General features: G+C 34.8%; 1 protein-coding gene and 2 long non-coding RNA genes across 5 annotated transcripts; 1 reads left to right on the forward strand and 2 right to left on the reverse strand.

The window, feature by feature from the left end:
- Window positions 1-6,630: 6,630 nt before the first annotated feature.
- Window positions 6,631-12,926, reverse strand: LOC141483436 (uncharacterized). Its single transcript, XR_012466084.1, has 3 exons — window positions 12,838-12,926; window positions 11,594-12,781; window positions 6,631-9,783 (listed from the first exon to the last, which is right to left on the reverse strand). It is a non-coding gene; the product is annotated as an uncharacterized lncRNA (long non-coding RNA).
- A 2,415-nt stretch (window positions 12,927-15,341) lies between these two features.
- LOC141483437 (uncharacterized) lies at window positions 15,342-17,114 on the forward strand. The gene is made up of 2 exons (XR_012466085.1): window positions 15,342-16,947; window positions 17,006-17,114. It is a non-coding gene; the product is annotated as an uncharacterized lncRNA (long non-coding RNA).
- A 28,447-nt stretch (window positions 17,115-45,561) lies between these two features.
- On the reverse strand, window positions 45,562-47,226 carry LOC141479866 (uncharacterized). Of its 3 annotated transcripts, none has more exons than XM_074178091.1 (4): window positions 46,946-47,226; window positions 46,573-46,866; window positions 46,105-46,386; window positions 45,562-45,827 (listed from the first exon to the last, which is right to left on the reverse strand). In XM_074178091.1, exons 2-4 carry the CDS (start codon window positions 46,609-46,611, stop codon window positions 45,681-45,683), a joined length of 468 nt encoding a protein of 155 aa, XP_074034192.1. In that variant the 5' UTR covers window positions 46,612-46,866; window positions 46,946-47,226; the 3' UTR covers window positions 45,562-45,680. The 3 variants fall into 3 exon arrangements, 2 of the variants coding, with proteins under 2 accessions (XP_074034192.1, XP_074034191.1); XM_074178090.1 differs by having other exon boundaries at window positions 46,573-46,886; XR_012466086.1 differs by lacking the exon at window positions 46,105-46,386 and having other exon boundaries at window positions 46,573-46,886.
- Between the last annotated feature and the right edge of the window lie 24,863 nt (window positions 47,227-72,089).

Here is a 72,089-nt window from a genome sequence, read left to right on the forward strand (position 1 = left end):
GTCCCAATTCTCAACTGATAGTTAACGAAAGATATTTTTATTTTTTCTTTCAAATTCAAATCGCTCACAGAGTAATATACGTATCTTTATATACAGGGTGTACAGTGGTACAGAGTGAAATATATTGAATCACATTGTTTTTTCTTATTTTTTTATTCAAAAATGTCGGTCATGGCTGTCAGTTACAATATGGATCCTTATCATTTGAGAGTGTATGAGTTAAATTATGAATTATCCATTCGCGGCGTAAATACTGATAGGGTAGACATTGATTTGAAGCGAAAATTTCTCCGTAGAGAACTGAAGAAAAATCAGTCTCGTTCAGGAATAGTTTATGCTGTCTCTGATTATTCACATGACACGGAAAGGAAGGAAATAGATGAAAGTGTGCGTTCTATTACGGACTTGGTAAATGATTATGATGGAGTGAATGAAGACTTAGCGAATCGTATTCGTAGTAGGATAACTCATGTTCTAGGCAGGATTTCACGGATACCAACCGATTTGAGCGATGACATTTCTAATTATAGGGGTGACAATAAGGTTATAGTGTCTGCTTTAGAGAAAGACTTGAATGAGATTGTTGAATGTCATCGTCGAGGTTCGAATTTTACGCATAATATTCAACGTCAGGAGACCGATGAAAAGTTTGTTTCAGTCCACAAATGGCCGATCAGATTCAATGGAAAACAGGGTGGTGCTTCACTTAATTCATTTTTAAGCAGGGTTGACGAACTTATGGTTTCAAGGAGATGTTCTAAGCAGAGTTTATTTGAGGCAGCTTCAGAATTGTTCGAGGATGTTGCATCGGAGTGGTTCAGGGCGCAGTTAAGACAGCAAAGGTTTGATTCTTGGGATACCTTAGTAAAAGCCCTCAGAAAGGACTTTCTATCTGAAAATTATGATGACGAGTTATGGAGGCAGATTGAAAAGCGTACCCAGCATGAGGAAGAACCGGTAGTCATTTATATTTCTGTTATGGAAAATTTGTTTGACTGTCTGTCCGAGAAACCTTCTGAAGAAAGAAAACTTAGAATACTCATGTCCAGAGTGTTAGCCAGATATCATTCCCATTTAGTACTTCAGAATATTACGACTGTTGTAAGATTAGTTGAAGTGTGCCGAGCTTTGGAAGAATCAGAGAAAATGATGAGAAATTTCAAGCCTATTTCTAGAAATGATATTTCTACCGTAGAGTCAAGACTAACCTGTTCACCACGTGCAGATTGTTTTTCGCAGCCTTCCAGTTCTGATGTTTGTCAAAATTGTAGAGGATCTCAGAAGCCTTCTCGTAGGAGAGAAAATTTTTCGAGTTCGTCCAGGCCTACTGTCACTCGTAGTTCAAATCGAATTTCAGCAATTCAATGTTGGGAATGTAATGGTGTAGGTCATCGTAAAAGAGATTGCAAAAACGCAGGTTCGGAACAATCGCGGAGAGAGCGAAAGTTAATTTGTTATGGTTGTGGTATGGAAGGTGTTATCAGACCCAACTGTTCGCGATGTTCAAAAAACTGATGGATGGAGGTTATCCCTCGGACCATACTTCCTTCATGAATCAGTGCTCTCAAAAGGTCCGACAGTTGTCTTCAGCTGAGTGGAAAGAATGGTTGGAATGTGTTCATAACTTTTATCATTCATATAAGAGGAATAGTTCTAATAATCCTAAAGAAGCTAATGAAAGTAATATTTTGTTTGTTGAGAAACAGAACGATAATCGACCTTATGTCTTGGTACACATTTTTAACAGGTCGGTAGTTGCTCTTTTGGATACAGGTGCAAGTCATTCAGTCATTGGTCGTGACGGAATGTATATACTGACACTCTTTGATCTTGAGTTGAAGGACTGTAAAGATAAAACTATCAGTACAGCTGATGGCGCAGCGCAGTCTATTGAGGGATATGTCGATATTCCCATACATTTAGACAATTTTGTCCAGATAATAAAAATTCTAGTTGTGCCTTCATTATCACATAACCTAATTTTAGAAGCAGACGCCTGTAAAGCATTCAATGTTACTGTGGAGTTTGGTACAAACTCTTATTTCGTTGACAAGAACTACTTGGAGACCACTATTTCGGTTGATGATGATATGTTTTTGTCTACGTTGAATCGAGTTTGTGATAGAACAAGTCTGACAGCAGACGAAACTGAAAAATTGAATAATTTAGTAGCTGAATTCCGTACTTTGTCGCTTGCCAAACCTGGCAGAACTAACAGATGTATCCATAAAATCGATACAGGTGACGCTGACACCAGCTTATGTCGCCGTATAAATTGGACGAGTTAAATGAAGAACTTGACAAAATGCTAGCAATCGGTGTAGTTAGACTATCCACAAGTCCGTGGACTAGTCCTGTTCTGATAGTTGAAAAAAGTAACGGTGAACCTCGATTCTGCTTCGATGGCAGGAAGTTGAATTCGGTGACAAAAAAATGTGCATACCCTCTCCCTATCGTAGATCATATACTGAATAAGTTATCTGGGTCGAAATTTTTGAGTAGTGTTGATTTGAAATCAGCTTTTTGGCAGCTCCCGTTGGATTCAAGTTCATGTGAAAAGACAGCCTTTGTTGTTTCGGGACGTGGTCTTTTTGAATTTACCGTTATGCCTTTCGGGCTCTGTAACGCTGCTCAAACGCTTCAACGACTGATGGATTCTGTATTAGGCCCTGAGCTCGATCCTTATGTATTTGTCTATTTGGATAACGTCATTATCGCTACTCCCGACTTTGCCAAACATTTGGAAATCCTCAAACTTTTTTTCAATAAAATGAAAGATCCTGACAAAGTCAAGGCGATGCTGAATTATCCGGTACCAAAAACAGTTACTGAAGTCAAAAGGTTCATCGGAATGTGTAGTTGGTATAGGAGGTTCGTGAAGAACCATTCAACTATTACGGCTCCTATAAATGCCCTTCTCAAAATTAAAAAAAAAATCCCAAAAAATAATATGGACCAATGAAGCTGATCAAGCCTTTCGTAAACTTAAACAAGCTCTAGTTTCTGCTCCCATTTTAGCAGCCCCAGATTTTAAGAAGCCGTTTTGTATTCAATGTGATGCTTCGGATGTAGGCCTAGGCGCTGTACTGACCCAAAGAAATGGAGAAGAAGAAAATGTCATGGCATATGCATCTAGGGCCCTAACAGAAGCGGAAAAAAAGTTTACAGTTACGGAAAAGGAGTGTTGTGCTGTTTTATTCGGAGTGGAGAAGTTTCGACCATTCGTAGATGGTGTTCGCTTCTCAGTTTTAACAGACCATAGTTCACTTCTATGGCTTAGCAACCTGAAAAACCCTGGCTAGGTGAGCGATGCGACTCAGTCAATATGATATGGAAATAGTTCACAGAAAAGGTATCTTGAATGTAGTTCCTGATGCACTTTCGCGAGCTCCTGTAGAAGCATGTATTTTGGAAATCCATAAGAACGAAATCGAAGAGGATAATAATTGGTTCTCCCGTATGAGGGATAATATAACAAATCATCCAGCGAAGTACCCAGATTGGAAAATTATGGATGGATTGCTTTATAAACATGATCCTTATACATTTGGCCTGCGGACTAATTTCAGTGAATGGAAGTTGATCATTCCAAAAGGACAGAGACAGTCAGTCCTTAGAGAAATGCATGAGTCACCAATGGCTGCTCACTTAGGTATCTATAAAACAGTAAACAGAATTCGTGAACTGTACTATTGGCCTTGTTTACGTCGTGATGTGAAGAAATTCATAAGAAAATGTGGAGTTTGCGCTGCGCAAAAAGTCAGTTTGACAGCTCGCCCCGGATTCATGGGCTATCCAAAACAAGTTAATTTTCCCTGGCAATATGTATTCGTGGATATTTTAGGCCCCTTGCCAAGAACGCGAAATGGACATTCTTTTATTCTAGTCGTCTCTGATTACTTCACTAAGTATTGCCTGTTACACCCAATGAGAGCTGCGATAGCTTCCACCATTGTGAGGTTTATAGAAGAACAGGTATTCTTAGTATTTGGATCCCCACAAATAATAGCATGCGATAATGGTGTTCAGTTTTCTTCTCACGCCTTTAAGGATTTGGCTGCCAGATATGGAACAAAAATTCACCATAATGCTAATTATCATGCTCAAACAAACGCGGTAGAGCGTATTAACCGGGTTCTTGAAACAGCCATTCGGTCTTATTTGGATGAGTCTGATCATCGAACTTGGGATAAAGAATTACAAAAAATAGCTTTTGCTTTTAGAACGGCCGTTCACGAATCCACTGGTTATTCTCCCACCTAAGCACTCTTAACAGAAAAAAGTATGGCTCAGAAATTGATAAACTTCCTCAAATATATTATGATGTTCATATAGCGTTGTCTGAAGCGTACAAGAAAAATAGTAGGCAGTATAACCTCCGGAAGCGTCCTGCTGATGTTTACCACGTGGGTGATAAAGTGTGGAAAAAAAATTTCGTTTCATCCAATAAAGCAGATCACTTTGTTTCTAAATTGGCACCTCTTTGTAATGTAAAAAGGGTCGTGTCAAAATTGGTGTATGATTTAATGGGACCAAATGGAAAGAATAGTGGAAAGTTTCATGTGAAAGATCTGAAGCCCTATAGAGAGTCGGAAGAAGTTTGATCGAGTGAATAAGGAAGTGAATGAGGCAACGATTGGCGACGGATGTGTGGTGAGGCATGAATGTGGGAGTTATTGAACTAATCTGACTTGTATAAGGAACTCATACGATCTTGAACATGTTTTCTAGTTTACCATAAGATCCGTAGGTACCCCTAATGAAGGACCCTGTCCCTATTCATTTTTTTTAAGAATATGTTTCGTGAATTTAATTCAAATATCCGGATATTTTCCCTGTGTATATTTTTGCCCTGATTCATTGTCATGTGTAGTAGTATTTATTCTTGAATTGGAGGTCTGTCATGTATGATAGCTATGATTGTAGCCCTAAAAAAATTTTTCAGTGGCCTTACAAATTTTTTTATCCACACAGAGGGGTGTGTAACAGTTCATTTATGAGATACTGGGACAACTTGTATGTACATTTCGATAGTTCAATTGAAATGGCGTGCAGGTGGACAGAGGACGAATGAAGCGACGGTGCGAGGCTTCAGTGAACAAATATCGAGCAGAGAAAGGGTCAGTGCTGTTCGATAAAATAAATTTCACACTTCGTGTACCTATCTAACTTCAAAGGCCTAAAAAGAAGCTAAGGTGAATCATTCAAGAGATTACAATTTCTAGTTTTTGTGGTAGATTCGCAGAAACGATGTTCTCGTTTCAGGCCTAAAAGAAGGAATAAAATCAAGAAGAATCAGATTCAGTTGAGTTGACGTTAATTTCAATCAATTCAACTTCATCCAGCAAATTTGGCTTCATCTATATCTTGATCGTTCACTGCCTGCTACGTCGTTGTCCGATTGTCTACCTTGAGAGCCGATGTTCATTTGATAAGAAATTCGATGCGAGTTACACCACTAACTAGCGGGGTTGAGGACAATTTTCTTAAGTAATTTCGGTCTGGTCGTGTCTGCAATTTTAGGAAGACTCGTGGAATTTCATCCCTTCCGGATATATAAGTACGTGAAAACCTACTTCTTGAGACAGAGTGAGTACCTACATTCTCTTTCAATGTCAAGTGGACTATTGAAATAAAGAAGATATGCGTTTTATTTATTATTGTTACCGAATGATTATTTATTGATCGTTTGAACTTGTAAATGCTTTCCCTCCAATATTGTTCTTGTATACCTATTTGTGATTTAATCGACAGCTGTTGATTGAACAATTCCTATTGATTGAAAGTATTGGGTTATAATTATTATGAAATTTTGATGTTCATATATCTATTCATATTTGTAGGTTTCATTAGTAACCAATCTCCGTGTTTCATGTGAATTTATTTTCCTGCAACTTGTTTGCTAATTCAGTTATATTTCATAGTTAAGAGAGTAGCAAACCTCTTGGCAAGTTACCATATTTTTATTGATTAATTATATATATATATATATAATCATACACATATATATATATATATATATATATATATATATATATATATATATATATATATATATATATATATATATATATATATCTTCATTTATTTTGTTTGAATCACCATTCCTCGTCAATTTTTATAATTATATTTATTGGCTGGCGCCCTCTCAGCTTACTAAAGAACATCTTGAATTTTCAATCAGATCTCAAGAATTCGAATCCACGCCTCGGTTGTGACGCAGAAATTTCGTTTTTCAAGTAAGTACGCCACAATATATATAGTGGAAAGAGTTCTGTCATATAGTTGGCTGTGAACCTCTTTTCAAATATGTTTTTATATTTGCATATACGTACAATATCGTTCAATTGGAATTTTGGTGTACTTTGTTTCCTTCGGATTCCTTTGATGGCTTTGAATTTTAATTTTGTAGTCGAATTAACATTTATGGGTTCTATACCAGTTGTACTATGCACCTTGTTATATTTCCTCGTTATTGTCGCAACTCAGTTCTCGCTTGGCTATTTACGAGAGGATTTTTATTTGCTGTTTCACCCATTCATTCATTCATCCAAAATAATGAAAGAACTCATTTGAAAATTTAATTGAATATTTATTGTAAAGAAACGGAAAAAATAAACTCACACTCAAAAATGTTAATAAAAAGAAATACAGTATCTTTCAATTCATGAATTTACTCAAATGAATCTGAATTATTTCATGATTACTTTCTATATTTGACACATCTCCCCTCCACGTTAAAGCTGGCCCCCAGCTTTCTGTGTGGTAACGAAAAACAAAAAAAAAACAAGTTGAAATTCAAATGAAAACTCACAACTTGATAAAAGTATTTTGAAAAAAACAATGGGTTCAAAATATGATTATGAACGTCAATAACAAACTATATGTCCTATACAAGTTAAAAAAAAACTATATTGTCCAATTGATTCTGCAACTATGAGTTCCCACACTAATATTGTCATATTGTCCGGCACTGAACTTTGTCTGTCTTCGTGTCACTCCACCAATCTGTCCGCACATCGTTCCGTGTCTTGGTTCTGATACTGTTTTGGTTGACGGCTGCTCGGCTACCATAACTCAACTGGATGGAAACATTGGCAACGTAGTAGTGGACTGAATTGGACTGGACTATAATTACGTATTACGTTGTGCCTTGCGTTTTCTCGTACTCGCAGAACATGTTTTTATGGTTTCTGTGAAATGTATCTGTCATTCTGTTCCATGCCTATTCTCTCAATTGTGTATAGAGAAGAAGAGTTACGACTTGACATGCCATATGACATACATATAATTTGATGAATATGTGAATATTTAGCGGCATTTTTCGTTCACTGAAGTAATTTTGATTTTTACACTTTGAAATATATTTATATCTGTGTGTTTATCGTGTAATAGTGTGATTCAGTTATTAGCTGCCCAGGAATATAGAAATTTACTCCGTCGAGTGCTTTTTGAAAACTTCAAACCTACCTCTGAGATATCTATCTCAATAATTATGTACAGAAATTGAAGTTTACCCACTTTCGTGGTGTTTTTATGCATGACAGATTACTCTCTATAGGACCAAAAGTGTATTAGACAGCTATTGTCAATTTAGATGAAATAAATGGATCTGGAACACATTGGGTGGCATACAAGGAATGTGGAAAAGAAGTCACATATTTCAATAGTTTTGAAGATTCACCCCCACCAATGGAATTGATACGCTTGTTTCGAAAATATTCGGAAGTGAAAATCAAATATAACTATGATCGTCAACAGAAATTCAGTACAGATTTCTGTGGTCACTGAAGTTTCTCTGTGAATAATTTTCCAAATAAAATAAATGCAACTCCAACATTAGATCGAGAGGCCATTGGGCAAATATGCCCAAAGAAGTGATACTTGCATGTGCTACACATGAGATTGCATATGTTTGGAAAAAGTTACCCAAACATCTACAAGATGATACTGACATAATGAAGTATAGATATTGTAACGAACACCTCTCTGATGACAGAAAATCTAATTCAGATATTGATGTGGAAGATGGCCTTTTACCACGAAGAATATTCTACTGTTATTGCAAAATAGAGGATATGAATATTGGTGTCAATAAGAGTGACATTTATTCCCACACAATGTTCCCAAAAGAGTGCGAATTGTTTCGAATGTGTTGTAGATAACAATACATTGAAATGTGGATTATGAAATGTATCAGTTATGTCACGGAAGTTCGAGCTACAAGCTGTCGGGACCAGTGTCTTGAGTGCAGACTTTTTTCCACGATAGAAACAGCCGCTATGGATTGAGACTTTTAGGATTCTATGGATGCAACACAATCAATAATATGTGATGAAGAGATTTTCTTCATTTTGGAATTGAAGAAAATCGAATAACTTTCAATAATGGGTTTTCGTTATAATACACAAAATCATCGAGAACCACGTGTCCAAAACGATTACACTACTAAAAAGGAATGGTCAACTAGAAAGAAGCTCATTCCACAAGTGTATGCTAAACAGTAAGCACACCACGTTTTGTCTGTGAAAGATCTTAAATTCTTGAAATCGATTGGATTGAAAGTGAGGAAATAACAATGGTGCTCGAAACAAACAATGAAAAGTTGAATATATTTGATGAACCAGTACTCGATCATTCCCTCATAAGTTTATATGAGCACACATATAAACCATATGGATCACCACTGTTTAGGAATTCAGATGAGATTCGAGTTGCTGATAATAATCAAACGATCAAAAGAACTTACCTGAAGTTCGATCGTAATTATATGAAGCGTCCATTCCGAAGATATTTACTAGGTAGTACGCCCCTGGCTACGTATCGCGCACACTCAAAGACTCGAAATTGTCCCCCTCTACTCACAGTGCCCTATCGCTCAGCGCCATGCCACCGGTCTTCATTTCGTTTATAGCCCAAATTCAACACATCTAGTTAGGGGAAAATAACCATTTTGGGAGGGTGGGTTTTTATATCTTCGGAATGGACGCTTCATATAATTACGATCGAACTTCAGGTAAGTTCTTTTGATCGTTTAATTATATTTCAGCGTCCATTCCGAAGATATTTACTAGGTAGTTGTTTAGAGTTACAGATGTGTTGATTTTGATCTCTACTCGCATCCCTGTGAGTGGAGATTGTTTATGTGTATGAATAAGGTTTGCTAATAGAAAAATAAACTTCATTCAGAACAAGTGTGGACAAATGTTATTCAAACATTCTTCTTGTGGTAACTCAAAACAAATTCTTCGGGACCATTTATGATTATGTTGATGTTTTTCCCCGCGTGAGGACGGTATTTGCAAAGGATTCGGATTTCTTCCCTCTCAATGCTCTTTTGTAAAATCGTGCAGAGGTAGAAGTATTTTCTGATCATCCGGCTGTTCTGCAAATGGTTTCAATGTTAGCGCCGGCTCTGTATACGGCTGACGTCGAGGAATGCCGCGTGGAGTGGGGTTTGTTTCGCTGATATACGTTGGCGTATATCAGCGAAAGGGCTGATCGATGACTATTGAAGGTGCCGTACTTGTGTTGTTTTTCTTCGAAAAGGTATTGTAGAAAGTGGATTATGTCGGTAACTGATGCTTCATATAAAGGAATATTGTTTGTCTGGCAGTAGTTCCACTACAATCGATATGTGTTCGTGTATTGTTTGAAGGTTGATTCTGATATTGACGATAACATTGTATTTGCTGTTGGTTGCGAAAGTCCTTGAGCTATTAAACTTTGCCGGACAACTTCACGGCCTCCAGGAAAAGGCTTCTGGACAGCGGGTGTATGGCTCTGAAAGGAGACGTCAAGAGGTTATGGTTGGGTGGAAAATAGATTTCTTCTCCAATTTTATATTTAGTTATTAGCGGGTACCACAGTTGTGTAGGCCATCTTGGGATCACAATTACACCTTCAGCCCTGTCCTGAATTATTTTTTGGATTACTTTGAGGATTAAGCAGAATGGTGGAAATGCATAGAAATTTAAATTTCTCCAGTTCAGCGTGAAAGCGTCTACTGCCAGTGAATCGGGGTCTTTGTGCCACGAGACGTATTTTGTACATTTTTTATTAATGTTGGATGCAAAGAGATCTATATCTGGTAGACCGAAGTGATTTGTGATGGCAGTAAATGCTTTTTCTGATAACGACCACTCTGTATCTTTTTCTATTATGCGTGACTCTTTATCGGCCTGGAAATTCTTTTTTGAATTGATGTAGGAGGCGAAGACCCAAATATTGCGAATCTCGCACCACTGCCATATTTCTCTGGCAAGAAGACTCAATTTTGGGAACTGAATGCTCCCCATTCTATTAATATATGACACTGCCGTCGTGTTGTCTGCTCTAATCAAAATATTGCAATTTGAGTGGTTGGCAGCAAAACATTTCAGTCCATTAAAAATGGCTAAGAGCTCTAGGTAATTTATGTGTTTCAGTTTATCATCTTCGGACCAAAACCCGTGTGTTTTTTCCTTGTTTAGACAAGCTCCCCATCATGATAATGAGCTGTCTGTAAATATCTCCAAGGCAAAATGGTCTTTTATCATATGATTATATGAGTCTGGAATGTTTTTCTCCCACCAAATTAGGTCTTCATTTGTGTCTGATGGTAAGGTAATGATTGTTTCGTAATTATTATCATTTCTCAGCAGGACCAAGTGTTTTGTTCGTTCAAGTCGTTTGGTGTACAACCAACCGTACTTGACTGCTGGACAAGCTGAAGTTAATATTCCAATGAATCTTGCAAGGTCTCTGACCTTACAAGTCTGTTTGGTTTTCAGGTTGTGTGACAGCTATTTGATAAGAGTCTTCTTTTCTATCGGTAGCGTGATTCGTAATGTCTGGCTGTCATATATGAAACCTAGAAATTTTTTGCTTTTTTCAGGTACTAATGAACTTTTTCACCCGTTTATTATGAAGCCTAGGGATTGAAGGGTTGTGACCGTGATATCAACATTTTTCCTGCAATTGGAGTACGAGTCTCCAATGATCAGGAAGTCATCGAGGTAATTGACACAAATTACATTATGTAAGCGAAGTGTTTCTACGATTGGCTTAAGGATTTTCGTGAAACAAAATGGTGCGGATGATAAGCCGAACGGGAGGCAGTAAATTCGTATAATTTTTCCCCGAAAATGAACCTCAAAAATTTCCTTTGTGAAGGGTCTATGGATATCAGGTAATATGCGTCTTTTAGGTCAATGGTGGCCATGAAAGATCCATACTGAATCAACTTCAGCGTGGTTCGGTAATCTTCTAATTTGAAGTAAGGGCAAATGACGAACTCATTGACATTTTTTAAGCTGAGTATAAACCTTTTTTTGCCATTTGGTTCATTTGCGAGGAAAAATTTTTATACATACTATCCTTTGCTTGGTGTACATTCCGCAATAGCACCTAGATCTGAAAGTTCCTTCATTGCTTTTTGTATGGACTTCTGTTCGGATATATCAAACTTTTGAGAATGAAATTCTCTTTGATAAGGTTCACTTATCAAAGGGATTTCGTATCCTTTTATCCATGACAGGACTGTTGGGTTTTTCGTAATATTATGCCAGCTTTCATAAAATAATTTCAATCTTCCGGCTAAAGAAGGGCTTACCTCTATCGGTTCTTAGATCGATTGGGTCTCTCTTTCCTGGGCAATTCCTTCCTGGAGAAATAGTGGCCCTTCACTGGTCGTCCTCTCTCCTCAGGCCGATCGGGCGTTGCCTGTTTAACTTTTGGTAGTTACCGGCCCTCTCTACCTTTTGCCCCCCCCTTTTTTATAGGTGTCTGTATTGTGGAGCGCATCTCCTGTCCAGCTCTTTCTAGACTTTTTGCTATTTTAATTTTGTCTGTGCAATATCTCTGACTGATTTGTTGAGTGTTTGAGTTATCAGCTCTCTTCTAGTTACAGAGATATTACAGAATAAATTCGTCATTATACGCCCAGCTTCCACTAGGTTGGATAATATGTTATCGTTTTCGCTGGTATTCTCGTTTTTACTGCGATCCATTATAATATTTATCCCTTTACCTAGAGTGGATAATCCGCATCCCAACTGTTGTTGAAACTGTTTATGGCTCTCATCCCTTTTCTTATAGGCTTGGGACAAGACCGATTCTATTTCCGGATTTATTTTTGGGGGTTATAGTGACTTACAGTTACTTGGAGGAGAATGACGCAGGAGCAGTTCATTTTGGGTTTCTTTGTTAAGTCCGTGGCCTAGAATAAAGGACCATCTAGTGGATATAGCATAATTCAAGTGATAAGTTTCTTTTTTATTGGTGCTTGGATCATCCCCAAGTATGTCCAGCACATTCCTAGGAAGATCATTGTGCTCTTCGGATATATCTATATCCTCATTTGATACTATTGTGTCTTCAATGCACTCACTATCTTCCTGGACACTAGCTGCCGGGCTGTTCAAGATTCGGTCTCTAGTCTGATTACCATTTGTGGGACTGTTCAAGTTCCGAAATCTGGCAAGCTGTTCGTAATCCGGACTGCTCGAGTTCCGGTAATGATTATTTGCGTTTGTCGAGCCGTTCGAGAGTCGATCTACGCTTGTTTATCTTTTTGAGTTGTCTAGTAGAGAACTCGATCCGCTCGGGCATCGGTATTCCCTACTAGAATTATGACTCTGTCGTCTATCATATGAATGCCGATTTCCGTTTTTCTCGGATCTGCGGCTCGGAACTCCCGCTCCAATTTATCTAGCCGTTGTAACAATGCCAATTTCGATGATTGTTTATCTCTTGAAGAACTCCTATTTCGTTTTTTAGACTTGTTTCCCATTGTATATTGCTGTAAGGGGGTGGAAAGGTTAGTATTTTACTCACATTTAATCTTCGAGTCCGTACCTTTTATTTTACGATTCACCTTGAATTATTTACGAAGTGTACGCGATACACACACAGAAACGAATGAAGACCGGTGGCACGGCGCTGAGCAATAGGGCACTGTAAGTAGAGGGGGACACTTTCGAGTCTTTGAAATGTGTGCGCGATACGTAGCCAGGGGCGTACTACCTAGTAAATATCTTCGGAATGGACGCTGAAATATAATCAAGATGTTATACTTGATATTGTTGGAAGTTTCATTTACATAGAGGGAAATTTCGTCCCTTAGGATGCAGCGAAAACATGCTATCTCTCGAATAATGCAATTGCTTTCCTTTTTGATGAAATTTGTTATGAAGTGGGCGTTGAACAAGTAGCTATTGTTACAAAAACCAGGGACAGCATCTACAATGAAAACTATGATATCGTTTGGGCCATCGCATGGAATCACCTCAATAACAACTGGATGGGGGCTTTTCCAATCACAACAGGATATCTTGGATGCAACTAGTCACGTATTCAGCGGAAAATTACGACTGGAATGGTTGATGGGTTTTATGGGCCATAAAAACAACCAACGCTTTGGAAACACTTCGTTTTATCATCATCGGATTCCAAAGTACTACCACATCTGAAGATAGAACACAGGACAGCACAAAATTCATAACTGCAGATATCAGCGTTGGAATTTGGATTTCGATAAGGAACTTGATTCCTCAGCTTATTATGCTCATGAGAACTTCCAAAGAAGTTATTATGATAAGGACATGAGTGAACCTCTAATGGAATTTGGGCAATTTCGTAAGAATCCACTATTCATCATAGATTGTTCACATCAACCAAATGCCACAAAATCCTCAACTATAGATATAAAGGTTGAATTCGAAATCAGGTAGACCAAGTTTCTAGACAACACCAAAGTATATGCACTCATTTTGCATGACACATTTATAACATACATGGCTCAGCTCACAGCAGATATTGACTCTTATTGATACTATCATATCATTGATTGTATTTTTCCATTATATCTCATATTAATTTTCTCTTCTCTTCATTTATAATTTTTTGTAATCATTTTTTCTCAATATTATATAATGGGAATTGAATAAACAAAATATGAGAATGATATCAATGTGTTTCATTCAATTTTTTGGTACATATAAACAATCCAAAATTATTTCCTCCTCATATCCATCATTTTTTTGACCATCTTCAATTTACTCACGATTTTCGTTATTCAATTGGAATTTTTGAATGATCCATTCTGGTAGATATAGTTGAAGGCGGTACAGGTACAGCTTTAATTCAATCATTGCCTCACAAAGATGATTCAGATACAAAGTCCCAGCTAGAAATTTGTCGCAAACTTCCGCACCCCTGTTGTAGTTTTCAGCATCACGAAGACACAATTCGAACCTTTCTTCATCATAGCACACACTCAGGTCATAATTGGTTGCATGCTCAGCATTCTCACTCAATGCCTTCAATTCGGAAGACATTCTTTGGATGGATGAAGCGAAATCCTCGACTTTGATCCAGTGTTCACTAGCATACTGCATCTACATCTTTAATGGATGAAAGCAAACGAGGAATGAAAAATTAGACTATAATCATTAATAATACTCAGATAGGACTTTATCATCTTTTGATAAAGTGAGTGTGTTCAACAATGTATGAAAATGTTTATGTTTATGTTTCCTTACAATTGACATCCAAATAATCTTATGTACAAATAAAACACTGATACAAATGATTACTACTTATGCTATTCAATGCAATTGAATTCAATAAGAGATCTTGTTTCCATGCCAGCAAAATTTTGTGGACTCTGATCTAAATATACCAGTGTATAGTTACCACTCGATGAATTATATCGTCATCACCAAATTGCATTGAGATTCGTTTGGGTAGCCATGTTTTGAATAATTCATTATTCCTCAGATCTTACAAGGTTAATGAAAGTGATTTACCAAACCTTATTACATATGCTTCATTTATTGGCAATGATGGTAAGACCCTTTGCTCCAACACTTCCACCTCCTGTATAATCACATTATTGATTTTTTGCAAGTCTACTTTTGAAACAGACATGATGAATAATTGAATGAAAGATATATAAACGGTTTTCAATAGAAAAACACACTCACACAATTGCTAACTGATGTAGATATGACACTGAATAACTCACTCACGAACAATTTCTAACTGCCGCAGATATCTTCTTCAAATGATTCCATATCAGAAGGTCAGAAGGTCATTCTCGTTTATTGGTCTCAAGAAGGACCAATGGGTTCATGACTCATGGTATGACGGCATGAAGTCTTTAGACATCAGTGCCGCCCTTCACGGGATACCCCTACCTGGCTGGGGTGGGATGGATGAGAAAGTTGTTCATCCGTTAACGGGAGACATGAGGGCCTCATTCGACAGAGTGTCGGGGCATTCTATATCGGGAGGCGTCGTCTACAGCATAATCTGTGGCTTCCCTAACTAAATGATTCCATATTGACGATCATCTTCATTTCATTCAGGATTTGGAGACCAGCTCCCCTACCCTTTTGGCTGATCATTGGCCTTGAGATGGACCAATGGGTACATGACTGATGGATGATGGCATGAAGTCCTTAGACATCAGTGCCGCCCTTCACGGGATACCCCTACCTGGCTGGGGTGGGATGGATGAAAAAGTTATTCATCCTTTAACGGGGGACATGAGGGCCTCATTCGATAGAGTGTCGGGGCCTTCTATATCGGGAGGGGTCGTCTACAGCATAATCTGTGGCTTCCCTAACTAACGATGATTCCATATGAAAATATTAATTCCTTATATAATGGATAGCGAGCCACCTCCCACAACAGGGCAACAAATGCGCACCGCTGGGTACTCGGCATGGACAACCCCACTACCAATTTTTGATGCATCGACAGAGACTATACGAATGAGCAAGAAGTGGTCATTTGGACCTCACAGAGTAGAGACGCGTGTACTCTCTGTCTCAAGAGGTAGCGTCACAGGGCTACCCCACCATGTCACCTCGCAAACCACAAGAGGAGACTAAATCATCTGTCGGTAACAAATAAGACAGATGGGTATCCGCGGCTAAGCTAAACAGTGGAGACGGGAGTGGGTTAAACAACTTAGCAAATTTCAAATAGATCTTAATGGGCGCCAGGTAAATTTAATCCTCCAGATACCCTAAGTAACTCACAATATCAATAACTTACCAATTAATATTGGAAATAAAAGATAAAGATCCCCAATATGATTTATTCAGTAATCCTAACTTACATGGATTAACCAACAACGCTTCTAAGACAACAATGCAATATTCACACTACTACGCGATGTTCAAATGTCAATACAAGAGTGCGGTGTATATACCACGAATTCAATCAGCCATAAATTACGGTAGTAACGACGCTAACCAGTTGTTGCCACAGTGCGTCCAATCTACACTACAAGCACCAAGGGGGCGCTGTGCACAACACCATAAATCTATCAATTCCTCCACAGCCACTTGAGACATCATCAACAAGTCCATGACCCATCAAAACTCCTTCTTAAAGCAATGCAACCCTAAAACAACCCTTGACAACTTGAGTAGCCGATCAATCCCTCACCCGTGAACAACTGTAGAACTAGTTCGGTGTAAGTCGACGGAACGACACTACGAAAGTTCGGCAGATGTCAACCAACAGCTGTCTCTTAACCTTGTTTACAAATGTTTCCAAAAATATTGTTCCAACCTATTTTCAACTATTTACCAATCCTTATTCATGCGATGGAATAGAAACATATAAGGTAAGTCGTCACATCTTTCCCATTCAGTACGAATATTTGAACCTTCATATTATGCAGAATATTTACCGAAAATATCAAACAGTATTCAGAAACCAGAGCTAACTAATATTGTTTTTCAGGCGATATGGCTCTAATATGTCAGTAAACCTTCTGGAAGTGATGAATAACAATCTATGCAAGAAATATTCTCGGAAAGGTATAGGGAATAAGGCAGACAACGGCTGAAAAAATGATAGGTGAAGAAAACTGAGAAACAAACAATAACAACTATTTCAACCTAGCGAGGAATTTCGGATCTCCAACGTCGATTGGCAATAGGAGAATGCGTAAGTACTGGTCAAAGCAGCTAGTCAGGGAGCATACATTTATTCTTGTACATTTCAGGTATGGTTTTCTATGGAACGGAAGATTCCCATTACTATGATGTTAAATGAATAAAATCTACTTGTAACTCAATTACATTGTTAATATCCTTTGAATAAAAATCTTAAAAGGTAAGGTAGTGTTTTGAAAGGTCACATAAGAGCAGTTTGATCTAGTGCTAAATTGAAACGTAACAACCACCGATGCGTTTACAGAAGGCGAAAGCAGTGCGGGCAATCATTCGTGTCTGGAACTTTGTAGAGTGAAAATTTGAGGTGTTGTGCTCGTGTTGGGTGGTTGGTGTATGTGCATGTGTACTCTATGCAAACTAGTTTGCATAGTCGTCATAGTGTTGTGGGCTGTGGTGTGTGTGGGGTTGTGTACCAGTGCGGATATTCATTCGTGGCTGTAACTTTGTGGAGTGTAGATGTGAGGTGTAGTGCTCGTGTTGGTGAATGTTAGGTGGTTGTTGCATGTGTTTGTGCATTTTGTGCAGGTGTAGTGCTTGTGTTGGTGTATGTGCATGAGTACTCTATGCAAACTAGTTTGCAAACTAGTTAGCATAGAGTACACAAGCTAGTTTGTACTTAGTAAACATCCATTTCCAGCTACACGCACCAGACATATTTTTCAAGTTCACAACTATGCACCAGACATATTTTTCGAAGTCACATGCACCAGAGAAGTGGTATCATCAACAACACAGCATGTTCCTTGGTTCGTGAAATTACCAAATATTTGATCAATAGTTGTAACGGTATTCTGTACCTTGTTGGCCAATCATGGGCTTCATTTCGAAAGATTCAAATGAATTACATAATTTGATAAAATATCTTGATGGGTGACAATATAACTATTCCAAATTGAGATTCCCATTTACCAACAAATTGAAATTCGGTTCAAAACAATCTATAAGTAAGACGTATATTTCATCCAAAAACATTTTTTTGTTACCGGAGGGAACCTATAACAACATATAATGATTGTTTTAACTGAATCTAGTTTATATAAAATACCACAAACTTCAAAGTACTTTTCAATACAGAAATATTATTTTGATAAAAATAACGTTCACAATCACAATAAATCAAAATCTGACACTTCAGTAAAACAAAAACAAAATGTTTCTGACCATGATAAGTCGTCCAACAAATAATAATAATAATAATAATAGGTTTTTATTCCCATAATGATACAATAAATAAACGGGAAAGGCTGAAGATCGGTTGGTTGCACCAAAAGATGCAACCTCTGTTTTTCATCTTAGGCCATACGTCGTCAGACGTATTAATATTTCATGAAATATTGAAAACTATTGAACCATTTCTGCAGTATTCTTTAAGGAGACGCAAACGTAAGCCATAATGAAAAAGTATGATCACAATCCGAATGATAATTCCGTAGAAATACATACATTGAAATATACAAACCTACAAACTCGTACACGTTTAAAATTCAATATATGAAAATATTCATATAGATACATAGGTGTCAAATTTATAACCTCTTCATTTTTCAGCCGCTAATATGTTTTTATTTCGTAATCTTGCCACCTCCCTTGACACTACGTCCATAGTTTGTATCAATAAGCCTGGCCATAACACGTATACTCGTATTAGTATATGTCTTGAAAGCTTTTGAACCAAACTAGATGAAACTTACGCTGTTTTCTAAGGCGCAGTAAATGTAAGCAATCAAAATGACAATAAACAAACAAACTTCAATGATCAAAATTGTTCACAATTTTTACGAGATAATCTGCTTGAGCTTCTGGAGAATGCGTTGCTGAATATCAGACAACGGATATGGTTACAATTGTACGGAGCTCCAGCACATTTCAAATTCAGTGTCAGGCAGTTTATGAATATGTGCTTTCCGATAGTGGAGGACCACAAAATTGGCCAGCGAGATCGGCAGATTTGACTTGCCTCGATTATTTTCTATAGGGATACTTGAAAAAATTAGTTCACGATACTCTTTCAACAACACTGGAAAATATGAAGAAGAAAATAAGGGCTGCTTTTCGAAGTGTGACGCCTTGAATGTTATTAAATGTTGAACAGTCTTTCATCTTCGTATTCAATAGGATGGACATCATTTCGAGACCTACTTTGAATTAACTAAATTTGTGTTTCATATTTTGTTGTTGTGCAGTTGAATAATAGAAAAAAAATGTTGGTACACTACCCTAATAACCATAGTTCGAGTTTCATTTTCAGCCATGAAAGTTTAAAAATATAGTTCATTTACATATTCGTTCGAAAATATCGCAGTTCCAATGATATATACTGATGATACCTTTCAAGGTCGGTCAAAACAACTGCTCTCATTTTTTTGTATAATCCTTGTCGAACAGTAAATGATCAAAATTATTATTATCGTTTCGGTGTTGCTGAGTATGCTGTTCATGGTGTTCATTTCCATTGAAAAGTATTCATATTTATCACAGTTATCATTTTCACAATTTTCCCAGGAACACTTCAATTTCATCGTGAAGGTGGTATGAATATTTATTGGCCATTTCATAAGATATAAACTTGGTTTCGAACTGATCTTACTCAAACCTTTTTCATACATCTTTCACGACTAGGTATAAAATATTTCATAAAATTGCTCATAAATAAATTTTACAATTTCGTCGAGTTTGCCATAACTTCGGTATGAATAAAGTATGCAGTTATAAAAGGGATCCAACACTGTTCTGGATAGAGTTATGCTATTAGTCCATTCGTTGAGTATAATTCAGAATCAAACCTCAGTACTCTCACTTCAAATGTATCAATGCAAACTTGTCCATTATTGAAAAAAAAATTGAAAATTTGAAATAAAAATTACCAATATTTTAAGAATTCTGAACTTTTTGAAATCTTAACAACTTACGTACTTATCAATATATAAAATTTTCATTAAAAAATGTACTAGAAACTCATTAATATCACGAATAAACGAAACGATAGAACGTTTATATAAACTGTAATATAGAAGCTTGTGATGCTCTGTTTGGAATCTTTGGTGTAGTAATGAATATTACTGGAATTTTTTTTCCGACACCAAACCGTTATTTTAACACCTCGACACGTGTTTCGTTCACCAAGTGATCACCTTCAATAGGAAGATCAAAAAAATATTAAAAAAACCTTCCTCTTGAAGGTGATCACTTGGTGATCGGAAGACGTGTCGCGATGTTAAAATAACGTTTTGTTGTTCTCTGTTTCTGTCTGTATTAAAATGTGTTTTTCCGTTAATCAGCTGTCGCCCCCATACGAACGACAACTCTCAGAAATTGAGAAACTTGTGCGAGCTAAGGACTAACGATGTCTTACATTTCAACATGTGATACCTAACACGGTTGCAGAATCATCCCAGCTTCAACGGCGGGCGCACTACCACCGCGGCCAATTGGGAATAAACTCCGGTAATATTCATGTAATATAGAGGTACGATTATTTTGTACCAGATATTTCCTGAAAACAACTATGGAAACAAAAATGGTTTTTGCACTCCTTCACAAAGTGCTAAACAATATTCTTGATGGCTATACCACCAGTAATGAACCATTCAACTTAATAACAGAATGAATCTCATAAACGCCTATACTGATCAACACAAAAATGTGAAAAGTTAATACGACCAAAAATTAATAGATATCGAATCAAAAAAGGAAACGTATCGAGGACGTTAATAAAATTTCAACGGTATAGAAATATACCAATAAAAAAACTTCCTCCAAAAGATTTTCCAGACAGATTTACATTTTTTGAGCTCTAAATATTTTTGGATTCCTAGAAGTCAAAATAAAAAATCCAGATGTAAACCTTGGCATAGTTCCATTGAAACTGAAAACTGTAGGAGGCCCTAGACGGTCAATCATTTTGATCAAAAGCTTGAGTCAAACGATTGACTCAAACGTGATTGATCGTGTAGAAACCTGTTTGACGCTTGAAGCGAGGCTTGATGGCGATTGATAGAAAATTTGAATGACTCAAGTGGTGGAAGGAGGGGGTTGTCCGTCTAGAACAATTTACGTCAAGCATTGCGTCAGTCACTAGGTGGTGCTTCCCGAAAATTCTAAGCGGGAATTAATTAACCTGTTGATTGAACTATATCGCGATATATAACAAGATTTGATTAATTGTTTTTTCATCTTCTTTACTTGAATCTTTCTTATAAAAAACATTGTCCAAATTAGACGAAGTTTTAGCGTCTAATAATGAATTTACAATACTTTTCTTTTCTTTTCCTTCCCCATTTCTCTATGAAATACCTTTAAATGGGCTTAAATTTTCCGTAGGTTACTCAGGTATAAGAATTATTTCAAAACACAATATTGTTGATGTCTTATTAAATAATAACTTTATTACCTTATTTGTTTGTTAATTATAGTACCTAGTATATTTCGATTTGTAATTTTTTCGTTCATCAATTCAACATGCAATCTTACGTTTTTTGCGTAATTTCGTGTAAATTTCAATAAACAGCTCAAAACTGTACATAATGAGTAGAACAAAATTTTCGAATTCAAGTTTTTTTTTGATTTTTTGGATTTTCCGAGAACATTTACTGAAGTAATGTATATTTTTTTCACACCATCAGGAATCAGAGATATCAATCAACATAAAGCACACCGACTTTTTATAAAAAGCTTGCATTTTGACGCGAGAATTTTCGATTAAAAAGTAGGGTGCTTTTTTGATATTATGTCAAAATAAGGTGAAAAAATTAATATTCCAAATCAAATAGATTGCAGTGTATTTGGGACATGAAAAGGTAAGTTTTCACCTAATTTCGTAGAAACTTTTTTTTGAAAAATATAAAAATAAAAAACCAAAAACTTGGTTATTTGAATTTTTCACCCCAATTTTGAGGTTATGTGAGAACGTTTTAGAAACTTTAGAGAGTTTTAGAGATCTTTTTATTACCTACAACTTTGCTATTTAATTTTTTCCATGGGACTTGTAGTTTTGCCGGAAATCGAGATAAACCATTTTTTACCCTTGAGAACTCACCCCCTCCCAATTCCCGAACTCAGACGCACGTAATTTATTTTTTCTTTAATTTTTATTATATTCTCCTCCTTTTCTTATGGGTTTCATCCTACTGTTATTTTTTTTTATTTCAAAAATTATCGATCCCTGTCTAATGTTTGATACCTTCGTTGCTCTGAGCTCAGCCCAGCCCAGCTGAGTTGTATTTAACTTTATACATAAATGAAATGATAATACTCTCAATGGTTCTCGCACAATAATTAAAATGCACCCGTTCCGTAAAAAGGCATATGCAGGCATAAAAGAAACAATATTATTATGTATTTGACGACGAATAAACGACTAAAATGAAAATGAAAATTTTATTTTTCATTGACAAATTTACATTTTATAAGAGCTATGGTAAAGGAATAAATTTTTTTTATTGGGCTCAACCCCAATAAGCTTTTATTATGTTGTATTTGCCAACAAATAAACCACAAAAATGAGATGAAAATTTTCACGATTTCCATTACTATTCAAAAACAAACCCACATTTCATAAGAACTAATTCACGAACTAGGTGGACACTAAATGATTGAGGGGAAATAATTGAAACTATTTTTATTGGTCCCTATTTTGGCGAAGTACGAATAACTGGACAAGTTTATTTTCGGTTTCTTCAGAAGTTACCACGCCTGAAGCACCTATAGTTTACCAGAATACATTGTAAATAGAATGTGATATTCACATGATTGAGCTCCATTCCACCATACCGCACAAATTCACGATCATTTGCACAAACCTCTTTCGACAAATGGATGGGAATGGATGGTTCATTTCGATTGACTCCTCCTCCCGATCTCACAAAAATGATTTTCTCATGAAGCTTTGTTGAAGATCAAGAGCCACCGGTATACAGCTGATTCAGCCTATTGGGCATCGTCACTACCGGGCAGGCGGTCCTCGATTGAAGACAAAATGAGAAAAAACCAAAAAAGTACTTGATAAAAATAGCTGCGTTAACGCAAGCGAAATATAAGTGGAACCACCTATTGGTGTGACACCCAAGTCAACTTGCCAAGTTTTATATATATATATATATATATATATATATATATATATATATATATGTATCAAAAAAAGATAGAGGGATATTGAGTGAGATGGTATTATCAATGGGAAAAGGTTATTGGATAAAGCACTCATAGGAAGGTGGGCAAACCGCAGACACGTGTTTCTGGCTATTTAGCCTTCGTCTGTACGGTACAGCCAAGTGTAAAGGATAGACAACACTTGGTTGCAAGAAAGGGGTCAAACAAAGCAAGCGGATTCATCATCAGGGGCCAACTGCGATATCGTGTCATCGTTGGAAGATCTTGTGATTACAAGGACTAACTCTCAACTTCGTCACGGGAGCAGCTATAGCAACCTGCGTGACATCCGGGTCCAAGATAAATCAAATAAAGATAGAGGGATATTGAGTGAGATGGTATTATAAATGGGAAAAGGTTATTGGACAAAGCACTCATAGGAAGGTGGGTACACCGCAGACACGTGTTTCTGGCTATTTAGCCTTCGTCAGTACGGTACAGCCAAGTGTAAAGGATAGACAACACTAGGTTGCAAGAAAGGGGTCAAACAAAGCAAGCGGATTCATCATCAGGGGCCAACTGCGATTTCGTGTCATCGTTGGAAGATCTTGTGATTACAAGGACTAACTCCCAACTTCGTCACGGGAGCAGCTATAGCAGCCTGCGTGACATCCGGGTCCAAGATAAATCAAAAAAAGATAGAGGGATATTGAGTGAGATGGTATTATCAATGGGAAAAGGTTATTGGACAAAGCACTCATAGGAAGGTGGGCAAACCGCAGACACGTGTTTCTGGCTATTTAGCCTTCGTCTGTACGGTACAGCCAAGTGTAAAGGATAGACAACACTTGGTTGCAAGAAAGGGGTCAAACAAAGCAAGCGGATTCATCAAAGCACTCATAGGAAGGTGGGTACACCGCAGACACGTGTTTCTGGCTATTTAGCCTTCGTCAGTACGGTACAGCCAAGTGTAAAGGATAGACAACACTAGGTTGCAAGAAAGGGGTCAAACAAAGCAAGCGGATTCATCATCAGGGGCCAACTGCGATTTCGTGTCATCGTTGGAAGATCTTGTGATTACAAGGACTAACTCCCAACTTCGTCACGGGAGCAGCTATAGCAGCCTGCGTGACATCCGGGTCCAAGATAAATCAAAAAAAGATAGAGGGATATTGAGTGAGATGGTATTATCAATGGGAAAAGGTTATTGGACAAAGCACTCATAGGAAGGTGGGCAAACCGCAGACACGTGTTTCTGGCTATTTAGCCTTCGTTAGTACGGTACGGCCAAGTGTAAAGGATAGACAACACTTGGTTGCAAGAAAGGGGGCAAACAAAGCAAGCGGATTCATCATCAGGGGCCAACTGCGATATCGTGTCATCGTTGGAAGATCTTGTGATTACAAGGACTAACTCTCAACTTCGTCACATATATATATATATATATATATATATATATATATATATATATATATATATATATATATATATATATATATATATATATATATATATATATATATATATATATATGCATGACATCTGGGTCCAAGATAAATCAAAAAAAGATCACAAGATCACAATCACAAGATCTTCCAACGATGACACGAAATCGCAGTTGGCCGCTTGCTTTGTTTGCCCCCTTTCTTGCAACCAAGTGTTGTCTATCCTTTACACTTGGCCGTACCGTACTAACGAAGGCTAAATAGCCAGAAACACGTGTCTGCGGTTTGCCCACCTTCCTATGAGTGCTTTGTCCAATAACCTTTTCCCATTGATAATACCATCTCACTCAATATCCCTCTATCTTTTTTTGATTTATCTTGGACCCGGATGTCACGCAGGCTGCTATAGCTGCTCCCGTGACGAAGTTGGGAGTTAGTCCTTGTAATCACAAGATCTTCCAACGATGACACGAAATCGCAGTTGGCCCCTGATGATGAATCCGCTTGCTTTGTTTGACCCCTTTCTTGCAACCTAGTGTTGTCTATCCTTTACACTTGGCTGTACCGTACTGACGAAGGCTAAATAGCCAGAAACACGTGTCTGCGGTGTACCCACCTTCCTATGAGTGCTTTGTCCAATAACCTTTTCCCATTGATAATACCATCTCACTCAATATCCCTCTATCTTTTTTTGATTTATCTTGGACCCGGATGTCACGCAGGCTGCTATAGCTGCTCCCGTGACGAAGTTGGGAGTTAGTCCTTGTCAAGCGGTTCAGTAAGCGGTTCAGTAACTGATATATAGTCGATGTATACAAAAATTTTTCCGAAATCGTTTTCCAGTCAATATGTATACATTCTTCTACGTACTGGCATTTTTGAGGACACTTGAGAAGTTTTATTTTCTGCACATATATTTGGATTATTTATTTGAACCGAAAAAATACCGTTTCTTTGATTCAGGTGATTTTGCCTATTATAAAAATGAGCTTTCTTCACTTCATTCACTTTTTTTAATTTTGACGTACCAATCACTTTCACGAATGCACTCGTAAGGTAGAATCTCTTAAATCATACGTACATATTCACGAGAAATAATTTTTGGCGATGCATTAGCCCTTATTTTAGCTGTGGAGACTACCCTTTGTTATTAACGAATGTCGAACATTATATATAGTTTTTAATTTTATACTTTCAATTTGTTTGAAATTACTTGAATTCAAACCAGTTTTATTATCAAGGCGGAGCTCAGACCTGATATTAGTTTCAACTGAATTCATCATGAAATGTTTTTTATTATAAAAATCCATGACTATGTTGAGAAATCAACGGACTATTTTCGTATTTTGGAAGAAATTCCTGAACTATTGATTAAATGAGAAAATGCATTAAACTACTGAAAAGGTCTTTATTATATATGGCTCTCGATATCTTTAATATTTCATAAATATATCATGTATAATGAATATTAATTCCCGTAATATTATATTGATTATTAAAATTATAAAATTTTTGTAAGAACCATGATATTTTCAATTTATAATACAATTTTTTAGTATCGCCAATAGTTTCGGAGTCATTTCATGTGGAAATTTTCTCAAAAATGTATTCTTGGCTCATTTTTGTGAGATCAATATTTGGTATAAAGGGTATAGCTTGTATTATGTTGAAAAGTGCCCCCAACGATACCACTGTTCTATCATTCATGATGTGTTACCTTTAGCGGCTCAAAGAAACGGGAAGGGGAGCTGTAATAAAAGTGATCTTGGCACCTCTCTTGCTCTTTGGGCTCGACCGTGAGTTCAACTGGGCGGATTGTAAGACTATTCAAATATATACCAATATATATTGTTGATACTAGTTTATTAATACAAACCACATCAATAACAAAACAATCGCAACCAAAAGTAATTGATAATAATTGTTAACACAAAAGAATCCATCGTACCCCAGTTAATATTATTTACCTTATTTGAAAAAAAATAAAAGTTTGTTCAGTTGATTAAATTGTTCCTAAAAGGATATTGATAGTGAAATATACTTCAAGAAAATAATATACTTGAACTTCTAACGCAATGGTTACGTTGTTGATGATCTTTGACCTTTTTACGCCATTTCTTTGATACTCAATTCTTATAACTGAAAAAATTAAAAGCTTGGAGTGAATTATTGTATGCAGGTCAACTACTTGTTTTTGAGAGATTTCGCTGTGCAGCACAATATTTGAAACAGAAGGAGTTCCAATTTCGCATGCCTTCTACAAATGGTAACAGAAAACATATACATATAAATACATTCGAGTCAAATCCTGTTTTTTTGAGTGAAATTAATTATTCAGGTATTATTAGCTTAACACCACGTGATAGATCGAATATACAAGGACGCTGAAGCTGAAAAGATCCAAAGAAAAAGAAATTGGAAAAATTGTTCTGAGAAATTCTAAGATTTCACAAAAAAAAATACAACTCGAGAATCATATCAAACTATATATATGCTACATTCATTACAGACCTATGGCATAAAAAAGTGTTGTAGCAAATAGCAAATGTGAAATTTATTTTGGAATTATTCTTGAAGTAAGAATGTTATTCAAATATTTCATTGTAAATCAGGATAGGGTTCTCAAAATAAATAGTGAAAAAAAGTTTTTAGTATCAAGAAAACTGGAAATTCTAATTACATAAAGAGGCAAAGAAACCTGAAGCATATTTTTTAAGTCAATCCCAACTACATGAGTTTTGTTTGTATTTTTCTCAATTCTCAATAATTTTTCGACACTAAAATCGGTTAAACAACGTTAGGGTATATGACTTTTGTGAATTGGGGCATCTGAAAATTCACCTGTATACCTTTTTTGTGTTGATGATAATGATCTAATTATTTTGCTTGCGATATTATTAGGTAAGTTTTCACTAATATACCCGGATATACTCTTTCGTATCTATATTTTGATTCAGTCGGAAGATATATGACGTGTGTATCCAGTCAAATATAAAATTTGGAATCTGGTTTAAAGACTAATCTCAAAAGGTCTTAGTACAGCGCAAAACTGAATGAAAAAAAAGTTGTCCAATCGATTGAAAAGAAGCACACGTGCAATTATTTGGGGGTGTAATATAATTTAGTGATTAAAAAAATACAGAATGACAGACACATTTTTTATTTACTATCCGATTTAACTGAAATTTGATTCATCTTCAATCGTTACCAATACGAACCTGGATCTAATGTGGTTCAAAAATGACGTAAATATCTATTTTAGTCAAATATATAAATAAAACATAACTGCTTCAACAAATTTTTGTTCTCGATTCAATTTTAACAAATATTGGTATATATGTATTTCAAACCATTTTGAAATTCCACATGGAAAAACATGTTTATTCAATGAAGGTCTCCTTATAACTGATTTGATATTTATATATCGTATTTATATTTCAACATTTTCAAGCAAAGAATGTCCCGAAAAGAGTCATTTCATTTCATAGATGATATACAAAGACCACACACTTGTTGTTCTCAGAACTATTAACTACATACCGATATGCACACTTTTTTTGAGACCTGTCTTCCAGTTCCATAGACAGATGTGAATATGCTTGCTCAGGCCTTACGAATTCAAAATGAACAGAGAAATTAGGAAAAAAATCCTCAAACTATCTGTTTGCGGATTTTTTCCTCATTTTTATTCAAAGGTGTGTGATAGGAGTGAGTGGAGTGTTGGAATTTTGATTCATGACAAATAGGGGGGTTAGTTCAATGATGCCAAAGTTACATTTTCAAAGTCACTGTTTAGAGAAGAAACTTTTACAATATATCATATTTCCTTAATTTTGCCTAATTGATCTTATTGACTCAACTTACATAAATAGGTTTACTTTTTGATACCAGTACTTTTCTTTGGTTTTAGCAAGATGAATGTGATACTCACAAAAAAAAATTTCACAGATTATTTCAATTAAACATTTGTTTATAATACAGAGAGGCATTGCTTGTCATATATCCAGATAACCCTCATATTGTAGTGATAAAATATAGAATAAATAAGCAATTCAAAAACTCAATAATTATCAATCTGATTTTAAATAACATACCTATATCAAAATATATTCCCAGATAATGTTATGAAATCAAGAAGATCGGCGGTAATGAGCTCAGTCGTTCACTTGTCGTTCAACACATACAATTTACACAATTGACAGTAGAAAACTCATGAATAGTAAAGAATATTTGCTTCCAGCAACAGTTCATTATTGATTTATGGGCTAGTATAATAAATGAAACATTTTTGAGCTATCTGAAGAGTGGGTGGACAACGGTTTTTATGATTTTTGCAAAATGTCCCGCCAGTCTTGCAAGAAGTACCTTTAAACCATAATTATGTGGTTTTAGTCAGAAAGGGCTTTAGCCCGTCAGCCCGGATCTAAATTTATTTAGGACTACATCAAAAAGCGTATCTATGCATGTGAATGAAATAACGAACAAGAATTACAAGTACGAATTCACATTAGGGTGCTGCTAATATTTAGCATCTTATCCAAAAGAATTTTATTCGACACTGCGGGCGGGCTATGTAATATTGCTGAAGGGTGATATTTCGAACATATATTGCGAGTATTTTTTTTAAACTGTATTACGTATTTTTATTTTTTTAAGTTTTTATTAAAAGTAACTGAATATTACTAACTAATAATACAAATTGAATAAAAATTAAAGAAAAAGATTTTTCATAAAGTATAATTTTATTTTAATTCGTAATAACTATAGTTGTTTTACCAATAGGAGTACATTTTTTAGATATGATGTCCTAAGATAATCCTTTGAAAAATCTATAATTTCTACTCAAGCTTTTTAAAAATAACTAGAATCGAAATGTCGTTGGCAAAATCTCCCTAAACTAACTAATAAATATATGAAAATCTGATCAACATCTCCCACAATCAATAAAATCAGGCCAAGATGGAGAATCTAGAAGAAAATCAGGATAGGACTATTTAAATTAAATCCTCATTCACTACATTTTTGTAGAGTTTGCATTTCTATTGAAGATGGCTTATTCGTCATTTCAAATTGAAATCCAATGTCGCTATCAAATATAAACTTCATTCATACAAAATATTTTGGCTATCAGCATATCAGGTTAAAAGTTTGATATGTTACTACCCTAAGTGCTGCATGGCAATTGCATTGTTATTCTGCCTTTTATGGCACATCTTGAATACTATAAATAAATCAGATTCACAAATCCTCGGTGAAATGTAGAAATCCAAGTAAAAATCCTGAAATCCAATCGCATAAGACAAAACGTCATTTGTCAATATAGAGGGAAAATTTACATAATTGCTTGAGTTATTAGGTATACATGCATGAATTGGGTGTGGAGAGAGTAGTTTATATTCTTCAGTTGAATACGATCATCCACTTTAATGAAATCGTATGCCTTTTTTATTTCATCATAGTTATTGACATCTATAACTGCAAAAAATTTATTATTGAGAGCATTTACCGTTTTCAAGATACACGACTCAAAAATGTGCGTCATCCGTACTTTATTCAAAAGGTTTGCAACTTTCAAAACATAGCACACTTTCTTCATCAATCTTTTACAATTTATTAATAAATTTTTGATTTGACAGAGGAGCTGGGTAGAGAGCCATCAAATTATTCAATTATCTCCCGGTTGACCTGAATTCCATTGGGAGCATTCAAACTCAAAACTATTACTATTACAGTCTTAGATGATGGAAATCTGGGTTTCACGATTCGCAACTTAAAAAATCATCGAATAAACATATTTGCAACTGCTTTGGAATTATTTTCAATCACAGCTTTGGCTGTATTTTTTGATTCGAATCTTTAAAACAACAACTGAACTATTTGCGACTAGTTCAGGATCTGTAATATTATTGTATGAAAATATTCTCAACATTGAAGCATATCAAAATGGAGTCCTCACAACAACCGATCCATTTTGTGAGGACCGTCCTGATAACGATCAATAAAAATCGATAGGCGGTCCTCGATTGAAGACACAATGAGAAAAACCAAGAAAGTACTTGATAAAAATAGCTACGTAAACGCAAGCGAAACATAAGTGGAACCACCTATTGGTGTGACACCCAAGTCAACTTGCCAAGTTTTTATGTCAGTGTTGGTGGTTTGATCAATCAACCGACAACTGCGGTAGCAGAAATTTGGGAAGCTGTCCTGAAATGCCACCGGAAAACGAATTCACATGTTTCTAGAAATGATATGAAATCTAGAAAGGTTAATGCAGTCAAGCTGCTGAAAAATAATTCCATGAAAATAAAAAAATTAATAGATAAGTACATTTTGATCATTCCCATATTGATTTCAATTTAAGAGCCACCGGTAGACAGCTGTTTCAGCCTATTGAGCATGGTCAGTACCGGGCAGGCGGTCCTCGATTGAAGACAAAATGAAAAAAACCAAGAAAGTACCCAAGTCAACTTGGAAAGTTGACTTGGGTGTCACACCAATAGGTGGTTCTACTTATGTTCCGCTTGCGTTTACGCAGCGAAACATAAGTTTTTCTCATTTTGTCTTCAATCGAGGAGCGCCTGCTTGGTACTGACGATGCCCAATAGGCTGAAACAGCTGTCTACCGGTGGCTCTTAAATAAAATTTTCCAATAAAATGTTCCAAACCAAAAAAAAATTCTAATAAAGGTTGAAATACAAAAACCTGAAATTGTGGTTTTAATACAACTCTTACCTGCTACCCTAAACTGCAGCTAAATAACTTACTTCTAGGAAATTATAAATTCTCAAAAATAAATACTGTTTGAACTTCTCAGAAACTATTCTATGGAACTACTGTCCCGGTAGTGAAATATTATGCACGGATCTTTTTCAGATTTGTTATTCTATGGAAAAGACAGGTTCTGAGATATTCTCATTTGCAGTTTTTTTTAGAAATTTTTGATGATTAATAATTTGTCAATATTATCGAGTATATTTCGATAGAAATTATATGTTTTCAATTTCAAATCAGTTAAAAACGATTGTAAATATTCAAAGTGTTGTATATGGCGCACAAAAGTTTACTGTGAAAGTTTTGGAAATTCCCCGGATGTTGTTGCTGAATTGTATCAAAGATATGGTCAGTTCTATATATGAGGCTCTTCAAATACCTTAAGCTGCGTTTACACCGTAGTTAAGAACACGAGTTTTTAACATTTTTGTTATTAACTGATGTTAATAACAAAAGTCAGTAACATATGTTAATAGCATTTTCTTTTGGCCGCCAGTTGTGTTATCAACAAAAGTTAAAAGTCACTCCGCCATCTTCAATCAACGCATTGTCTCACCAGCATTTCTAGGTGAGACAATGGTGCGAGAGGATGACGTGGTGCTCGCTGCAGCTGCGTGCGTTGTTTTGGCTACCGCTGCTCAAAGGAGACGTAGGAGATACTGGGTGAAACCGTCACTCAGAGCAAGGACTGTGTACAGTGGGAGTGATATGTTAAATGATCTGCAAGAAGACGATCGTGATCCTCTTTCAGGCGAGCTACGGTGCGACGGAAGCATCAAGAATTTCCTCCGCATGACCAGCTGTGATGTTGAGTGGTTGATCGGACAACTGGGGCACAGAATTGGGAAAAAGGACACCAACTACAGAAAAGCCATTCCAGTGAAAGAAAGACTTGCGGTTTTTAGCTCCAGGGGACTCGTTTGCAAGTTTAGGATATTTATTTAAAATATCAAAATCAACAATTTCATTGATGGTTCCACAAGTACTGGGTGGTTCGATTGATTGCTTCAAAGAAAATGTACAGGTAAGTGAATTACATACCATAATATTAAAATGAAAGTACTGTCGTTTTGCATAATAGTTTGAAACATCCCAACTAGCAATTTCGTATTTTATAATAGTTGCGGAAACGTTTCGGAGAAACAAATTATAAAACTGCATTTCTCCCAGAAATGTTTTCAATATGTTTATTAAACTGCTATAAATAGGAAATTGGCATTATCAATATTTTGTAAGGCCTTTTACAAACACTACAAAACAGTTTCATAAACATTTTGGCAGTTACTATAAAATTTGTCTAACGCTCCTAAAAAGTAGTTTTGTAAAGACTTTCCTCACTGCACTTTTGCAACATATTCAAGCGATACTTATAAAATAATCAGAAAACAATTTTATAAGAGTTTTTTAGTAGTTCCAAGTAGGCGTTATAAAATATAATATAGCCGAAAACGATAACAATAAAATAAAAAAGTGTTGAAAATGTTTTCTTGAAGACGCAAGAAGTAATTTTGTATTGGACACTAGGAAAATATAATATATATATCACCAACTGAAAACTAACAAATAGAAAGGTTGAAGCCATTTTAAAATTTCACTTCTGCACTCATAAAACTGTTAAAGACATTGTTTATGTTTCGAAGATTGATATTTTTACTGCAAATAAAATTTTATTGACAAATATATAGCCTATCATTAGCAAAATTTAAGCGCGCCACTCATTTATAAATGTTTTCGGTAAAATTATTAATTATACAAAAATTCACTCTGTCGACGTATTGATTTTCTAGTCGCAAACTTAATTCACTTCATTCTGAATAATATAATGTTATAATATTTATGTACTTTTCAGCTGCAAATATATGTGCGGTATTTCATATTTTCAACTCATCTAATTTCAGTATCCCGGATCGCTATCATTACAAATGGCGTCGTTCTATAAAATGAATTGGTATCAGTAGCAAGCATTTCAACGTATTTTAGCTACTATGTTACCCCTATGAAACTGTTAAGAAACACTTAGTTCTGGGAGTGATGGTATTGCGGCAGAGTCGGACTACTTTTAAAGCTTTAGGTTTTTACAAAAGTGCTAGTATAAATAAAAGATTTCTCACATATAGTTTGGATAAATATTATCTGTCTTTGATTTTTTGACTAAAAAGTTTCTTTCATCGATTATAAAGGCTAAACGATGGGTTTTAACCATTATCATAACCTTTTCCTGATTTTCGCCAGAAAAAATTGAAGCATTAGGTGGGATGATTTGAAGTGTTTTATTAGTATTTCCAATATACAGGGCAACTCAAAAAGCTTCCAGAAAGTTTTTTTATGAAACACCAAGTCATTCCTTCGTCTATTTGAAACACCTTTAACTGAATCTAAAACTATTATATACCCTCAAATAAATGTTCAAAATGGCCGCCATTGAGTCATTATTTATTTTTATTTATATATTCGGGATACAAACAGAAAAATCCACTACAGTATCCACACAATGGAATTATTATCAAATTGAAAGTATAAATTAATACACTAATATATGCATATCATAGTGTCTAAAATTAAGGATGAATTAGAATTGAATACAGTAACAATAGAAAGTGATTATTAGTTATTGACAAAATGTATCAATTGATTATAATTTATAAAAATGAGTTTTCAATATTTTTTTGGCCGTAAGCTACAATGTATTAAAAATACGGAAGTATTTTGCAAGAGTGTTACCTCATATTACTGGAGTTTTCTCCCAACGCCAAACCGTTCTAGACCCACTATTAAGATTTCCGACCGTATATTTTTTAATACATGGATTTTCTGAAATAACTGAAACAAAACAAAACTAACCCAAACCAACCATTATCCCTTCTATCACTTAACAAAAAATTATAAAAAATATTCGTTACAAATAGAGTATTCGAACCCACCACAAAAATTAATCATACGTCAATTAGTCAACATCCCAACATCAAAGCCATTTACACTAACGAATACTTATGGATACGAACACTGTCACGAATTAATTATAGAAAGCGGGTAGCGAACCTATACAATTGAATTTGAGCGCGAACGCATACGCTCAAATCACAAAATTATCGGAAACCTAGATACTCCCAAATGAATTAAATGCCGTGAATCACCTTGTATGGTTTAGCTGCTAAAACTGAACTCCTATCCAACCCTAACAACTCATTTTTATATAAAATATTTTTTCTAAACACAACTAAGCATCCCGTTATTTTGATGGTTTTTTTACACAGAATACTAAGAATACGGCCCTATTAATATTTGTTTGCCTTTCTGATCCGCTGTGGCTCTGCTGTCGGTACACAACTATTGTGATTGTTTATAAGTTAGTTGGAAACATTTTTGCTAATAAATGACACTTTGGTGACTCTTATAATATAAATTACTTATATTCATCATATATTACCTTTTTTATGATAAATATTCGTTGTCTAACGCTAAATACATGTTATATTAGACATAACCTATATGAACGCGGATTAAATATTGTTGATATTCAATTTGTCGTGCGTTTAGTGGAAATGACGGGTAAGTTTTTGATGTCAGAATATATGTTTTAATTAGCTCCAATAATTGATCAGATATTTGATAATTCAGGCCTATATTTTCAGTTGATAGTTTTGTGTTTTTGAAGCTGGATTTGACTCATTTTATCTACGTTTTAGGTATATATGTTCACCATAGTTCCGTCGTCATGGGTAAATAATAACCAACTCTCATGGCCAAAAATTGATGCTGATAAGCTAATACGAAACCACAATTCTATGCCCGAAGACAGTTGGTTTACAATGATTTATAAACTAAAACAAAGTCATTTGATGACCTACCAAATTGCTGAAGAAGAACTATTAGAACGAATGCTGAAGAATAACGATACAGAACAAAAAAATTTATCAATTCTATGCAACCCAAAAAGCAAGCAGGGTTATTTTCATTCAAACAAGTTGTCACAAAAAGCGTGAAAAAGCCAAAGTTATGTATCTTATATGGGACACCGTCTATATGACAGTAGTTAACAGTTATTCGAGGAGTTACTTCTGAATACTGTCTGTGAAGCATACCTTGCTGTACCTGCTTCACCCAGAACAAAATATCCAGGTTTTCTAAATAGATAACTAAAAACTGAAACTGCAAACCCTTTGTATTCCAAATTGTGAATAATAAGGTTGAGTTACTAAACCCAATGCCTTGAAAATATTGAATTTACTTATGGGGTACCTATATTCAATAAAAATCAAATATTTGGAAGTTGCTGAAGAACTAATTTCCACCACGACATCGATGGTGCTCCACTTGAATAACTTAACAAAAATATTCTTACTAAATACAACTGAAATTTTGAAGAATTTTCCAAAGCTGTGATTAGGAATCGATGTCAGCTGGATGTTCTTAAATGCTGCATTTTATTCTTGATGGCAGCAAATATATATTAGCAAAAGCAATTTGATTTTATAACAGTTATGTTAGTGTTTTGGAATTGTAGTAAATATACCATACTATAAAATAGTTGGGAAATTATCATTGAAGTGACAATATGGTAATGAAGATAAAATTGTATCTGAAAGCATTTCAATAACAGAATTTCAATAAAGAATTTCATTGTTTTGTAGCAGTTATAAAACTGCTACAAAACAATTCACTTTTATAGGAAAATAAGTTTTATAAGTTAGTTGTAAAAACGTTTCTGTGATAATTTCCTGACTATTTTATAATGTTTTTTTAATTTTATTTCATAAACATTTCTATGACAAATTTATAAAACACTTTTATTGCCTACAACTGTATTGTGTTCACCGATCATCGTAATACAATCAATTAGCATTTTGGAAGTAATTATAAAATACTTATAAAATAAAACTGTTGCAACACCATGAAATTATAAAACAACTTTGCTGGTTGGGATGCAAATAACATAAGTTTCAAAACCGTCATTATTCATAACGGGGAAACTTTTTTATCGACCTAGTTAGTCTACTCACCTATAGGTGTCGCAACTGCGCACATACTAATAACTTGCTAATTTGCTGATAATGAGTGCTACATGGTACTACTTGATTGCATTAAACAACCCAAAATCCTTGTTCTTTCATATTTATGTTGACATGAAACAAGTGTACAACATTCATAAGTACATGTAAACAATGTATTTAAATAGAAAAAAACGATCAAGTATTTAGGGTTGGGTAAAGTTAAGCAGGCTACAGAAATCGCTTGTAGTGGGGATGTTCGTTGCATGGAGCTGAGTACTTTCAGGGTCCGCGTCATGTGGGCTCACGGATGAATACATGCTTGGCGTGGGGCTATTTGTTGCTTCTAGCAAACTTCCAGGGCTAGAAGTTGCGTCCGACGGTTGGAACTCATACATACCAATTTCAAACACAACTTGATTGATTCGATGTTTCGCAACCATTTGCAAACGACGGTTTTTTATTTGACGAAGCTGGCAAGCTACGTTCTCCCCGAATACCTGTGTTTATCCTTCTTAGGGTAAGTGTAGGGCAGTGTTATGACTGTATATTGAAAACGATTTTATAACTATAACGTCAATATTCCTACCTCACAGTCATCCCTTTCTCCGATCTTCTTCTCAAGCCGATTCATAACGCCATATACCTCCTCAGCCATCATTTGGTTTGTTTTCTGTTTTTTTGGTTAGGATGCTTTCAGATCTTGGGGTGGTGCCATAGCATGCTTAGCTGCCAGGGCTTGTGCGGCGCCGACTTGTGGAGGCGGGGCTGGGGTGATTTCTGTTTCCTCATCTTCTGTTTCCCGATTGTCCTCATCTTCCTCTGCATGCTGAAAAACTTAAAATAATTCAAAAATTTAACCAATCATTTAAAATTATACATTTGAATAAATATATTCAAAATAATCCAATATGTCTTTCACAGGTACCATCTACGCCTGACGAATGGCTACACCATAAAAAAGAATATCTCCGACTCTGGAACTTTCCTCACTGCGTTGGAGCCATGGACGGCAAACATGTAATACTCCAAGGTCCAATACATACAGGTAGTTATTACTTTAACTACCTGTATGTATTGTATTTAACTGCTAGCTTTGGTCGATGCTAATGATTGCTTCTCCTACGTGTCTGTTGGATGTAAAGGACGATTGTCGGACGGTGGAGTGTTTGCAAACACTGCGTTGAACGAGTTCTTGGAAAGCAATACAATCAATCTACCTAACGCCACCCCTTTACCGGGAAGAACCCTACCCGTCCCATATGTTATCGTCGCGGATGACGCATTTCCATTAAAACCAACCATTATGAAAACATATCCTGGGCTGCATGAGAAAGGTAGTGAAAAACGTGTGTTTAACTATCGACACTGTCGGTGTAGAAGAGTGGTGGAAAATGTGTTCGGAATTATATCAGTTGTGTTCAGGGTACTAAGAAAACTTTTGTTGCTCCAACCTGATCGTGCAAAAAAGATTGTGTTGGCTTGTATCCATCTACACAACTTTTTGAGACGAAGCAAGTCGTCAGGCACGTTTGATCAAGAAAACCCTTCAACAGGACAACTAATTCCTGGACAGTGGCAAATTGTTGGTTTGCCATCAGAAAATCTACTTAGATTAAAAAAAATACCGAAAAAATCATTTGACATCGCAAAACTAGTAAGGAATGAATTTTGTGCGTATCTTAACAGCCCTGAGGGTTCAGTGCCTTGGCGAAAGCTGTAGAAAAGTGTGTTTTGTTGTATGAAACGTAGCATTGAATTATATATATCAAGATAATTATTTGTGTTATTTTACTTACCTTGTTTCTCTCCAAGCCCACCTCGCTCGTTGATCTGGGCACGGTTTTGTCCCTCAAAAACAATAGATGTTCGTAACCAAACCACTTTACTTTTGCGTTGGTTCCAGATCCACTTTTTTGTTTTTTTGCTCTCTAGTTGAAATTGTCCTATCACTTTTGCCATCTTATTCTTAACTTCAACTTTCGTCATGCGGAGAGCTTGGTCAATTTCTGTCCAAGCATAGTTTTTTAAGTTTCTGTCTTTGAAATCAGCATTGGTTGGGTCCCACAACACTGGGCGCTCGCGATACAGATCTATCAAATTGATCACTTGCTCCTTATTCCATTCACTTTCCATCATTAATATAAACAAAACACTTCACGTCAACAATAAACTAAACACCAAATCGCAGCAAAACACAAACTATAACCTCACTCTGTCACGTTTATCGTCTGCTGCTGTAGTTGGTGGTACTGGGGGGCGACTGGTGCGCTCTGTGTAGCAGGATGCCGGGCGAAGGGGCTGCGGGGAAGAGAGAAACCTGTTATTAACAAAAGTTAACGCGCTAACAGAGGCTATTAACATTTGTTATTAATATTTGTTCAATACATAAAACATTTCCTTTGATCTTTAGCGATTCTTGATGGATAACATAAATCTTGTTAATAACAAGGAATTTTCTGTTAACAACACGACTTATTCAATTTTGTTAAGAGAAATTTTTTGGCGATTCAGTTAAGTTCATAACTTTTTGTTGAAAACTTGTGTTGTTGCCTCCGGTGTAAACGCGGCTTTACAAGTTGCTCCTTTCCCAAACAATGGGTCCTTGAATGTAGTTGTAGAATTTCAGGAGTCCAAATTTATTTTCTGGGTAAGTTTTTACTATTCTTTTTATAATATTAATATAAAATAATTGATTTTTTTTCTAGGTTTTGTTCACTTTATATTTTTTAATTCTGTTTTTCAATTCACTCGATCTTTTTAACGTCTGACTCCTCTTGGCCTTGACAACACCCCATGATGATATTTCCTTGGTAACACTCAATTCAAATTCATTTGCATGGCAACGAACTCAAAATTTGTTTATTTCCCGCACTTTGATTAATTACTACATATTACCAATAATTGACAATGTTCATAACCACTCTTCAATTCAGGTTTTTCAGTTTTTCTTAATTTCGATTCAAAATTTCCTATTGTCACAATTGGTGATATTTTCCTTCCTTTCCTCTGTCTTGGTTTGCCATGTTATAAATTGAAACTTATTTATATACTGAGTGATCTTTCTTTATTCAGTTTCATGAACTTTTTGAGTCAATTTTGATAATCTTGATTTTCTAAACTTATAATTCAATTTTTTTTATTATGATCTAAAATGATTCACTAATTTGTTCTTGTGTTTCAGCAAAATATGGCTGGTGGCTGATGGTTATTGAATATATTGTTTGAACTACATCGGAAACAAACTAGTTTTGGAATGATTATATCAGTGATATCTTTTTGCATTACCATCATTAACCCGTAACCACAGACAAGCCGTTCTCGTTACCTTTCCACAGACGTGGAGTCTGTCAGACGTATATTTTTCTTCTATAAAAAACGTCCCACCTCCCGAAACTCTATCACCAATATTTATAATTTTAATTCATAGGCGAAAATAGTGCTAAAAACGGGCGATGCGCTACCCGCACCCGCTGACCGATACGGACCTTTGAACAATAAAATTCATTTTAGCCTATTGAATATTATTATTGAGAAAAAAAATTCAGATACCTTCTAGACACTTGAATAAACGAAACTCCACGGAAAAATGTTTGCCCGTGAATATTTTATTAGATATACTTCAGTCAATTAACTGATTTTTACAAGTTTCAAATTTCCATAAAATCCCTGATAATTTTCAAACTAAAAACCTCAAATTTTTTTCACTATTTGGAGCTTTTCTTGAAAGCCTTCAAAAAAGACTCCCGGTAACACATAAACTATTCGAGTATGTACAAGACGAAGAAATTGCAACCGGAATACAATGGAAAGAAGTAGAAGAAAGAGAAATTGAGAAAAATACTGAAGATTGCGAGTCACCACCGCAAAAGAGATCAAAGAGATTATCAAGAAAAAAAAACAAAGGAAGCAAACAGAAATTGTCGGTTTTAAATCTGTAATAAATTGATAAAATTATAAAAATCTTATAATTACTTGTAGTTAATAGAGTACTTTAGATTACAAAATAAGAAAGAATTTTTTTTATCAATAATTTTAAAAATAATTGACTTGAAAAGTAGTATAAATGAGGTTTTGAGGTTTTTTTTTAATAATTGTCAAAAATGTTGATGAATAATGAAATTAGAGCATTTGTTTTGAATACTATTTATTCAATATTAAAAGGAGAACAAAAAAGACTCAAAGTGTCTTTGTCGTATCTTGAATAGTTTATGAGTTATAAAGATTTAAAAGCCATAAAAAACAAATTTAGGGTGTATTTGAATAAACAATTGTCACAAATTTTTATAAATAATAGGGTAAGAGCACTTGTTTCAAATCTTATTTGTTTATTACTGACAGGAGAATAAAAAAGACTTCAAGTGTATTTGTCCCATCTCCACTAGTTTATGAGTTATTTCAATGATTGAGAACCATGAGGAATTGCCAAACGCGAAAATAGAAAAATATTTGAAAAAATAAAGTGACATATGTTTTTGTTTTTTGTTGGTAGTATTTGAAAAAATATATCGTGAAAATCAATTTGTTTAAAACAAAGTGTGTATTTAGTAAATAAAGAAAACATAAATAAATTTTTTTTTTCTTCAGAATATCATAGAGAAATAGAAATTATGATGAAAAAAATCATTCTTCAATATTCATATTCAGTGGGAAATTTCCTCCTCTTTAAAGATTATTTTTCAAATTTTCGATATCTTCAATATTTTCCGGGATATTTTCAAAAAACCAAACCCTTCTTTTTTTTACTAAATTGTTTATACCTTTTGCAATTTTTTCGAGCCCTTCTTGAAATTTTTCAGAAAGTTGTTAGAGGTCATTCCGAATCTAATGAGCCCTGGATCATAGTTATCGCTGCCTTTGGACAGAAGTTCCAAAAAAGGATCTTGTGACCCAGACTATCAGATTCACCTTCATGTATGTTATGCGTTTTTTCCGTCATACATTTTTGAAAGTTTTTTTAAGGATCGGCTTGAATATTTTTTTTTCTCGAGAGTTCTTCAGTTTTTTTGTTACATGATCTAAATAATTGTTCTTTCATGCATGAAATAATTAGCTTTCCAAAATTACAGTAGTCCAGTTCACTAGTTGAATATGGTAAAAAATAGCAATAGTGATCGAAAATATACGTGCGATAGCTCACTCGAATGATATCGAGATCTAGCTCACCGCATGATGTCTAGAAAAATGTGCTAAAATCGTTTTTCAACGCTTGAAAAATTGCAGAAGTTGTAAATAAATTGAGATTTGAAAAAATATTTAGGTTTATGCAAATATTTCAAAACCTAAAAAAAAATTAAAAATAAAGAAAAGATTCTTGGAGTGGGGAAAATTAAAAAAAAAATCTTTCACCCCCCGAAATTCTATCTCTTTCATTTAAAATTTCAATTTAGCGCCAAAGTGCCCTTTCGCAGATTTATTTGGGGATGCGGACGCGACATCTAAAGCGAATACGTAACAAAAACTATTTTTTTTAACTATTAAATATCAATTAGAGAATTTATAAGAATTAGGGTGTATTCTGAATACTATGAAAAAATTGATTCTCGTTGGATCCAATAAATAAACAATATTTTACTAGACTTTTGTCTTTATTGAAGACCAAAAAATGTTTGAATAATTTTCCAAAAAGTGATTTGGCTTCGTGGAACTTTTTTCATTTTCAATATTGAATAAAGGCATTCGATAAGTTAAACAAAAAGTTTTTAGCGCCATTTGATTATGAATTGTTCATCAACAAATAGACTATATGAGTATTGAAGAAATTGTCTTCATAATACAATGATTTCAAAAAAGTTGCGTGAACCACTCGATTTGTAAACTAACAAATTGATATAACTTTGTAACTATCATTATCCAATTGTTATATGCATTTGTTTTTGAAAATGACAGTCATTTTTTCGTTTTTATCAAATTTTCACTGCAAGCATGACAATTATCGCAAATATGATAAATAATATACCTTCAAGAAAATGTCGTTTATCGATTCAGTCTGCAACGGCAACAATATTGATTTATTTTCTAGCAATTTTTTAAAATTTCATATTCGTAATTGATTATTCATTATTATTCAGCTAATTTTGTAATACTATTTATAATTGATTTGAATCACAAATTATTGTTATAAATCATTTTATTGTTTCTGAAATAGTGTAAGGTTTAAATAGTAATCATAGGTATACTTTCATGTATGATTATTAAAGAAATTTATTTCACGTAAATTACAAAAATTGAAATGAATAATAAAAATAATAATAATAATGAAAACAGTGTTTCATTATATAATGCATTTTCTTCTTTTTTGGTGGGGAGAGACTTGAGAATAACTTGGTTCATTCAAACTTGAACTGAACCAACCGTTCTTCTTCTGAACACGTTGGATTTTCAGTTTCGTCTTCTTTCTTTTCTTCTCGTTCCCCTTATTCTGCTATATGTTCCTGGTTGATCTCTAGTTGTAGGAGCAAATGCAATAAATTTGTTTTTTTCAACATTGACACTCAATAAATTAGAACTCAACCAGTTGAAAATCGTTTTGATGCGTATTTCAGACTGAGTGTATACTTTTTCCCACGTTTTTCCAACAAAAGTGATAGGTGTGTCATCAGCAGATGAAGTTATTTCACCATTGAAATCAGAAATTTTGAAGATGTTGTTCATATATATTAGAAATAAGATGGATCCTAATTCAGTTCCTTGGGGTACGCCCCGATTAATTTTAGTGGGTCGCTGAGAGAGTCATTTACCTTGACAATCTGTGTTCTATTTGTCAAATAATCTTCAAATATTTTCAAAGCACCACCCCTCACACCAATGTTAGCTAAACGTTGAGAATATATTATGATTCACAGTATCAAATGCCTTGGCCAAATTCAAAAAAGTTATTCATTTTTGTTGATTTTGAAAACAGTTGTTGATTTGGTTAACAATCTCGAAAACTGTGTTTACTATTGATCTGTTTTCTAGAAAACCATATTGTGATTCAGAAAAAAATGTTATTATTGCAAAATAGTATAACTCTATTTTTGAGACATTTTTCGAATATTTTAGAGGAGTTATTATTCATAGTTATGGGTCGAAAGTTTGTTACTAATTTTTTATCACCAGACTTAGAAATCGGTATTGTAATTGAGTCTTTGAAAGATTCAGGTATTTTTCCTACAGTAAATATTAAATTCAAAATGTGAAATATGGGTTCTAAAAAGTACTTGTGGAACCTTTTGCTAAGGAACACAGATATCTTATCGGGACCAGGAGAAATTTTATTTTTTAATCCGGAAATGATATCGATCAACTCGTTTCTTGTGACTGGGTGTAGGAATATTGAATTGGTGATATCATTGGGGCTTTCTAAAACGGATTGCATGATAACAGTATCATGTAGTGATCCGTTGTATCACATTTGAATATATAAGGATTGATTTTTTTGTTATATTTTTTAGAAATTTCCACATAACGCTGGTCAATTAGGCTTGCACAGTTGGTTTTTGTTACAGTTAGTCGTTGGTTCCGAAGCAGTGGTCTGGTAGCCAGTGTATTGAATGCGAAATACATCAGCCTTCGCCGACTCATGTCCGATTTTTACAGGTTTGGAATGAAGGTGGCCCTAATCGGTCCTTATACTTTTGGCATATTATCTAGAGCCAAACTTACTATGAGGTCTATACGAAATTTTTCAAATTTTATATTTATGCCATTACCCAGCATCACTGGGTAAATTCCGTCTGAACCTGACGACTTATGAGGTTGGAATAAGTTTATGTTTACTACTTCCTTTAAAATGTTAGGATTTCCAGGTAGTTTCCAGGTAGTTTTATTCGCATCAAAGTTGCCATCTTACATCGAAGAGTACATGCAGACTAATGATCTCGTCAGAATCGGGGTTATACAAAATTGGTTGCAAATTACTCATTATCCAATTGTTGTATATTTGAACTGCGAACAGTTCAATTTACTGAAAAGGTTGCAGTTATACATAATCAGGTGAGTCTAATGAACCTGCAACGTTTCTATATGTAGAATTGTTGAAAAGACAATTGAATATAACACGAATTTGGTACTATATTTGAAATGTAAAATATATGTAATGAATTTTTATCACACCTTTGTCATCAGCCAATTCTCCCTGGACGCCCCTTCAGGAGCCTACAATTATGAATTTGTCTAGGGCTCTGGTGTTGAATTAGTAATTTCTCTTAATAAAAAGTGCATCCGGAGAAGCTCTCTCATTGTATTTTCCCCTGTTCTACGGTATTTGTTTTAATATTATTTATCGAGACCTAGGATCCCTTAGAGAGTATTTCATAGAGTCTAGCGCATACTTGGGTCATATCGACCTCGCATTGCCTTCTCCATGAGTCTTTCTCAGATTTCATGAAAGCTTTGTTGGATTCAATTAGGGACCACTTGTCTTGATCCCCACCAATAACATCAAGGGGTCCAAAGTCGGAAGAACATTCAGTCAACATAGTGTATGAATTAGAAACGTATAGTCACGAGGGAAAGAAAAGACAGAAACTCTAGTCGAATTATACTTTATACGAAGTCGATCCGAACAGCTAAACAAAAGACTAACTTACTGTATCTGATAAATTCCCTAGTTGATACCGTATAGAACCCACCACATAAAAATAATGATTAGATCATACACTGTAAAAAATATTTTACACCATCTAACACCAGCTGACACCGACTGGTGTCCATATAGGTCCTCTTTTTTTTAGTGACAAATAACACCGACATATTTTACACTACTGAAAGGATCACAGGGCACACCAAATATGGTGTTATTCAAAACATATATTTTATTTTAAATTAATATTTCTTTTATTGATTTTGTGTTCACTCAGTGTTCTTTCAAATTTTTATGGTGAATATTACAAAAAATTTCGGTGTGAAATTCAACAATTTTTGGTGTGTATAAACTACAAAAAGTTCCATTCAACATTTTTGTAGTGCGATAAAACACAATTCTGGTGAAATGTTACAAAACAATGGTGTGAATCTAAATTACATCTGGTGTGAATTTACATCAGCAGGTGATGTTTTTTCATTTTATGGTGATATTTTTAATATTCAAGTGTTTTTTTTTTAATTCAGCTTAAAAAATGTTATTTCTCACAGTGGTTTATAGCACTTTCTCAGTGTAAAAAAGCACTATTTTGGAGTGAATCAGGTCTCTCTCTCTGAATATTTTGGGTGTATATTTGCACTAGATGGTATTATATCATTGGTTGTGGTATGAATTCGAAAGAATTACTCAAGAAATTGAATTCGCCTGAAAAAAAAAAAAGAAAAACAAACATAAATCATGTATAAATTCCATTTATTATCATAAATATGTATCTGTGGGAAACATATTTTCCTCAAATAAAATAACGTTTTCATAGTTTACAAATAATAGGTCTTTAGAAAACCTAACTGAACATGATTTCAAATCAAAATATCAATAATTCAAACTTAAGAATATTATTTAATAAAAACAGATTTTCTTCTTCGAGTAAAAGTTTTGACTTGTCCTTTGCAATAATGTAAGGTTGAGTGTTTGAGGTTTTCTCGATTGTTTCCATTAACAGCAAGGAGATCTGAAATAAAATAAGTTCTATTTGAGAAAAATACGGTTGTATAAATGGTTCTTATTATAATTGTATCACCTTGAATTAGCTTGATCAATTTCAATAATGTTATTTCAACTCTTAACATTAAATATATTCAAAATAAATGAGATGGTGGGTGCTATTATCAAAATATATTAAGTAAAATTATTTCTACGGGGAATTATTTTTATCGCTGATCCATCACAAAAATATCTACTCTCTCTGTACTATGGATTGGTTAGAAAATGAAAATAAATTAATTTACCTGATGAAATATTAATACTTTTTCAAAAGCCTTCGTGGTTGGTGCAATATCCTTTCTTCGATTGCCCTTGGGTGATGGTGGGAGTATTTTCAAGAGGGCAAAAAACGACTGTATAGTACGATTCAGTTGATTCAGTCGATTCAGTTGATTAGATACTTTCAGTTGATTACGACTGCTAGAGGTATTCTCAAATATTTCCAGAATTTTTTCTATAGCATCTAAATAGTTTTCCTCAAAACTTGCAATGTACGAGGGGAACATTAGCAGAAATTCTTGTTCAATCTGAAAATTGAAATATGGATTACTTGAAAATTTATTCAAAACATAAATTTTCCAGACGAAAAAAATTTTTTGTTAATTGAATTTGATTTGGGAATGAACAAGAAAGTTCTGGATGAAAGTACCTATAAACTAATCTAAACATCATTGTGCTTATACATTTTTTGTTAAAACCAAAAGTATACTTACCAAACCAACTGTTTCATGAAATTTTGGAGATATTTCCATTGCAAATCCTTTATTTATTAAACTTCTACGGTATTCAATGTTTCAAAAAATAAACTTTTTATTTTGTCCGTCTCCGAGGATGGAATTGCTTTCAGAATATCTAATTTTTCTTGGAGTTCTTAAGTAAGATTCATTTCCTCTGAAGTTATCGAAACATTCTAGTCATGAAGGTGTTTGACAGGAGGATTGTTTTTCTATATTTTATTTATTCTATTTAGAGTTCTCAGCCGATTTGCAAGATACCCTCCATTTGTGCTACGGTTGAAAAAAATTTCCTAAAATATTACATTTTCATTTTATATCTAGACACAAAAGTCATCAATTATGAACTCACCTAACCCCCTGTAGAACTTTCCAAATTTTTGTACATTGGGAAAATTTCAACTAATTTTTTTGCGCACTCCATTTTTGCGCTCTTGGGTACTGCACTCCCATATTTTTCATAAAGCACATCTGCAACTATGTTTACTAAATGTATTCTGCTTCTGTCAGTCAACATTTTATTCTTCTGGTACTGGTCTATTATATACTGCCCGCCACCACGAATAATTTGTGTCTGTAGATCCTAAAAAATAATAATTATAACAATGATGTGAACACTGAGTTATGGCAAGAAAAGCCTAATTATACTTAGAAAGTACGTAGATGTAGAGCTATTAGTTCCATCAAATATATCATTATCACATATTGCCTTTATACTGGAATCTACAAAACCAAGACATCCGTATTTGTAATTCATTTTTTGATTTAAAAAGTTACAGTCAATTTTTGAAAACATCGAATTCAAACGAAATACCTAAATTATATTTTGTGGGAAAATATATTGGAACAAAAATATATTATTCACCTGAGAATATGTCCAAAGGAGCTAAGGTCTCGGAAATCGGATCAGAATTTAAAAATATTCTCAAATAAGGTTCTTCTTTAGATTTACAGAAAAAATCCAATACATCGTCATCAATTTCAGTAAAGTCTTTATCTTTTATTAAAATTTTTATTTCACTTTGAATACCCATCTTTTTTTTACTGAAACAAAGACAAAAACTTGCAGAAAACTGCCATAATATAAAAATAAAATATAGTTGGTGTACTCTAGTAAGTGATAGTGTATTTTCTGAATCGGCATTTTGCTTTCCCACACCAGGAGGTGTTAAACCAAGCATAGAAGTATTGGTTGACACTGAATCGGACTTTATGCAGGTACAAACTGGTTGTTAGCCAAACATTTTTCATTTTAGGCAAAATATTAACGGAATATTAACGGAAAAATGTGAAATTAGGCACATATGTCCTTTGAAATCACCTACAAAACCTAGAAGTTGACTTGAGTACAGCTTTGAAATCAATGTTATACCAACCATAATTCGCTGAGAGAGTAGACTTAAGCATGTAAAATGAAATTTAAGAAACACTTATTTGCAGACTTGATTTCTTCTGGAGCCAAATCGCTAGCTATCCACTTTTCAACCCCCCTAAAATTAATTTTAATGCACTTCATTGTTCGAATTTCCACTACTGAAATGTCTTCCAGAAGTTTTAAGTTTCAAGATGTCTGATAGCCAATATCCAACTTCACTATACACAATTACGCCAACCAAGGACATACAATATTTGGTTCGCAATAGCGAATTTTTTACAAACAGACGTCAAGTCCACGGCTGTCTGACTGATTTGATACGATTCTAACAGTGGCGCTATTACAGTGTTGCCAGTAAAATAGGAAAATAATAAGACCTTAGTCAAACAAAGTTCAATAAATTTTTTGGTACCTATACATATAAATTAAGTGTTTGTTCACTTTGTATTCCAGCCTCGGAAAAATGAATTGAATGATAATTTATTCTGTCAAATAGTAATTCCACAGAAATCCTGAAGATTTCAAATTCAGGAAACATTTTTCTCAAAGGAAACATGTGGACTGTTCGATAGATACCACTTGTTAATTTTATAACCTGTATTGATTGGTTTATATATGGTGGGATCCTTTCCACGAAGCTCCGACCCATTCGGAGGGCGCGCTGGCGCTGGCAAATGACCACTTCGCACAGCTTGGGGTAGGTGATCACTGGATCTGCGGCAAGCAGATATGATCTTAAGATTTAAGATTAGGGAGGGCATCGTTCTACCAAGGAGACTCCAATAATCAGAAAAATAATTTTAACAGAGTGATCTGGGTGAAGTCTGTGAAGTTCGAAGAGTAAATTTCGATATTTCATCCGTTTTTCCTCCTCTTTCCGGACTATATTCGCCTTACCCGCATCTGGAAACTCCACGACTAATATCGTTTCACTTTTATGGTCGAGAAGAATTACATCAGGCTTATTTGCTTGTGTCAGCCTGAGGGGGTAAAGATGGATAGTTCCAATAAATTCGGCACTTCTCATTTCCCAAAACGAATTCAATATATCCTGGAGCACTCGACCTGAGAAAAGCAAACGTCAGGTGCTTCGGTTAGCCGAGGTCTTCAATTTTGTTAAAGAAGACACCATGCATTGGCCTGTGTAGCTCTGTGGCCTCAACTCCATAGAGCTATTTGAAAAATATTGGCCAAATAAGGTATGGCACCGCTGTCAGTCAATAAATAATAAACCAAATGAGTTAATTGAAGTACCACTCTGTGCCACTAGTAGGTACCTAATGGATGAAATGCACACAATTTTTGCACCATATTCCAAGAGATATTAATTACTCTCCTATCATGAACTATCTTGTTAACTGCCCACTCATTAATTTGATCAGATTTTTTTCCAAATTAAATGTAACAAATATATAAAGTCCCCATAAAAATAACACCTAGAAATGTTTATTTCTGCAAAAATATGGTGTTTCTTACAAATTAACATTTTAATGATCAAGATTATGTCACATTCGCGTATGATATTCACTCCTAATTGTCATAATATAATAAAATTAGTGTAACTTAATAACTTTGGTGTACTTTTTGATACCAGGTTCAAGGTAACACTAAAATATGTGAAAATTTGTGAATGTTTCTTTCACAAACTGTACAAAACACCGCTATTGGATTAATTACTACATAATGGAACACAAGTTACACCATATTATTATCATTTTGATAAATATGGCAAATCTATAATATTTTGGTGTTATATTCAATCGGAGTGAATTGTGAAAACTCGTTTATTAAAATTACACTCAAATATTTTTTACTGTGTAATAATTATACCACGCCGCCCATGCTATATAAAGAAACTGCCGACGTTCGGTTACTATTTAGTTTTTATGCCATTTAAATTGACTTCGTATATACCTACTATTCTCAATTCATGATCTTCATATACTGATGAACTCGCCTACTTGTGTCACACCAACCAAAGCTTCCTTCGCTGATAGATGTCCTAGCTTGTTCTAAACCTGACGATAACATAACACTCGATCTTACTAATATTCAGGGCATTTCTTATCATATGTTGATAAGTTGTCAAATAAGAGCCATTCAGAGCTCTCTTCATGTGAAATATGTTACTTTAAGAGATTTCTCCAAATTTAACAATATTTTTTTTGATACAATCAATTAATTGTGATTTCGTCTACACTTTGGAGAATGTTGATGAAATATTAACTCATTTCAGCAGCTCAAATTAAAAGGGTATACTATCAGAAGAGATTAATTTTTGGGAAAGACAGTTTTTGGCCTTCTACTTCTCCATCTTGATACAAAAAATATGGCAATCTTTTAAAGAAAGGAAGGAAGCAATCAATTTTAAAAAATTGACTCTATACAAAGATGTGTAGATCATGCATAAAAGTAACTTTCAGACACGAACTGGAAGAAATAGCCATTTGGAAACAGCTATTTTCAAATAAACATTGAATCACACGAAAGAAAAATACTTTCGAAACAAATACTTTTATATGAACGCTGGATTATACGAAAAACACTTTTCTCTTTTCGTATAATTCCGCGTTCATATAAAAGTATCTTTCTTTCCTGTCATTTAATGTTTATATGAAAAAAGCTGTTTCTAAAAGGCTTCTTCTTCCAGTTTATGTCTGAAAGTTACTTATTTGCATGATCTACATATCTTTGTATAGAGATAATTTTCTGAAATTGATTGCTTTCTTTCTTCCTTTGAAATATTCTTTCATTTTTTGTATCAAGATGGAGCAGTATGTTTCCCAAAAACATAATTACTCTCTTCAATATTCATGCTCCTGCCCGCGTCGTTAGAACTGCCAAACCACCATATTGTCAAAAGCCAAATTGTCAAAAATACTAATTTCTGAAAATATTTTATTTTACAAATTCATAGCCTCGGTGCACCGCACCGATCGATCCAATGAAAGTTCATTCACCTAAATATAGTTATGATACTCGGCAATTAGCAATTAAAATCGGGAACAAGGATGTGTGGCCTTTCGGCTGCCACCTTCTGAAAATAACAGATCCATCACACCTGAAAATATACCTTCAGTAAGTGTATCTTTTGAATTGTAAGTATTGTTATTATTGGCTTGTTGGACCATATTTTTGAAAAAGCGAAACATTGTTGAGGGCTATGTTGTACCTTCATTTCAATAAACTTTCCTATCTAGGATTATATTTCTATATAAATCCTACCATCTGGGTTGCCCCAACTCCCGAGCCATTTAGGCCGCCATAAAAATAAATTATATGAATCAGAGATAGTGCATTAAAAAATATAAAAAGACAAAACTTTCAATTGATTGGTGATATGACGTGAAAAGAAAGCATATCTAAATTTTGTCCTCATGAATAAAAATTCAAGAACCAAATGAAACACATTTAGGTTTCTCGAAATTTAAAGAAATAATGAACGGTCTGAAATTCCTCAGGAACTGAAAGATGCATCAAAAATTAATTCATATTTTCTTGATATATATCAGCCATGTGGATAAATCTCCTAGTCAACTTTTTCTTCTTGAGAAATATGACACTCTCAGAGAAAATTTTCAATTGTTTTTCAACTGTTACTTTTATCTATGTCCAACGCCACCTGAATGGTATCACGAGAAACGCCGCTGGATCTGATCACATTTACACCAAAATGATTAACCATATCAAGGAAAAAACTTTGATCATGTAACATCTACCTACTTCCAATAAGGTCGTCACCACTAACCCACACAGCACCAGATATTCATGGAATATTCCCTCTTTGTCATAAAATATTCTTGGAATATATACATGCCTTCAGAATTTTCATAGAATATGCTTGAATGAATATGGCAGGATTATTCCCGAAAGAATGTGCATAGAATGTTTATAAATGGATTATTCTCCCGTGAATATTCTAAGGATATTGTCGATCGAATATATCATATGGTATATTCTTAGAATATATCCCCACGGTATATTTTGGAATATTCTATACGATGTATCACTGGAATTTTAAATTATCTTATGATAACGTATTCAAATAATTCAATATTATCAAAAATGAAAATATTTGAAGATTTTAATCGAATGCATAACCTAGTGTATATAACCTCAATGGTGTTAACCAGTTTTTGAACTCAACGCGAAGATTCTGATGAATTGCTCCATCTGCAACTGTTGGAAACGACAAAAAAATTTGAATGGGCTAATAAATGAACCAAATGAATCAATAAATCAGTTTATTTTTATCCTATTTGTCTTTTTGTATTTGAAATTATTCAATTACAAAGCGACAAATCCTGGCAATAGAGAAATTGGGAAGTGAAGTATTGGAATAAACGTTTCTCATTGGTCAATTGAAGTGTAGCGCGCGACAGTCGAAGGTCTGGGAAAGTGGCTGGCCCTTAACGCTTGGCAGCTTTGCGTTTGCATTGAAATCGACTTTCGATTCAACATGGCGGTTGACATGGCAGGTTCGCGTTTGTAATGGATGGTGTTTTGGTGTTATTATCCAAGCATAATTCTCTCATGTTTAGTGTACTATTTATAGTTTGGGGTTGTCCAATTTGCAGTACAGCGAATAGTTTGAGTTTGCATCTTCAAACAGTAGAGGTGCATATTCAGTCTTTGAAAAAAGTAAGTAATAGGCAATAGTATCGATAGTAAAGTCATGGAGCTTAACTTACTATACCACATTTTAGGCCCGAGGAGAGTTGGTGTGTGTGATTTGTTGGTTTGACTGAGCACATGTTTGAACTAGAGTGATTTCAGTTGTGTATCTTCAATAGAGAAAAGTTAATGAATGACATATCTCTTGTATCATTTGTTTTTATAATTTTTATCACTCTTTTATAAGATAGTATCAATATTCCCAAAAAGAAATGGAGTGGTACCTGGTACAGGCAGGTGCGCCAAGGAACTGAAAACGTAATGAGTACTTTCCAACAAGGGAATGTAAGTTGATCTCCAAGTCATAAAAAGTTGTGAAATGTTCATGAGGAATCTATGAGAAAAATATTCATTTGATTTTTATTCCAATTTTATTGTGCCACTTCCAAAAAGTGATAATGAACCTCAATGTACATTTTGTTCCAGGTATCAATATTGAAACACTGGCTGATGCATTGCTGGACAAATATCAGGAAAACTCTTCTGGTGACCAAAGTTTGGATAACTTTAAGTAAGTAAAATTCATTGAAGAACCCATAATCAGGCCGTCTCCTTGGGGGGGGGGATGGGGGGAGCCTCCCCCCCCTGCTTTTTCGACTTGGGAAAAAGTTGGGAAAAGTTGGGAAATTTTCGGCCGTGAAGATGAAAATTAAAAAAATAAAAATGAGAGAAAAGAAAGGGAGAGGTAATAAGAAAAATGAAAAAACCGGGAGAAGGTTGGGATTTCCTAACATGCATAACTTGGAGATCCCATACTTTGAAATTCTGAGTTGTCTGAAAACTTCAAAAAAGTTTAATTTTTCCTAAGTAAGAGGACAGTCCACAAATTTTGAAGGGACAATTTTACAAAATTCCCAACTTTTCGCTGTTTTTTCAACTTGGAAAAGTTGGGAAATTTCGGGCCGTGACGATAGGAAAAATAATAAAAGAAAACAATAAGCACAATATTATTTGAGTGTTGTTTCCTTTCATTTGTATTGAATATTCCTATACATGGTGGATATGGTGGAAGACCGAGGACCTTGGTCCAAAGTAGAATACATCCCATTATTATTTTCATAATTACCAAAATTTATTTCTGTTTGTGCATAACCTAATGAGCATGAGCATTCAGCCAATATTTGGATAGCTAAATAAGAAAATTAATATATTATAGTAGTAACTAATCCCTTGGCTTTCATTTTTTCGGAATTTGGGAAATTTTGCTGGTGGAGTTGGGAAAATTTGGATTCCCTCCCCCCTGGTATTTCTTTCCGCTACGGCCCTACCCATCATACCACTCATTCAAAAATAATTCATTTGTGGGTTTATTTTTTGAAGTGAGAAACCTATATCTCGCTCATTTCTTCATGTAATACATTTATTTTCAATGAAATGAAATATTTATTGTTTTTTAATCAGTGCTGATGAATTCACAGAGTTGTTATTTCAGTATACATTTTTCAAGAGTAGGAACATCCTAATTCAAATACATTTCTAATATTTGTAACATGACAATATTCAGAAATATTTTTTTCAGTGAATAAATATTAATATTGGTAGAAACGTCAAATATTTCAGTGGGTATTGTTTTTGAAATATATTTGTTTATGTATATATATATATATGTATATATATATATATATATATATATATATATATATATATATATATATATATATATATATATATATATATATATATAGATTTTGTATGACATTTTCATGAAAACCTCAGAAGAAAATGTCATAAAAAATCTAAAGTTGGAACTTCCCTTCTTCAAAAGATATGTTGACGACTGCCTAACAGCAATCCCAAACGACAAACTTAATGAAATAACAAACAAATTATAGGTGAAAATTCCTTTCACCCAAAATTACAGTTCACCGTAGAAAGAAACAAAACAATCAACTTTCTAGACATAACATTTATCAAAGCTAATAATAAAATTCTTACCGAATGGCACACGAAACAAACATGGTGAGGTAGATATCCTGACTATAATTCAAATCACCCCCTCAAACAAAAAAAAAAAGTGTAATAATAGGAATAGCTGATAGAGCAATATATCTCAACAGCCCAACCCGAAGAGATGAATGTTTGAACAAAGTTAGAAATATCCTACAAAAAAACAACTACCCCCTCCAATTAATGAATGCCACAATCAAAAAAAGAGTTTACAAATTCTACAACAGAACGCAACACAATCCCCCAAACACAAATAAACAATACATCTCACTTCCTTGCATTGAAGGATCATCCGACAACATAAAAAACATGCTCAATAAACACAATCTTGACGTCAGCTTCAAAGCATACAACACTCTAAAACAATATTACACCCCTCTCAAAAGTAGAGATCCGCAATTTAAAAAATCCAATCTGATATATAGCATTCCATGCAATGACTGCAACAAACAATATATAGGTATGACATCACAACTTCTGAAAAAATCAAGTACCGTGCTAAACAAACATAGATAGATAGATAGATAGATAGATAGATAGATAGATAACTTTATTAGGTACCTCATTAGCCACATAAGTGTAGGTTCGTTAGTTACAATCATCGGATACAACCGGATACAATCTTTAAAATGTAACATTATATTGAAAAAAATTTAAAAAAAAATGGTAGAATTAATGATATAAAAATGTTAAACAAGTACAATAAACAAGTATTCTCACCCAGATTTGAATGCAAAATTACTATTTATTAACATTTAGAAGATCTACGAATTCTTGAATATTATAAAGCGGATTGTCAGCCAGTAGAGATTTTACAAGCTTTTTGAATCTGTTAACGGTGGTATTTTTTATTTCCTTCGGCAGCAGGTTGTAAAAGTAACTTCCTGCCCACTCTGGTGATTTTTTATACGAGAGGTGCTTGAAGCTTCTGAGATGTATATTCTTCTGTTTTCTCGTAGAGTATTGATGAAGATCTGAATTTTTTGTAGGTTGATGATATTCCTATGTGTGTCTATCAATAATTTGAATAAATATATACCTGTTACGGTAAGAATTTTTTGAGATATAAAAGTTGGTCTACACGATTCACGGTATTCCAGGCTATATATTAATCGAATAATGCGTTTCTGGATCATAAATACCCGGTTCCGTTCTGTGGCTTGTCCCCATGTGGTGATATTATAGCTAATAGCTGAGTAGGCTAAGGCGTAATAAACGTTTAGCAGGGATGATCTGTTCAGGGTTGATTTCAGTGAATATAGGGCAAAAAACGATTTGTTCAATCTCTGACATACGCTGTTGATTTCATCAGACCACATAAATTTTTCATCAATAATTGTGCCGAGAAAGGTATTGGTCGGGCTGGTAGTGACCATAAAATTATCTATTTTTGATTGATATATTATTAGACAGCGACCTAGGATTTGTGGAAAATTGCATAATTTTAGTTTTTTCCGAATTGATAGAAATTTCCTCCAGTGTGTGGCCAGTAATCACCATCGAGGTGTCATCAGCATACATGAACAACCTGCCTCCTTCTATGAAGTTTGGTAAGTCGTTCACATATAAGAGAAAAAGAAATGGTCCAAGGATACTACCCTGGGGGGTTCCAATATCAATAACTTCACCTTCGGAAAGTTCCCTTTCAATTTTGACAAAAATTTGCCGATGCCTTACAAATGACATTATCCACTTATTTGCCCGATCTCTAATACCCAGGACATTGAGTTTAGTTTCTAAAATGTCTAGATTTATCGCGTCAAAAGCACGGGACAAATCAAAAAATATTCCTACCACATAATTATTCACATCCATTTCATCATATATGTATTGCACCAATTTTGACGTAGCACTCTCAGTCGATCTCTTTTCTCGAAATCCATACTGATGGGTAGTTAGCAAATCAAATTTTTTCAAGTAATCTGAAAGTCTCTCATACATGGCTCGTTCGAAAATTTTTGAAAAGGGACTGAGCACCGCTATTCCCCTAAAATTGTCAATATTTTCTGGATCACCTTTTTTGTAAACAGGTATTGTCTTCGACACCTTCAAGGCAGTGGGAAATTTGCCATTTTCGACAAACATATTCATTAGTTTCGACAAATACGGTGAAAGGAGATCTTGACATTTTTTTATGAGTTCCATAGGAGTTTCGTCAATACTAAGAGATTTCTTATTTTTTAGTCCACATATGATATTTTTAATCTCATAATCAGAAAAAGGTGAGAGGTAGAACGAATTGGGAACATGTATCCCTGTTGTGCCGGTGTTTTGTACAGGGATTTTATAAACCCTGGCAATTTTATCTTGTATAGATTTTGCAAAATATTCCGCAAAAATATTTGCAACTTTGATAGGATCATCAAGTATATTATCCTTCACCTTTATTGATATTCGTTTCACTCCTGTAGATTGCTTGTTAAGTTTCAAATTGACTATTTCCCTAATCTTTTTAGTTCTATTGCTAGAATCATTTATGAGGGAGGAATAATATTCCTTTTTTTCCTGGCACAATAACAATTTTAGTTTACGCTTCCTGGTTTCGTAATTCAAATGGATTGTCTCATCGGAAGTAGTTTTCCTGTCCCAATTCATCTGTCTCAAATTACCTAATTCCTCTATAATTTGTCGCGAAGGATTATAACTCTTAGTTATTCTATTAATGTTCAATAGTTTTTTAGGATGTGAAACTTGATAACACCATTGGAAGTGTTTCCAGAAGGTATCGAAGGCAATATCTATCTCATCAAACGTATTTAGTTCAATGATTTTCCTATTAAACAAAAATTCGAACTCTGATACAGTGTTCGGATTCAACAAGCGTTTTTCAATTTTTTTATCAGTTGAACTCACCTGTTCCACCCTTGGCCATTCCAACATTTAGGCTAAATGGTCTGAGAATCCCGGATCGAAAGTTTTGACTTGATAGATGGATGAATTAGAAATTACATAATCTAAGTTGGTTGCAGAAGTAATACCATTTTGGTGAGTCCTTATTCTAGTTGGAACTTTAATATGACTGATCAAACCAAATGACTCAATGATGTCAAATAAAAATTTGGTGTCATTACAATTTATTTTCAATCCATCTATATTGAAATCGTCACAGAGTAATATCCTTTTATATTTCTTTGTTACAATAGCCAAAATAGCTTCAAGTCGATAGGCAAAGTCCTGGGTATTTGAGGAAAGAGACCGATATATCACAATAATAATCATGGAATCACTCTTATAACCAACCGCAGATAATTCAAAGCATAGATCTTCCGCGAAAACTTGTAAATCCGCTGATCCCTGACAATCTCGCATTATTCCCTCCCTTACATAAATCACCGACTCTCCATGAGAGTGTTGAGTCCTACAGTATTGAGACATTTTTTTGTATCCATTAAGGGTTATCAATTCTAATTTAGACTCGTCCAGCCAATGCTCCGTCATACATAGAAAATCTGGTACCACCTCATCATTTAGAATATCAATAAAGTCTGTTTTATCACTTAAACTTTGGACATTCACATGAATCAGCGAGAATTTGGGAGAATTTTTATTTGATGTAGTTTTTATTTCCCCAACACATTCCGGTAATTGCGATTCCGAAAATGTTTTTCTCTGAAAGTAAAACGCTGAATTGCTGCACCCTCCGGCCAAACTTTGGAATCATAAATCCTTTCAATGAATTCTAATGGAAAAGTAACCTTGAAAGATACATAATATTCGGTTTTATTCCACTCTTCGATAACGAACTGGATATCTGGAGCACTTTCTTTCAAAAAATTTTTCATATCTTCGGAATTTATATCAGGATGGATTCTGCACACATGTACATATCCTTGTTTGGATATTGTCCTTATCTGTGTCCCATTCTGCTTAGAATTGGTCCCTATTATGGGTTTATTGGTTTGTTTATTTGATTTTTGCGAGTGCATTGCCCCCGCCACTGCTGTTCGAACCTGAGCACCACTAATCGTTTGTTTTGGTGTGTCTTTCTTAGGAGATGAACAAGTTTGTAGCATTGTAGATTCCTTCATGTTGCAGGCTGCTTTATCGGCATAGGCACCATCCACTCTTGAGATGTTCGTTGTGTTTACGAACGATGGCGCTGGCTGTTTGAATTGTCAAAATTGCTAATATGTTTCAGAACCAATATTAGGTCTTCCTGTTCAGCACATCTCTTTTCTAAATGTACTACCAGTTTTTGGAGTGTCTCTAGTTTTTCTTTCAAGGTTTTCAGTTGTGGGTGTGAATTTCCACACGACGAATTAACACATCCTTTAGAGGTTATGTTACTGCCTGCATCCTGAACTGCCTGTTCGCTATCACTTTCCACAGGTGTTGACAGAAATTTCAGGAGTACATCACTAATCACTGTTGTAGGTAATCTCTTGTGAGTTATTATTTCGACCAACTCACTTTTTTTAAGTTTGTTAAGTTCAGCTGAAATCAGCACAATATTATTGTCGGCCATGTTTTCTTGTATGAACATATCATACAAGACGACCACAACCCCAATTTTGCAGAAACCAAAATTTTAGCCTATGAACCAAACCTAAACAAAAGAATTGTAAAAGAAATGATTTACATAAAAATAAACCAAAACACAATGAACGACAGACGGGACATAAACAACTTGAGTCAAATTTACCATACAATCTTATAATCACCTACATATACACAATACCACCCATCTCCCCCAAACAAAGCCCAATACACAGTAGAAAGACAATTAAATACACATGCGCGCACAAACTAATATTTGAACAAATCAAATCCCAACACATGAACACGCCATTTCCGCCCTCATCTCCTTCAATCACCGAAACGACACACACAGAAGATCCCTCCACCTGCCATTTTCAAGATAACGACGCTCAGTCCGATTCTCAAAAAATAAACACCAAAAACATAGGAAAACATGACCAGAACCTTTACTAACAATCACCATCAAATAAGCAGAACAACAGCACTTCAACATTATATACATGTTCAAAAGTTATCAATAATTTTGAGCAAGGTACGTACAAAACAGAAAATTATAAACATTTCACACACATATATATATATATATATATATATATATATATATATATATATATATATATAAACTTGGCAAGTTGACTTGGGTGTTACACCAATAGGTCACACCAATATTTTCCATGGTGATTTCAGGGCACCGCATGATTCAATGAAACTGATGTAATTCAATCCCTTCAAATGATTTCAGACAACAATTCAGCAAGTAGGTAGAATAATCTAGATACTACCTGTTCACCGAGTGCAATTTTTTCTTTAAAAATTAACAGTTGTTTCGGTGTTGCAATGAGTATGAATATTAATTTTGTTTCGGATGGTAAAATGTTTCCTCAATATTTTGATAAAGGACCCCTCACATTTCTTATGAGAAATGGCTTGCCTTGAATTTTGCCGAAATTTTGATATGTTGTAGTTCTTGATGTGCTGATTGAAAGTGTCTACAGCCAAAGCTCAGAATTGTACAGTTTTCGAGATGTGAACCTTTGAATATAGATTTTTTCCAGTTTTTGCTCATCAATCGAGAGCTCTCACTTCTGGTTGGGATAGGGTTTGGATGTTCAGCAACCAGAATTAGATTTACGAATAATCTTCTTCAGTTATAATAGATGCCGCCATCGATAATTTTTCATACACTGCTTCACACTATCTCGATAATCTGAGAATGTGGTGCTGTGACATTTTCCTCAGATAGGCTCAAAATGGATGATAGCATCTCACAGCATCTGTATCTTTCATACCTGAGAGTACTCTCCAGGTAGAATGAAGTGGTTCAGGTATTGGAAGCGAACTATTTTGCGCCGTAATATGTTTTACCGTAAAAATGGGGTGTTCCATCGCGAGTGGCGGACAGTGTATATCACTTTGGCCAACCCATCTCAGGTGGTAGGTGCATTTTGAGCATTTCCATCAGTCCTGGGAGTTTCATCGTTCCACCTCGAATATTACGGAAGATACGGGGGTGTTTCCATAAGAAGTGAGACAAATTCGGATTTTTCAGGACTGACATTTTTCCAGGAAAAAAGTGTATTCGTAGTAAGTTGGTAGTACCGATCACGAATCTGAAGGAATTTTGAGCCTATCTGCCTCCTAATATGTTTTACCGTAAAAATGGGGTGTTCCATCGCGAGTGGCGGACAGTGTATATCACTTTGGCCAACCCCATTCAGGTGGTAGGTGCATTTTGAGCATTTCCATCAGTCCTGAGAGTTTCATCGTTCCACCTCGAATATTACGGAAGATACAGGGGTGTTTCCATAAGAAGTGAGACAAATTCGGATTTTTCAGGACTGAAATTTGTTCAGGAAAAAAGTGTAATCATAGTAAGTTGGTAGTTCTGATCACGAATCTGAAGAAATTTCGAGCTTATTTTGCCTCCTAATATGTTTTACCGTGAAAATGGGGTGTTCCATCGCGAGTGGCGGACAGTGTATATATATATATATATATATATATATATATATATATATATATATATATATATATATATATATATATATATATATATACCGGGTGTCCCACATTTTATGTGACAGGCAATATCTGGTTTGTTGAAGGAGATACACAAAAATGTTTCATACAAAAGTTTTAGGAGTTCATGAGAGCTATATTTTGATATAATTTTTAAATATACAGGTTGTTTGGTGTAGGTGCTACAGACCAAAATTCCATTTTTTGAAATAGAACGCCCTGTATATCATTACATATTCAGATGCTACGTTAAATTCTGATATCATTTCATGTTTGGTTTTTGAAATTCGGTTACGGCGTTGTTGAGTTATTGCACTTTTCCTTAAATATAAAGTTTCAAAAAACTTATTTACTCGTACACGAATCCAGTCTATATCTTTTATTAAATTGAACTAGACTACTACTGAATACAAATCATTATTCTCACCTCTACGATACGATATCGATATCAGTTGAATATAATATTGAAATTCTTGAGAATGTGATTAACTTGAGGGTGAATTGCTTTATATTGCACAATTTCATCAAGTAGCGTATGCTTGTTGATGCCATAGTAACAAATGTTGTTGAATTGTATCTACTTGTCAGTTCGATTCAGTGATTGTTTGCAAAACAGTAACTGTGTGCGAAAACTCCAGTATGCCTTTCGCGTTTAGTCCAAGTGATTGCATTGATATGTTATTAATTTTTGGGGAATGTCAGAAAAACTGCCGTCAAGCACAACGTCTATACCAAGAACGTTTTCCAGACAGACCCATTCCGTCACGAATGACTTTTTCGAGAGTTGTAGAAAAATTGCGAACTGGGTCATTTCCTTCTACTATAAAGCATCGTCATCATACGAGATCTGTTGGAACTGAAGATTTAGAGATCAATGTGTTGGCTTATATTATTATTCATCCACATGTTTTTATCCGTACTCTTGCAGAAGAAGTCGGTGTGAGTAAATCTAATGTACAGAAAATTCTGAAAGAAAATAAATACCACCCATTCAAAATTCAGTTGGTACAAGGTTTAAAACCCACGGACTTTGAACGACGACTTGAATTCATTGCTTGTATTCAGGTAATATTACATGAAAGTCCTAACATATTCAGTCAAATTTTGTGGAGCGATGAATCGCGATTCCACAATAATGGAGTTGTGAATCGACATAACAGTCACTATTGCTCTCAAGAAAATCCCCACTGGGTCCGCGAAAGTAATTTTCAAACTACTTGGGGTATTAATGTATGGTGTGGATTGTTCAATGGCCGCATCGTAGGACCTTACTTTTTCAATGAAAATCTCAATGGATTGCGATATTTACATTTTCTAGAAAATGATTTGATCCAGTTGATGGAAGATATTCCTATAGCAGAACGACAAGGAATTTGGTGGCAACAAGATGGTGCTCCTCCTCACAATTCACAGGTTGTTACTGAATATCTGGATAGAACGTACCCAAATAGATGGATTGGTAATAAGGGTCCAATTCGGTGGCCGGCTCGTTCCCCAGATTTATCACCGCTTGATTTTTTCCTATGGGGTCATTTAAAAGATATTGTTTTCACTACTCCCCCTTTGAATGTGGATGATCTGAAAATGAAAATTCGACTAGCGTGCAGTGATATTACGCCTGATATTATAAGAGCGACTTGTACGAGAGAAGTGATTCGACGTTTCGAAGCCTGTATAATATCTAATGGGCATCACTTTGAACAATTTTTATGACTTATTTCTAGGTACCTACCATTCTTATGAAATGATTTATCAAGTTATATTATTTACATTGTTATTAATTAAAGATTTGTTCTCGAATACACCTCTTTCGATTTCGCAATTGTTTCATATTCAAAATGATTCCTGACTGAATTCCACAACTCAAAATTGAAACCATTACTTCGAACACCCAAAATTTTGACAAATTTTCATGTGATCTGATGCAGAGAGAATAATTGTATGAGATATTTTTAAAAATAATAGTCGTTCTCAAGATTTAACATTTTAAACAATAACTCAACAACGCCGTAACCGAATTTCAAAAACCAACCATGAAATGATATCAGGATTTAACGTAGCATGTGAATATGTAATGATATACATGGCGTTCTATTTTAAAAAATGGAATTTTGGTCTGTAGCACCTACACCAAACACCCTGTATATTTAAAAATTATATCAAAATATAGCTCTCATGAACTCCTAAAACTTTTGTATGAAACATTTTTGTGTATCTCCTTCAACAAACCAAATATTGCCTGTCACATAAAATGTGGGACACCCGGTATATATATATATATATATATATATATATATATATATATATATATACAGTGTGTCAATTTGAAAACTTCCCACCCTCAATATCTCCCTTCCAGTACATAATATGAAAAAATGGTCAGACAGGTCAACTTTATTTGCAAGGGGGACACTCTGAATGAATATTTTCAACCCTCGGGGTTCAACCCCCTAGGAGGGGTGGATGTTACCCTCAGAATTTCAAATGGAAAGGGGGGTCAAGTGGCACATCATTTTGAAGGGCATTCAATTCGCTTGCCGACGGTGCCCTCATTTATTATTTTCCGATCAGCAGTATCCGAAAATGTAGTTCTAAACTAATAGAAGTAATTAGAATTGGCCTATACTAAAATGCCTGGTTATCAAGTTAGTATGCAAAGAAATACAATTTATTGACTCTCTTATAAGTAAAACTTGTGATGACGGGTCAGCTTTTCAACTTTCCATCAGGGGTAAAATTAGACAAGCCTCAAAAAATTTACATTAATTAGTTATCTGATTTCGGTGACTTTCATTTGGGTTTATTATCGGATTTAAAACTCTTATCCCTTTTTTGTTACTTCTGCTATAAAAAGTATCGTTTTTTGAGCAAAAAAGGTGTTCATCGCATTCAAGCCATTTGGTAGTACTATCATTTCAGTTTCATTTGTTGAGCTGATCAGCGATACCTTAGAAAGTGTATAAATTGTAAGAATGGTTTACACTATCCAAGACCGAATTGAAATAATTTTTATTTATGGAGAGGTGGGCAAGTGCGCACGAAGGGCGGCATCTCTTTTTAATGAAAGAAATCCAAATCTTAATATAAGTCACCGGTATGTGCTTGATTTGGTGACAAAGTTTTCCGAAACTGGTTCGGTGAAGAATAAAAAAAGGAATAACCCCAGAGTACTGAATGAGGATGCTCAAATTGAGGTGTTGGGAACATTTGCTGCAGAGCCGACTAGCTCCTTACGATCAGTAGCAGAACAGACGGGAATGTCACACGAGACTGTAAGGAAAGCACTGAAAATGCACAAATTTCATCCATATGAAATGCAGATTCACCACGAGCTCCATGAGGATGATTATGACAGAAGAATATAATTCTGTGAAATCATGACTCTTCGAATCAATGCTTTACCTAATCTTCTGTTCAATATCTGTTTCAGTGATGAATGTTCATTTTTCCTGAATGGCAATGTTAATAGGCAAAATTGTCGCTATTGGAGTGACGAAAACCCTCACAATTTTCGAGAAGAACATACACAACACCCACAAAAAGTTAATGTTTGGGCTGGTATTCTTGGAAATGCCATTATCGGACCTTTATTTTTTGAAGAAAACTTGAATGGTGATCTGTACCTAGATATGCTTCAAGCACCTATCGATCCACTTATAACTCACGAGCTCGAAACTCAAATTGATGCACACGGTAATTTACTGTTGCAGGAAGATTTGTTACATTTCCAACAGGACGGTGCGCCACCTCATTATTTTCGCCCCGTCCGACAATGGTTGAACGAGCGATTCCGGGAGAGATGGATTGGCAGAAGGGGATCAATTGAGTGGCCACCGAGATCACCGGATTTGACTCCATTAGATTTTTTTCTTTGGGGATATCTCAAATCTGTCGTTTATAAAACACAGCCCACTGATATGGATGACCTCAAAGGACGAATTACAGCAGCATGCCGGTCAATTAGTGGTGAAGTTTTCCAAAATGTTCGAGAGGAGTTCGAAAACAGACTGTATTACTGTTTAGAGCAGAATGGACAACATTTTGAACATATTATCAGATAAAGCGTAACAAGATGGTTGAAATTTGTTTTTTGCAATTTAGTATTTTTTGTTTGCACTCGATGCGTATTTCGTTAACTAAGTAGTTCTACATTCCTCTCACATCCACGAATTCGAATATTACTCAAGGGTTGGAACGATGCTACCTAGTACGATGCTCACCTTTTCCAATAGTCCATTACAATCATTTGTTTTGAATACCAACCTGAATACCAAACATCTAGTGCGGGCGAGTTTTAATCATTTATTCTTATTCACTTCTAATCACCGTTCGTTTGGAACGTTATTGTTCAAAAACTGCTCATCAAAAACTAATGAAAAAGGTATCATTGGCAAGAGAATTGAATGCCCTTCAAAATGATGTGCCACTTGACCCCCCTTTCCATTTGAAATTCTGAGGGTAACATCCACCCCTCCTAGGGGGTTGAACCCCGAGTGTTGAAAATATTCATTCAGAGTGTCCCCCTTGCAAATAAAGTTGACCTATCTGACCATTTTTTCATATTATGTACTGGAAGGGAGATATTGAGGGTGGGAAGTTTTCAAATTGACACACTGTATATATACATATATTGATTGATGCAACTAATTTTCCTTTATTTTGAGTGTTTCAATATTGAATTCTACAAAAAGGATTTGAAGCTTTATATCTTCTATTAATTATCTGCGAGCGCTTTCGACAGTTGGTAGTACTGTCATCATCTGGCACTCCTCAAACTGAACTGGTAATCCTGTTGTCTGTCTCTTTATACGGTCAGAGCGTCTTAACTCAGGTATTTCAGGTACTTTAGGTAAATTTGCCTGTATTTGTTCTGCATCACAGCATCACAGCATCAAAAATTCAATGGAACTCACAGACAGAATCTCTACGACAAATGTCAGTCCGAACACTAAACTGTACTCGTTCGACATAAAAAATATGTACTCCAACATACCAGTCAATGAAAGTATAAACATCATATCTGAGAACCTAAAACACCAAAACATAGACAAAACCTACATTAACCAAATGGAACACAGTCTAAATACAATACTCATCAAAATTATTTCGAATCTGAAGGGAAAATTTATAAACAAACAGATGGACTAGCGATGGGATCCCCACTATCTAGCATTATATCCGAAATATACCTGCAAACCGTAGATGAGAAAATCTTAACAATAATAAAAACACATGATGAAAAAGGAGAATGGTTCAGATACGTTGACGATGGACTGTACATATCACAAAACAATGGAATAAGAATAGAACAAATAACAAAACAAAAGAAATTAACGAAATAAATCAAAAACTATGTTTCAGCATTGAGGAAGAACACAACTCAAAACTTAACTACCTGGACATAACCATAGGATATAACCACAACAAAACACAATTTCAAATGGCAATATACAGGAAACCTACACAAACAAGCTCCACCATACCCGCAAGTTCAAACCATGCACCATCACACAAAATGGCTGCCTATAACGCATTCATATATAGAATGTTAAGGATACCACTCAGCAGTGAAGCCCGAAACAAAGAACGGAAAATCATATACCAAATAGCGAACAAAAACGGATACTCCCAAAAGACAATAGATAAACTAGAAAACAGAATCAAACAAAAAATACAGTAGATGTTTACAGCTGATTCTCGGCCTCCCCCCACCACTATGACGTATTAATTGCTTATTTTTGTTGGTTTAGTGAAATCAAGGTGATGTGATCTTGAAGTGTCTGGTGCATGGACCATTCAGAATTTTTTCGAGATTTTGTGTGGGTGTGACGTAATGACGTAATTGCATTTGGTTGTAGGGGCATATTTCAAAGATCATCCAAGTAATGAATGTTCCATCGGTGTGAGTCCACCAAGCGGTGTGACGTCACAGCGGGCAAGGTACAGGGTTTATCATGTGCATGTCTGTATACAAACATACGTCTGCATACTTCAAAGATCCTCCAAGTAATGAATGTTCCATCGGTGTGAGCTCACCAAGTTGGTGGTGTGACAGCTGCAACCGTTCAGCAGTAGGAGAGCGAGATGTGCACTCCACGGCGTATGGCTGAGTAATGCGTATTCATCGGTATGTCCTCACCTCTGTCTCGATGCGGTGAAGGCTGTGACGTAATGCATCGCTCTACCCTCACGGTCGATGGTGACACGCAGGCGGCGAGGAATGTGTTAACCCTCTTCGAGAGCGCAACGACCACGGCTTGTGCGTATCGACACATCTGCTAACGCATCCAGTGTTGAGACGTTGCGTTGGCGCATGTATCTGGAAGGTGGGGAGAATGTATTTAAGAAGCGGACAAGTGTTGCTTATGTCAGTTCTGCAGCAGTTAGCAATTGGTAGAGTGTTATTCAGTTCGTAATAGAAGGAAGACGGTGAGTGTATTTTTCTGTTGGAAATTGTTTATATTTTCATACATATTTTCATCATGTCCGTTTCAAAAGTAGACTTGAATAAAATCAATAATTCGATTGTACAGGAGGTTGGAATATTAGAGCAAAAGGCCTTATCATCATTGCCAATTGATGAAGTGTACATAATTAAAAATATGCCAATTCATTCTACAAGGTTTAGTAAATCAATTTTATCAACTTTGGAAGATGTGAGCAATGATGAATTATTTGAACGCGATCTCTTGTCAAATTCAATATGATTGAATAATAATAGTAATTATTTATAATGAATTTCTTTTTGTTTTATTAATATTCATATATTAGATTATTTAGATATTAATTATATGGAAATATAAACATTACTAACATAGTTGAATACACTCACTTTATAACTACAAATAAAATGGGAATGTGAGTATTATATCATGAAAATAAATTGGAGGTTATTTATTGTTTTTTATTCGATTTCGCTTCCACCATTCGAAGATGTGGATGCAGTATGCGAGTCAAGATTGGATTGATGTTGTAGATCTCAAATCATCGGTTCAACATTTGTCGTCTGAATTGAAGGTGTTGGGTGATGGAGCCGAACATGCAAGCAATTACGATATGAGTATATGCTATGATGAAGAACAAGTCGAATTGTGTCTTCGTGATGCTGAAAACTATTGGAATGGTGCAAAAGTTTGTGAAACATTTTTGGATAATGAAATGGAATTGTGTCAAACTTTGTGAGGTTATGATTGAACTGAACCTGAGAAGATTCCTGTATAGACTCCAACCATACTTACCAGAATGGATTATTCATCACTTTGAATTGAATGATGAAAATGGAGAGGAAATTGAAGATGGTCGCGAAAATGAGGACTATGAGGAAGAAGTTATTTTAGATAGTCTGTATGTTCCTGTAAATCATAAATAATGTCAAATAAAAAACATTGTATTATTTTCATGTTTAATTTATTCAAAACCCATTATATACAATAAAAAATGATTACCAAACAATAAATATGAACCATCCAATGCATTGTATGTTAAAACTGTATCATGCAAAATTAATGCATATACTTTGGTGTTGTCTGGAAACTTGATCTTCCTGGTCTCAAACTCAATCTTTATATCAATAGTTGATGATTTTGTTGCATTCGGTTAATGGGAACAATCGATGATGAATAGCGGATTCTCTCTAAATTGTCCAACGTCCATCAGAGGTTCACTCATATCTTTATCATAATAACTTCGTTGGAAACTCTCAAAAGCATAATAAGCAGGAGCATCAAGTTTTTTATCGAAATTCAAATTCCAACGCTCATATGGATAAACTTCAGAATTCAAGTATACTCGAATACTATTGATATCGGTAGTTATGAATTTGGTAACATCCTGTGTTCTATCTTCAGATGTGGTAGTACTTTGGAATGCTATGATGACAAAACTAGGAGTTTCCAGAGCGTTAGTTGTTTTGATGGCCCATATGTCTGAAGAAGTCCCACGTAATGATGGGAGTTCATAGAGGTCCCACATACGATAAGCCAACTTAATTTTGGCATTCACGCCGCTTTTGTTAATTCTACTCAAAAGTTTGAGCTTGTGTTTATCATCTGGTACAATGTGCCTCATTTTCCATTCGATTTTATTAATTTCCAAATCAGCATCTACCTCACCTATATATGAGTTTTTGAATGATCGAGCGATAATCAAAATCAACTTCTGTTTAGCATTCAAGATACTTTTGTTGTAATCTTTTGTTGTAATATTTCAGTGGTAGTTTTCCACTAGATACATGACTGTTTGTATCCAAGATATCTTGTTTCAATTGTGAAAGTCCCCAGCCAGATGTTAATAATGTGTTAGCATGTGATTGTCCAAATGATATCATGGTTTTCATTGTAGATGTTATACCGGGTTTTCTAACAACAGCCACTTGTTCACCACCCATTTCGTAACGAATTTCATCAAAGAGGAATGCGATTGCATTATTCGAGAGATAACATGTTTTCGTTACGTCTTTGGGGGTGAACTTACCTTCTATGTAAATGAAGCTCTCAGCAATATCTAGTATAACATCTTGATTATTGATAGCAATTCTGATTTCATAGGAATTCCTGAATAGCGGTGATCCATATGGCTTATATGTGTGCTCATGTAAACTTATAAGAGAATGATCAAGCACTGGTTCATCGAATATATTCAACTTTTCACTGTTTGTTTCGAGCACCATTGTTATTTCCTCACTTTCAATCCAATCGATTTCAAAAATTTCAGATCGTTAGCAGACAGAGCGTTATGTGTTAACTGTTTAGCATACACTGGTGGAATGATCTTTTTTATGTGCACTTTTCTTTTTAATTGTTCACTTGGTTCTGATTTGGAATTGTTCAATACGATTTTGATTGTTATGAAGGAAACCCATAACAATAGTTATTCGATTTTCTTCAATTCTTCAATTTTTGATACAAAATACGCACTGAAATATTGTGAATCATTTGACGACCTTCTGGACTGACAGGCATATATACATATACCGGGTGTCCCACATTTTATGTGACAGGCAATATCTGGTTTGTTGAAGGAGATACACAAAAATGTTTCATACAAAAGTTTTAGGAGTTCATGAGACCTATATTTTGATATAATTTTTAAATATACAGGGTGTTTGGAGTAGGTGCTACAAACCAAAATTCCATTTTTTGAAATAGAACGCCCTGTATATCATTACATATTCAGATGCTACGTTAAATTCTGATATCATTTCATGTTTGGTTTTTGAAATTCAGTTTCGGCGTTGTTGAGTTATTGCTTAAAATGTAAAGTCTTAAGAACGACTATTATTTTTTAAAATACCTCATACAATTATTCTCTCTGCATCAGATCACATGAAAATTAGTCAAAATTTTGGGTGTTCGAAGTAATGGTTTCAATTTTGAGTTGTGGAATTCAGTCAGGAATCATTTTGAATATGAAACAATTGCGAAATTGAAAGAGGTGTATTCGAAAACAAATCTTTAATTAATAACAATGTAAATAATATAACTTGATAAATCATTTCATAAGAATGGTAGGTACCTAGAAATAAGTCATAAAAATTGTTCAAAGTGATGCCCATTAGATATTATACAGGCTTCGAAACGTCGAATCACTTCTCTCGTACAAGTCGCTCTTATAATATCAGGCGTAATATCACTGCACGCTAGTCGAATTTTCATTTTCAGATCATCCACATTCAAAGGGGGAGTAGTGAAAACAATATCTTTTAAATAACCCCATAGGAAAAAATCAAGCGGTGATAAATCTGGGGAACGAGCCGGCCACCGAATTGGACCCTTATTACCAATCCATCTATTTGGGTACGTTCTATCCAGATATTTAGTAACAACCTGTGAATTGTGAGGAGGAGCACCATCTTGTTGCCACCAAATTCCTTGTCGTTCTGCTATGGGAATATCTTCCATCAACTGGATCAAATCATTTTCTAGAAAATGTAAATATCGCAATCCATTGAGATTTTCATTGAAAAAGTAAGGTCCTATGATGCGGCCATTGAACAATCGACACCATACATTAATACCCCAAGTAGTTTGAAAATTACTTTCGCGGACCCAGTGGGGATTTTCTTGAGACCAATAGTGACTGTTATGTCGATTCACAACTCCATTATTGTGGAATCGCGATTCATCGCTCCACAAAATTTGACTGAATATGTTAGGACTTTCATGTAATATTACCTGAATACAAGCAATGAATTCAAGTCGTCGTTCAAAGTCCGTGGGTTTCAAACCTTGTACCAACTGAATTTTGAATGGGTGGTATTTATTTTGTTTCAGAATTCTCTGTACATTAGATTTACTCACACCGACTTATTCTGCGAGAGTACGGATAGAAACATGTGGATGAATAATAATATAAGCCAACACATTGATCTCTAAATCTTCAGTTCTAACAGATCTCGTATGATGACGATGCTTTATAGTAGAAGGAAATGACCCAGTTCGCAATTTTTCTACAACTCTCGAAAAAGTCATTTGTGACGGAATGGGTCTGTCTGGAAAACGTTCTTGGTATAGACGTTGTGCTTGACGGCAGTTTTTCTGACATTCCCCAAAAATTAATAACATATCAATGCAATCACTTGGACTAAACGCGAAAGGCATACTGGAGTTTTCGCACAAAGAACACAGTTACTGTTTTACAAAGAATCACTGAATCGAACTGACAAGTAGATACAATTCAGCAACATTTGTTAAAATGGCATAAACAAGCATAAGCTATTTGATGAAATTGTGCAATATAAAGCAATTCACCCTCAAGTTAGTCACATTCTCAAGAATTTCAATATTATATTCAACTGATATCGATATCGTATCGTAGAGGTGTGAATAATGGTTTGTATTCAGTAGTAGTCTAGTTCACTTTAATAAAAGATATAGACTGGATTCGTGTACGAGTAAATAAGTTTTTTTGAAACTTTATATTTAAGGAAAAGTGCAATAACTCAACAACGCCGTAACCGAATTTCAAATACCAAACATGAAATGATATCAGAATTCAACGTAGC

The sequence above is a fragment of the Leptinotarsa decemlineata genome, unplaced genomic scaffold, assembly GCF_025532065.1.
Source record: "Leptinotarsa decemlineata unplaced genomic scaffold, Ldec_3_MD MMD2_tig00003348_RagTag_RagTag, whole genome shotgun sequence".
NCBI classification, from domain to species: domain Eukaryota; kingdom Metazoa; phylum Arthropoda; class Insecta; order Coleoptera; family Chrysomelidae; genus Leptinotarsa; species Leptinotarsa decemlineata.

What these genes read in the sequence shown, in the direction of transcription:
- LOC141479866 (XM_074178091.1), bottom strand. Translation starts at nt 46,611, where the DNA reads ATGGAAATATCTCCAAAATTTCATGAAACAGTTGGTTTG. An exon ending in TTCATGAAACAGTTGGTTTG is followed by an intron (nt 46,387 to 46,572) that starts GTAAGTATACTT and finishes TTCAATTTTCAG; the next exon opens with ATTGAACAAGAATTTCTGCT. An exon ending in AAGTATTAATATTTCATCAG is followed by an intron (nt 45,828 to 46,104) that starts GTAAATTAATTT and finishes ATTTTATTTCAG; the next exon opens with ATCTCCTTGCTGTTAATGGA.